The sequence below is a fragment of the Carcharodon carcharias genome, chromosome 9 (assembly GCF_017639515.1).
Source record: "Carcharodon carcharias isolate sCarCar2 chromosome 9, sCarCar2.pri, whole genome shotgun sequence".
In the NCBI taxonomy this organism is placed as follows: Eukaryota; Metazoa; Chordata; class Chondrichthyes; order Lamniformes; family Lamnidae; genus Carcharodon; species Carcharodon carcharias.
In genome coordinates, this window is record NC_054475.1 from 43913 (window position 1) to 115999 (window position 72087).

A 72087-nucleotide genomic window follows, 5' to 3' on the forward strand; every position below is an offset into this window, starting at 1 on the left:
CTGCCCCGGAAGAGATCGCAATGATCCAGATATCGGAAACCCTCCCTCCTACACCATTTGTTCAGACACATGTTTAGCTGCACTATCTTCCTATGTCTAGCCTCACTGGCACATGGCACAGGGAGTATTCCTGAGATTACAACCCTAGAGGTCATGTTTTTTAACTTTCTGCCTAACTCCCTGAACTCCTGCTGCAGGACCTCGTCACTCTTCCTGCCTACATCATTAGTACCTATGTGTACCATGACCCCTGGCTGTTCTCCCTCCCCCTTCAGAATGTCCCGTACCCGATCAGAGACATCCTGGACCCCAGCACCAGGGAGGCAACATACCATCCTGGTGTCTCTATCACAACCACAGAAGCGCCTATCTGAGCCCCTGACTATAGAGTCCCCTATGACAATTGCTCTTCTGTGCTTTGACGCCCCCCCCACCCCCTCCCCACCCCTGGTGAACAACAGAGACAGCTGTGGTGCCACTGCTCTGGCTACTGCTGCTGTTTTCCCCCGATAGGCCATCCCCCCAACAGTATCCAAAATAGTATACCTGATAGAGAGGGAGACAGCCACAGGGGATTCCTGCACCGACTACCTGCCCCTTCCAGCGGTCACCCATTTTTCTGTCTGTACCTTAGGTGTGATCACGTCTGTAAAACTCCTGTCTATGACACTTTCCGCCACCTGAATGCTCCTAAGTGCATCCAACTGCTGCTTCAACCGATCCATGCGGGTCTGTGAGGAGCTGCAATTGGGGACACTTCCTGCAGATGTCGTTGTCCGGGACACTTGAAGCGTCACAGATTTCCCACATCCCACAGGTGAAGCACTTCACCCCAGCAACTGCCATTTCTAGAACTATTTAATAAACTAGTTCCAGGGAGCAGAGTCAGAAGGCGGAGTTCCAGAGAGGTGAGTATAAATACCTTACCTCGAGGATTCGCGGCCTAGTTCCAGGGAGCAGAGTATAAAAACCTTACCTCGGGGATTCTCAGCCTAGGTCCAGGGAGCAGAGTCGCAGGGCGGAGTTCCAGAGTGGTGAGTATAAAAACCTTACCTCGGGGATTCTCGGCCTAGTTCCAGGAAGCAGAGTCGGAGGGCAGAGTTCCAGAGAGGTGAGTATAAAAACCTGACCTCGGGGATTCTCGGCCTAGTTCCAGGGAACAGAGTCGGAGTGCGGAGTTCCAGAAAGGTGAGTATAAAAACCTGACCTCGGGGATTCGTGGACCTCGGGTCTTTTAGAAAAAAAATTAAAAGTGGCGTCACGATAAATCTGTGACCTGATTGGCTGGTAGGGAATCCACACTGAATTTGAAAATAAAACATTGTTAAACTAATTAAACCAAATAAATTAATCACTTAATTAAAATGTAGAGGGTAACTAGACCAGAATCAGCGGATTACTGTTCCTAGAATTTAACGTTTATAGTGGAAATCTATCCCTAGGGAATGTATAGTTAATAAAGAGTCAATAAGCATTTATTAGATTTGAATTAATTTATTAAATAGTTCTAGAAATGGCAATTGCTGGAGTGAAGTGCTTCACCTGTGGGATGTGGGAAATCTGTGATGCTACAAGTGTCCCGGACAACTACATCTGCAGGAAGTGTCCCCAATTGCAGCTCCTCACAGACCCGCATGGATCGGTTGGAGCAGCAGTTGGATGCACTTAGGAGCATTCAGGTGGCGGAAAGCATCATTGACAGGAGTTTTACAGACGTGATCACACCCAAGGTACAGACAGATAGATGGGTGACTACTAGAAGGGGCTGGCAGTCAGTGCAGGAATCCCCTGTGGCTGTCTCCCTCTCTATCAGGTATACCGTTCTGGATACTGTTGGGGGGATGGCCTATCGGGGGAAAACAGCAGCAGTAGCCAGAGCAGTGGCACCACAGCTGTCTCTGTTGTTCAGCAGGGGTGGGGAGGGGGTGGTGGGGGCGTCAAAGCACAGAAGAGCAATTGTCATAGGGGACTCTATAGTCAGGGGCTCAGATAGGCGCTTCTGTGGTTGTGATAGAGACACCAGGATGGTATGTTGCCTCCCTGGTGCTGGGGTCCAGGATGTCTCTGATCGGGTACGGGACATTCTGAAGGGGGAGGGAGAACAGCCAGAGGTTGTGGTACACATTGGTACTAATGACATAGGCAGGAAGAGTGATGAGGTCCTGCAGCGGAAGTTCAGGGAGTTAGGCAGAAAGTTAAAAAACATGACCTCTAGGGTTGTAATCTCAGGATTACTCCCTGTGCCACGTGCCAGTGAGGCTAGAAATAGGAAGATAGTACAGCTGAACACGTGGCTGAACAGATGGTGTAGGAGGGAGGGTTTCCGATATCTGGATCAGTGGGATCTCTTCCGGGGCAGGTGGGACCTGTACAAGAAGAATGGGTTGCATCTAAACTGGAGGGGCACCAATATCCTGGCTGTGAGGTTTGCTAGTGTCACTTGGGAGGGTTTAAACTAATATGGCAGGGGGGGTGGGAACCAGAGCAATAGGTCAGCAGGTGAAATAAAGGACTGGGAACCAGTGAATATGGCCAGTAGGACTAAGAGGAAGGGCAGGCAAGGAGAAATTACTGAACACAGTGGGACTGGGGGACTGAAATGCATTTGTTTCAATGCGAGAAGTATAACAGGCAAGGCAGATGAGCTTAGAGCTTGGATTAGTACTTGGGACAATGATGTTATTGTTATTACAGAGACTTGGTTGATGGATGGACAGGATTGGCAGATAGATGTTCCAGGATTTAGATGCTTCAGGCAGGATAGAGAGGGATGTAGAAGAGGTGGGGGAGTTGCACTGCTGGTTAAGGGGAATATCACAGCTGTATGACAGGAGGACACCTCAGAGGGCTCATCCAGTGAGGCAATATGGTTAGAGCTCCGGAATAGGAAGGGTGCAGTCACAATGTTGGGGGTTTACTATAGGCCTCCAAAATGCCGGCGGGAGAATGAGGAACAGTTACGTAGGCAGATTTTGGAAAGATGTAAAAAGCAATCGGGTTGTTGTGGTGGGTGTTTTTAACTTTCCCTATATTAACTGGGAATCACTTAGCGCTAGGCGTTTTGGATGGTGCAGAATTTGTAAGGTGCATCCAGGAGGGCTTCCTGAGACAATATGTAGATAGCCCAACTAGGGAAGGGGCAATTATTGACCTGGTATTAGGGAATGAACCCGGCCAGGTGGTCGAAGTTTCAGTAGGGGAGCATTTTGGGAAAAGTGACCATAATTCAGTAAGTTTCAAGGGACTGGTGGATAAGGATAACAGGAGTCCTCGGGTTAAGGTGCTTAATTGGTGGAAGGCTAATTATAACAATATTAGACAGGAACTGAGGAATCTAGACTGGAGGGGGATGTTTGAGGGCAAATCAACAACTGACACGTGGGGGGCTTTCAAACGTCCGTTGATAAGAATTCAAGACCGGCATGTTCCTGCTAGAATGAAGGATAAACAGGGCAAGTTTCAGGAACCTTGGATAATGAAGGATATTCTGAGATTAGTCAAAAAGAAAAGGGAAGAATTCATAAGGGCTGGAAGGCTGGGAACAGATGAAGCCTGCGGAGAATATAAAGAAAGTAGGAAGAAACTTAAGCAAGGAGTCAGGAGGACTAAAAGGGGTCATGAAAAGTCACTGGCAACCAGGATTAAGGAAAATCCCAAGGCCTTTTATACATATGTAAAAAGCAAGAGGGTAGCTAGGGAAAGGGTAGGCCCACTCAGGGATAGAGGTAGGAATCTGTGTGTGGAGACAGAAGAAATGGGAGAGGTACTAAATGAATACTTCTCTTCAGTATTCACGAAAGAGAAGGACTTAGCGGTCGATTTGTCTAGGGAAGAGTGTGGAGATAGCCTGGATCATGTTGAGATCAAAAGAGAGGAGGTGTTAGGCATCTTGAAGAAAACTAAGGTGGATAAGTCCCCAGGGCCAGATGGGATCTACCTCAGAGTACTAAGGGAGGCAAGGGAGGAGATTGCTGGGGCCTTGACAGAAATCTTTGTATCCTCACTGGCTTTGGGTGAGGTCCCAGAGGACTGGAGAATAGCCAATGTTGTTCCATTGTTTAAGAAGGGTAGCAGGGAATCCAGGAAATTACAGGCTCGTGAACCTTACGTCAGTGGTAGGGAAATTATTGGAGAAGATTCTTCGTGACAGGATTTAGTATTATTTCGAAGCAAGTGGGCGTATTAGTGAGAGGCAGCATGGTTTTGTGAAGGGGAGGTTGTGTCTCACTAACTTGATCGAGTTTTTCGAGGAAGTGACAAAGATGATCGACGATGGAAGGGCAGTGGATGTTATCCACATGGATTTCAGTAGGGTCTTTGACAAGGTCCCTCATGGCAGACTGGGCCAGAAGGTAAAGTCGCACAGGATCAGAAGTGAGCTGGCAAGATGGATACAGAATTGGCTTGGTCATAGAAGACAGAGGGTAGCAGTGGAAGGGTGCTTTTCTGAATGGAGAGCTGTGACTAGTGGAGTTCCGCAGGGATCAGTGCTGGGACCTTTGCTGTTGTAGTATACATAAATGATTTGGAGGAAAATGTAACTGGGCTAATTAGTAAGCTTGCAGATGACACTAAGGTTGGAGGAGTTGCAGATAGTGAAGAGGATTGTCTAAGAATACAACGGAACATAGATCGTTTGGAGACTTGGGCGGAGTAATAGCAGATGGAGTTTAATCCAGACAAATGCGAGGTAATGCATTTTGGAGGTCTAATACAGGCACTAATTATATAGTAAATGGCAGAACCCTTAAGTGCATTGACGGGCAGAGGGATCTGGGTGTACAGGTCCATAGGTCACTGAAAGTGGCAACACAGGTAGATAAGGTAGTCAGGAAGGCATATGGCATGCTTGCCTTCATTGGCAGGGTTATTGAGTATAAAAGCTGGGAAGTCATGCTGCAGCTGTATAGAAATTTGGTTAGGCCACACTTGCATGCAATTCTGGTCGCCACATTACCAGAAGGATATGGAGGTGTTGGAGAGGGTGCAGAGGAGGTTTACCAGGATGCTGCCTGGTCTGGAGGTTATTAGCTATGAGGAGAGGTTGGAGAAACTCGGATTGTTCTCACTAGAGCGACAGAGATTGAGGGGCGACTTGATAGAAGTTTACAAAATTATGAGTGGCATGGACAGAGTAGATGGTCAGAAGCTTTTTCCCAGGGTGGAAGAGTCAATTACTAGGGTACATAGATTTAAGGTGAGAGGAGAAAACTATAGAGGAGATGTGCAGGGCAAGTTTTTTACGCAGAGGGTAGTGAGTGTCTGGAATTCGCTGCCAGAGGAGGTGGTGGAAGCAGGTACGATAGTGGTGTTTAAGAGGCAGCTTGACAAATACATGAATAGGATGGGAATAGAGGTATACAGACCCCGGAAGTGCAAAATGTTTTAGTTTGACAGGCAATATGATCGGTGCAGGCTTGGAGGGCCGAAGGGCCTGTTCCTGTGCTGTACTTTTCTTTGTTCTTTGTTCTTTATTAATTTAAATCTAACAACTGCTTATTGACTCCTTGTTAACTATACATTCCCTAGGGCTAAATTTCTACTATAAATGCTAAATTCTAAGAACAGTAATCCGCTGATTCTGGTCTAGTTACCCTCTGCATATTAATTAAGTGATTAATTTATTTGGTTTAATTAGTTTAACAATGTTTTAGTTTCAAATTCAGTGTATATTCTCTACCAGCCAATCAGGTCACAAATTTATCGTGACGCCACTTTTAATTTTTTTTAGACCCAAGGACCGCGAATCCCCGAGGTAAGGTTTTTATACTCACTTCTCTGGAACTCCACCCTCCGACTCTGCTCCCTGGAACTAGGCCATGAATCCCCGAGGTAAGGCTTTTATACTCACCTCTCTGGAACACCGCCCCCAGTCTCTGCTCCCTGGAACTCAATGCAATAACTTCTCAATCTTCTAAACTCCAGGGAATATCGGCCTGGTCTACTCAATCTCTTCTCATAGGACAATCTCCTCATCTCAGGAAGTAGTCTAGTGAACCTTTGTTGTACTACCTCAAGGTCAAATCTTACATTTCTTACGTAAGGGAATGAAATCTGCACATTGTACCCCAGGTACAGCCAGTTTAATTGTACTAAAACTTCTTTACTCTCATATCAATTTGCTTGATATATCAGAGTATTGATATATATTCTTATATATCAATCTGCAAGAAAAGCTAATGTGCGATTAGCCTTTCTGTAGATGCTTGCAATAACATTACTCAACCTTGCATGACATTTCACTTGAACAGTCAAGACAGAATGTAGCCATTAGGTAGGAGCTGGGTTAGTGACTAAGGGATAACTGGAGCAGGGGCTAGTGATCCGAGTTACGGGAAGGCTAGTCTAGCAGTTATATTGCTAGACTATTAAACCAGTGGTCTGGGCTAATAATCTGGATGTATAAGTTCAAATCCCACCACAGCAGCTGGGGAATTAAAATTCAAATAATTAAATAGGTCATTTATATTAGTATTGGTGAGCCTGTAACTATCACATTGTTGCAGAAATCTGTCTGGTTTACTTATGTCTTCTAGGGAAGGAACTCTTTTATCCTTAACTGTCTGGCCTACATGTGGCTTTGGACTCACAGGAAGGGAGGTTTACTCTGAAGTGGCTGACCAAGTCAATTAGTTGTATTCAAGAACTTGGCCTTCCATCACCTGCTCAAGAGCAATTGGGAATGGATACTAAATGTTGGTCTTGCCAGTGATGCTGGGGACCTCCACAGGAGGCCGAGATGGATTATCCCCTAGACACTTCTGGCTGAAGCCTGTTGCGAATTCTTCAGCCTTTTCCTTTGGACTGATGTGCTGGGCTCCTCCGTCATTGAAGATTGGGACACCTGTGGAGCCTCCTCCTCCAGTGAGTTGTTTAATTGTCCACCACCATTCATGACTGGATGCGGCAGGACTACAGAGCTTAGATCTGATCTGTTGGTTGTGGAACTGCTTAGCCCTGTATATTACTTGCTGCTAATGCTGTTTGGCATGCAAGTAGTCCTGTGTTGTAGCTTCAGCAGGTTGGCACCTCATTTTTAGGTATGCCTGGTGCTGCTCCTAGCATGCCCTCCTGCACTTTTCATTGAACCAGGGTTGATCCCCTGGCTTGTTGGTAATGGTAGAGTGGGGGATATGCCGGGCCATGAGGTTGTAGATTGTGCTTGAGTACAATTCTGCTGCTGCTGATGGCCCACAGTGCCTCATGGTTGCCCGGTCTTGAGTTGCTAAACCTGTTCAAAACATATCCAAATTAGCATGGTGGTAGTGCCACACAACACGATGGAGGGTATCCCCAATGTGAGGGGGGCTTGGTCTCCACAAGGACATTCCTAATGATATTATCTAAAACTTTCTTTGTCCCATCCTTCAACAGAGTCCCCTCAAATCCTTCCTCTTTGATTATGGTGTCAGCCATCTCATCAAATTTTCTCCTACTGTTGTACATTGTACTTTTGCATTGAGGAATCGTCAAACGATTTTCATTTGTGTGATTCTCCGCTAATTTATTTATTGATCACAAAATCAATTTGCTGATAAACAAGTAATTTATCACAATAATCAACTTGATAACATCAAAATACAGCTGTGGTTACTTCAGACACAATCTTACATTATTGCACTGAATTCTTGTTAATACAATGACAAACCAGCATAATAGCAAATTTGTTTTCATTTTACCTGCTTTAATTGCTCATTTATATTTTGAGCCAGTATATTTATTAACATTACATCAATTAAGGCCAATTGCAACAGTTACAATTTTCATCAAAAACCAAACTTTCAACACAAATCATATGGTGGGTTCGTCCAGAGTGACACTGGTAATATTTACTAAGATCAGCTGGGTCACTATAGAGCCCATCAGCCCTGCCTTGGCAAAATTCATTAACTATAGTTATAACAGTTGTTGTACCGCTGCTTGCTGAACTGGCATTGACAATAATGGTTGTGGGTGGTGATGTTGAAACTGGTGGTGACTCACATTCTTTAAAACAAAATATAAATAGTATTTTAATGATTTGGATTTTATTCTTTGATTAAGGCTTTCATTTACTTGTCAGACTCAGTTGCTTCCACAGATAATTACATTGCCACAACAGGATAAGCGACACAAAATATGATAATATGAGATTAAACTTCATATCAGGAAGTTCTCCTTCACAGCAATTTGCTATTGAGTAGCACTTTGAATGCAAAAAGTGCTGCATGGGGTTGGAAGGTAATAGTGTACAACAGTCGGAGAAAATTTGACTAGAGGCTGACACCATAATCAAAGAGGAAGGATTTGAGGGGACTCTGCTGAAGGATGGGACAAAGAAAGTTTTAGAGCTTGCTCTCAAGAGTATCGGGTCAAGTCAGGTGAAGACTCTGCCATTGTAGACGGAGCAGGGGAAGGAATAAAAGAGATGAGAGCTTGCAGAATAGAGCATGTTTTCTAACACACAGCCCTGAAGGAGGCTGCAGAGCAAGAATGGGTTGAGGTCGTGGAAGGAATATGAAAACCAGGTTGAGAACTTTGATTTTGCATTGACTTACTGACATCTTCTGCAAAAGTTATTTAAACCATCATTTGTCATTTTAAATCTCTACATTTTGGGAGTTTGACATTGCCATTATCTGCATCATATTTACATAAGAACATAACGTAAGAATATAAGAAATAGAAGCAGGAGTAGGCCATTTGGCCCTTCATGCCTGTGGTACCATATGGTATAATGGCTGATCTTGTACTTCAACTCCACCTTCCCAAGCTATCCCCATAAGTTTAATGGCCTTAATTCTCAAAAATTTACCAATCTTTATCTTGAATATACTCAATGGTTGATCATCCACAGCCCCATGGGTTAGAGAATTCCAAAGATTCAGAGCCCTCTTAGTGAAGAATTTTCTCCTCATCTCTGTCCTAAATAGCCAACCACTTATTCTGAGAATGTGACCCCTTGTTCTATATTTCCCAGCCAAGAGAAGCATTTTCTCAGCATCAGATCAAACCCTTATGAATTGTACAGGTTTCAAAGAAAGAACAAAGAAAGAAAAGTACAGCACAGGAACAGGCCCTTCGGCCCTCCAAGCCTGCGCCGAACATATTGCCTGTCAACTAAAACATTTTGCACTTCCGGGGTCTGTATCCCTCTATTCCCATCCTATTCATGTATTTATCAAGCTGCCTCTTAAACAGCACTATCGTACCTGCTTCCACCACCTCCTCTGGCAGCGAATTCCAGACACTCACTACCCTCTGTGTAAAAATCTTGCTCCACACATCTCCTCTAAAGTTTTCTCCTCTCAACTTAAATCTATGTACCCTAGTAATTGACTCTTCCACCCTGGGAAAAAGCTTCTGACTATCTACTCTGTCCATGCCACTCATAATTTTGTAAACTTCTATCAAGTCGCCCCTCAATCGCCGTCACTCTAGTGAGAACAATCCGAGTTTCTCCAACCTCTCCTCATAGCTAATAACCTCCAGACCAGGCAGCATCCTGGTAAACTTCCTCTGCACCCTCTCCAATACCTCCATATCCTTCTGGTAATGTGGTGACCAGAATTCCATGCAATATTCCAAGTGTGGCCTAACCAAGGTTCTATACAGCTGCAGCATGACTTCCCAGCTTTTATACTCAATACCCCTGCCACTTTCAGTGACCTGTGGACCTGTACACCCAGATCCCTCCGCCTGTCGATGCACTTAAAGGTTCTGCCATTTACTAGATAATTCCTGCCTGCATTACACCTTCCAAAATGCATTACCTCGCACTTGTCCGATTAAACTCCATCTGCCATTTCTCCGCCCAAGTCTCCAAACGATCTATACCCCGTTGTATCATTTGACAATCCTCTTCACTTTCTGCAACTCCTCCAACCTTAGTGTCATCTGCAAACTTACTAATTAGCCCAGTTACATTTATATATACTACAAACAGCAATGGTCCCAGCACTGATCCCTGCGGAACTCCACTAGTCACAGCTCTCCATTCAGAAAAGCACTGTTCCACTGCTACCCTCTGGTCTTCTATGACCAGTCTTGAGTTGCTAAACCTGTTCAAAACCTATCCAATTTAGCATGGTGGTAGTGCCACACAACACGATGGAGGGTATCCCCACTGTGAGGAGGGCTTGGTCTCCACAAGGACACTCCTACTGATATTATTATGGATAGATGAATCCACAGCACGCACGTTGGCAAGGATTAGGTCAAGTATGTTTTCTCTCTTGCTGGTTCCCTCACCACTTGCCACAGACCCAGTCTAGCAGCTATGTCCTTTAGGACTCAGCCAGCTTGGTCTGTGGTGGTGCTACCGAGCCACTTTTGGTGATGGACATTGAAGTCTCCCACCCAGAGTACATTCTATGCCCTTGCCAACCTTAACTCTTCCTCCAAGTGGTGTTCAACATGGAGGAGAACTGATTCATCAACTGAGGGGGTGCGGTACATGGTAATCAGCAGGAGGTTTCCTTGCAAATGTTTGGCCTGATGTCATGAGACTTCATGGGGACCAGAGTCTATGTTGATGTCTCCCAGGGCATCTCCCTCCCAATTGTATACCACCGTGCCAAGTATGTCCTGCTGTTGGGGCAGGACATACCCAGGGATGGTGATGGTGGTGTCTGGGACATGATCTGTAAAGTATGATTCCATGATTTTGATTATGTCAGGTTGTTGCTTGACTAGCCTGTGAGACAGCTCTCCAAATTCTGGCACTAGGCCCCAGATGTTGGAGAACTTTTCAGAGCCAGCAAGGCTAGTTTTGCCATTGTCTGGTGCCTAGGTCAAACCAGGCAGTGGTCTGTCCAGTTTCAATCCTCTTTATTGGCTTTTTAACCCAACAAGAAAGGAGGCACTGCTAGACTTGGTGCTTGGGAATGAGGTGGGCCAAATAGAGCAAGTGACAGTGGGGAAACATTTAGGGGAGAGTGATCATTGCACCATAAGGTTTAGTTTGATGGTGGAGAATGACATTGGTCAATCCAGGGTAAGAATAATCAACTGGCAGAGAGCGGACTTCAATGGGGCAAGAATGGAGCTGGACAAGAGAGGCTGGAACCCAAAGATGGCAGGAAATACAGTAGCTGAACAATGCGCTACCTTCAAAGAAGAGATGGCTTGGCACAGTCAAGGTGTGTTCCTTCAAAAGGGAAGGGTAGGACAAACAAATTCAGAGCTCCCTGGATGACAAAGGAGATAGAAATTAAGTTAAAGAAGAAAAAGTACACTTATGACAGGTGTCAGGTAGCAAATACTATTGAGAACCAAGCTGAATACAGAAGGTTCAGAAGGGATGTGAAAAAGCAAATATGAGAAGCAAAGAGGAATAATGAAAAAATAACTGGAAGCTGACATAAAAAAGAATCCCAAAGTCTTCTATAAACACATCAATAGGAAAAGGGTGGTAAAAGGAGGAGTCGGCCGATTAGGGACCAAAAAGGGGATTTACACATAGAGGCAAGAGGCATGGCTGAGGTGTCAAATAAATATTTTGCATCTGTCTTTACCTATGAGGCAGATGCTGCCCAGGCCATGGTGACAGAGGAAGAAACTCAGTCACTAGAAGGGTTTAAAATTGATAAGGACGAGGTACTTTATTTTGATAAGGCACCAGGACTGGATGAGATGCATCCAAGAATATTGAAGGAAGTGAAAGTGGAAATTGCAGAGACACTGGCCATTATCTTTCAATGTTCCCTGGATTTGGGGGAGATGCCAGAGGACTGGAGAACTGCAAACATTAAGTCCTTGTTCAAAAAAGTTTGCAAAGATCTGCCCTGCAATTACAGACCAGTCAGATTAACTTTGGTGCTGGAGGAACTTCTGGAAACAATTATTTGGGATAGAATTAATAGTCACATGGAAAAATATGGATTGATTCAGAAGAGTCAGCATGGATTTGTTAAAGAAAAATTGTTTCTAACTAACTTGCTGGAGTTTTTTGAAGAGGTAACAGATGGTTGATGGGGGCAAGGCTGTTGATATGGTATATGGGCTTCCAAAAGGCATTCGATACACAACAGATTTGTGAGGAAAGTTATAAGTCATGGAATAAAAGGGACAGTAGCAACGTGGATAAAAAATTGGCTAAGGGATAGGAAACAGTGAGTAATAGTTAATGGGTATTTTTTTGGGCTGGAAGAATGTTTGTAGAGGAGTTCTCCAGGGGTGAGTATTGGGACCCTTGCTTTTCATGATACATATAAATGATCTCGATCTTGGTGTGCAGCGGACAATTTCAAAATTTGAGGACAACACAAAACTTGGGAGAATTGTAGACTGTGAAGAGGACAATGTAGGACTTCAAAGAGACATTGACACATTGGTGGAGTAGGCGGATAGTTGGTAGGTGAAGTTCAATGTGAAGAAGTGTGGGGTGATGCACTTTGGTGCAAAGACCATGGAGCGACAGTGTAAAATAAAGAATACTGTTCTAAAAGGTGTGGAAGAGCAGAGAGACCTGGGCCTATATGTACATGAGTCAGTAAAGGTGGCAGGACAGGTAGAGACAGCTGTTTCTAAAGCTTACAGTATTCTAGGCTTTATTAACAGGGGCATAGAGTATCAGAGCAGGGAGGTTATGATGAACTTATATAAGGCACTGGTTAGACCTCAGCTGAAGTATTGTGTACAGTTCTGGCCATCACACTGTAGGAAGGATTTGAATGCACTGGAGAGAGTGCAGAAGAAGTTTACGAGAATAGTTCCAGGGATGAGACACATCATTAATGAGAAAAGATTGGAGAAGTTGGGACTATTTTCCTTGGAGAGAAGAAGGCTAAGAGGAGACTTGATAGAAGTTTTCAAAATCATGAGGGGTCTAGACAGAGTAAATGGATCATAAAGGGATCACGAACCCCAGAGGGCACAATTTTAAAGTGTTTTGCAAAAGAAGCAAATGTGAGGTGAGAAAAAACGTTTTCACACAGCGAGTGGTTCAGGTCTGGAATGCGCTGCCTGAAGTGTGATGGAGGCAGGTTCAACTGAGAGGACATAGGACGGTTATTTCAATAGAAACAATGTGCAGGGTTACGGAAATTAAAATGTTAAGTTAAAATGCTCAGAGAGCCAATGCTGACATGATGGGCTGAATGGCCTCCTTCCCTGCTGTAACAATTCTGTGATTCTATGATCCATGAAGAATATTGACCACACTTTCAACCTCCACACACAATTTACATTTTTGGTCTCTAATTGGCTTAGTTTTCCTTTTATCATTTATATATTGATTTTGAGTTTCCCTTGATTTTAATAATCAATCATTTTGATTCCCTCTCTTTGATTTCCTAATTTTCTTTTTAATTTCACTCACCCCTGCATTTACTATCCTCCTCAGGGCTTCTGTAGATTTGAACTCTTGGACTGGGATTTTCTGTGCCCGCTGGTGTTGGGCGTGTTCGGTGGTATGAGCGGACAATATGGCGAGAAGGCCAGAAACCAGTTTCATGACATTGTGAAACCAGTTTGCGATTGTCCGCTGAATCCATCGGTGGTGAGCCATGTTCCTGCCGCCGGACTCTGGGAACCTCATAGTAATACGTCAGCATCTCATTGTAAGGCCAGCCCGCCGGACTCAATCCCCTCCACCCTCCCCACTGCCGGATCATCTGCCCACGTCGATGTGTTTCACAACAGCATATATAAGACACGCACTTGGTGGGCTGCACTTTGCTTGAGTCTTCGAGACTTGTTTGCCTCCCTTGCTTTGGTCAGCACCTCAGCACTTGGTCCGCGCCAGGATTCACGGACAGCACCACATCACTTTTAGGGGAGCTCATGCGGAGGTCTCTACCTACCAGTCAGCCATATCTGGGTGGCTTTTCAACAGCTGCAGGGCAAGGTCTTGCCTGGGGAAGGGTGAGAAATGGCCTTAGGCTACAGGACAAGGGCTGTACTGGGGAAGGGGGGTACCCCAGAGTGTGTGTGGGGGCATGTGTTGATCTGTGCAAGTGGACTCAAGATGGTGAAGGCTTTGTAACAGGAAATAAGTGTAGGCATAAGGTTTGTTAACATATTGGACCTTGTAGCAAAAAATCAAGTTTAGTTGGGCTACATATAATCATTTATTTCCTTTCAGTTAAGACCATTGGAGGTCTGCCTGAAGATGGGTCCTTGGCTTATTGTCAGCTTCACTCTGAGCCCTTTGCCCTTGGCAGTTTTTTGTCAGTGCTGGTTTGCCATTGCCTAACATTCTCAGGGGCAGGGCAAGGAGGCAGCTCTCTAGTCTACCTCGCCTTGGGAATGGGAAACCAACCCACACAGTTTGCATTAATCTGAACCACATGCTCGCCATCTAGCCAATGGAACCATCAGGCCCTCTATAATAATTTATACAAACCATCAATGCTAAGGAGTGTCTTCAATGTGCTGATCAAAGGGTAAACTCCTTGACTGCATTTAGTTCCACTGAAATCATCCAGATCTACAGTCCACACCATGGCACCTCCAAAGCTGTTATCTTTCAGCCACTGAGTCTACAGGTAAAAAGGTACAAAAAATACCATTAAAAAGCATTAAATAAAATGAGCATTTTATTGGAGACCCTAATGCTTTTCCTTCTAAAAATAATTATATTGGTTGATAAATATATTGGCCCTCCTATACATCTGAAAAGTACTCAGTTGCTAAGCATACAGGAGAGATAAAAGGAATTGGAGATCCTTGATATGTTTACATTGCTTTGAGATTCCTGGATCTCCTGTAGAAGAGGCAGAGTGACTTCTTTAAAAATTGGAGTCTTAAGGAACCAGTTTCCAAGCTGATGATTGAGAAAAGCACTATCAGTTTAGCCTTATTAACAAATAAAACTATTTAATGGTGATCTGTGTTGATCTCGGCTGGTACTGAACTGTAACTTGAATATTCATGGCATATATAGGAAATTATATATGAAATTATATATGAAATGATGGACACAGATTAATAGCACATACTTTGGTTATAAAGCTCTGCTGATTGTCATATCCAACCCACTGATTACCCTTGAATGCATAAGGAACCTTCTGGTCTTCAATCACTTCTGAGGTAGCAATTTTCAAAAAGGTACAGATCTGCCAATCAAAATCAATAAGCATTGTTAACATAGAGAACAAAGGAATCTTGCTATGCCTTCGTTTCAGTCCCATTTATATTCAGTATTTAGTCAACAACTATTGTTAATTAATAAAATATATTTAATTGTAACAACAGCTATTACAAAAAATTAAAGGGATATTGAATATTTAATGGGTTTGGTATTAGATTTTTAACACTAACAATAATAATCAACCACAAAGGGATGGGGGATTTATCATCTTATCTAGTCTTTTTTAAGGTTATATCCTGTAAAATGTGTGAACTGTCATACTCTATCGTACAAAAATTATCATTTTTGTGCCTTTCTAATAAATATTGTTACAGAGAGGGCAGCAGGGAGCTGGTTGAATCCCTGTTCCCTTCCCAACTGTGATTTGTAAGCTTTTGAGAGGAAGATGTGTGTTGTGTGCTTTTTAACCCCTGAGGGTGTTGACAATCTGAATACCCAGCAACAAGCTTCTGGTTGTGGGCGGAAATAAGGAAAGAGGATTGTTTATTAAGACTGACCCCGGAATCTAACGCTACAGCACTCACTCACACTGTCACACACATAAACACACTCAAGGAGAGTACAGTTGAAGAGAATAGTGCAATTTTACAGGTTAAGGGCAGCTTATATTTCACGTGGTTGCCTTATTCTGGAAAACATGCATTGCAGGCCTGGTGAAGAAGCCATCTTCTCTCCTGAAGATAAAAGCAAAGAACTGCGGATGCTGGAAATCCAAAACAATAACAAAAACAGAAATACCTGGACAAACTCAGAAGGTCTGGCAGCATCGGTGGAGAAGAGCACAGTTGACATTCATAAGCTTATATTTCACCCTTTTCCTATTTTTACTTGGTTCTGTTGAAGGGTCATGAGGACTCGAAACGTCAACTGTGCTCTTCTCCACCGATGACCTGCTGAGTTTTTCCTGGTATTTCTGTTTTTATTTTTGTTCTCTCCTGAAGGGTTGTTCAGGCGAATTCAAAGCTGAAGTCATAAGCCAAAATTGTTTCAGGATTCTCTCGAAGGGATGCACTTTCAAAGTTAGTTGCTTGTAGTCTCATTACCAGGAGGCCAGTTTGCTATATTGGTGGACCTGAAAAGGAACAGGCTTGGAGACCTTACAGTGTTACAGCCTCTGATTCTTTTCAGGCATAGGCATTACTGTCCTTTCTGCTCCATCTGCTTCCCTGTAGACAGCATTTAGAGATTAAATGGGACAAACATGGTTCCCTCACAATGTGACTCCTCACAATTGCAATTTTTTTTCCAAATATGGTGATGGTCGTAGGCTGATTTGGCACATCCTGGTTTATTGTTTCCAGACATTCACCCTGGGGTGTTTAAGAAATCAACTTTTTTGTTTCAAAACCGACCCATTCTATTTGAGACAAAAACAAAAACAAAAATTGCTGGAAAAACTCAGCAGGTCTGACAGCATCTGTGGAGAGGAAGACAGAGTTAACGTTTCGAGTCTGTATGACCCTTCTTCAGAACTAAAGAGAAATAGAAATGTGGTGAAATATAAGCTGTTGAAGGCGGGTGGGACAGGTGGAGCTGGATAGAGAACTAGTGATAGGTGGAGGCAAAAAAGAGGTTGCCAAAGATGTTATGGACAAAAGGACAAAGGGGTGTTGTCGGTGGTGATATTATTTAAAGGATGTGCTAATGGTGACATTAGGAAGCAGGACGAGCAAGGTACAGATAGCCCTAGTGGGGGTGGGGTGGGGGGAAGGGATCGAAATAGGCTAAAAGGTGGAGACAAAACAATGGATGGAAATAAATTAAAAAATAGTAATCGAAATAGGTGGGAAAAGAAAAATATATTTTAAAAATATGTAAATTATTAGAAAAAAGGGGGATCGGAAAGGAGGTGGGGATGGAGGACAGAGTTCATGGTCTGAAGTTGTTGAACTCAATATTCAGTCCGGAAGGCTGTAAAGTGCCTAGTCGGAAGCTGAGGTGCTGTTCCTCCAGTTTGCGTTGAGCTTCACTGGAAAAATGCAGCAAGCCAAGGATGGACATGTGGGCATGAGAGCAGGGTGGAGTGTTGAAATGGCAAGTGACAGGGAGGTCTGAGTAATGCTTGCAGACAGACTGAAGGTTTGCTTTTATCCATTCTATTTGAGAATGGTTTTTTATGGTCTCAGGATGGGTGTAGTTGACGTCTCTTAGTCTGGAATGTATCCCTTTGTCCTTGTGAGACAGTGAGGCAGTTTTCTGATACATAAGCCAAGCCCTCTTACCTTTGGTGGCCATCTTTGCAGCACATTGTCCACTTTTTAAAAGAAACATCAACTTCAAAGAGTCCACACTGAATAAAGTTCAGATCTTAAAAGTTAGGAATATGATATATCTTCACTAGGCATTATAATATCTTATATATTGGGATATATATATTATCACATATATAGAGATGCTACATTTACTTTATTATAATGTGTTATGCCAGTGCAGGCATGAAGATATTACAATTTAAAAAAAAACATTTTCCTTCTGAAATTGACTAAGATGGCTGCTGAGGGGTCACTTGATCTTTGCAACTTCAACAGTCCAGTTAGCTTTCAGGAAAGTTCCAAATTTGATTATAATAGGCAGGGCTCTTCCTTGCATGGACATGCCTAAACAGCACTCTTCTGTGGAATTTCACACTTGCTATGTCAATGTTTATTCCAAAAACAGGGACAATAAACTCCCAAACTCTCTGACTCCAGGAATGCCATGCAACAAAGGAGACCCATCGAGACTGATTATCTTAAATTAAGTGCCAAGACTATTATCTACCTTCTACTGTACATCAATGGCTTTTGACCATGTGACTGAAACTTCTTCACTATGAAAGGCCATACTCTGCCTTCCACCATGTATCACTGGCCATTTGCCATGTGATTGAAATTGCTCTCTGATTTTGAAGTCCTTTTGTCCAAAAACTGAGAGACTGTGGACTCTGCAGAACACCAGCAACATCATCTCAGTTGCAACAAGACCTGTGAACCTTAAAGCCTTTTAAAAGCCTTCTCCAATCTGTTTCAAACAGTTCTGAGCTCATCTGTAGGAAACAGCACCTCTGGTTACAACAGTTGTTAGGGCCTGCCCACATGACCTGCTGAACAGTCTTTACCCGGGAGGAATCCTGCAGTTAATCTGGGTTTGACCCAGCCATCTAAACTTACCTGAAATTCAGTTCCAAGGTGGGAAATGCTCCCTTCTTCACTGAACTGTCAGAGGCATGTGAACTGCTAACCATTCTGTTTGGCTTTAATATTTCAAGAAGTGCACTACTGTATTAAATTGTATCTTTCCTGGGTGTGTTGGTTGTGTGATTAATATATTGATCAACCTTTCTAGAGTTAGTGTGTGAATTAATAATCCTTCCTGTTGAAATCCAGTCTGCTGCTGTTGACTTTTAAATTGACTGCACACTAACAGGGGTTCGAGAACACTCACCAGTCTGATCAAAATTAAACAACAGTGTCAAAGACAGAAAGGAAAGGGCATTGGGAGTTTCAGTCTATCTTTCCCCCATCTGTAACACATGCGTTCTGTAGAGTATGAAAACACAAGTGGAATGAAATAGAAAGTGCAGAAATATGACTAGTGCTGTTTATGGGACTGAATAGAGATATTAAGACCAATTTTCTGCTTCCACACATCTGCTGGGGACCATCACATGATAGGGAAACTTTGCCCTCGCTTCCCCATAACGGGTTATCATTTCATTTTGGAAAATTAGACTTGAGTAGTTAAATATTTTTTATTAAAATCATGCATCGTGCTTGTGACACAGGTTGGTTCTGCTCCATTGGTGACAATCTGAGCCCAGCGTCAGGGCTTAAGCACTTGTGCATTACTGAGGGGCTGCCATGTTGAGCATTACTGAGGGGCTGCCAAGTTGAGCATTACTGAGGGGCTGCCCTGTTGAGCATTACTGAGGGGCTGCCATGTTGTTGGACGTTCTGGTCTTTAATGAGATGTTCAGCCAGCTCTGTTGGTTCAGATCATCTGGCAAAGTTGGAAGAAGACAAAGCAGTTACTGTTCTCTCATGACCTGATATTCCAAAGAACAGCATCACTGCAGCAGGTTACCTGGACATTTGTGGCATTGCTGGGATCTTGCTGTGTGCTAAATCAGGGGAACCTCTTAGCTTCAGAGGCTCCCTCCCACATTATAAAGATCCATGGATCCCCTGTAACATAAGCCACCCTGTCTCTTCCCTCTTCACAATGGTGGGCCCAGGCTTGCTGCTCAATCCATTTTTTATTTACAATTTCAAACGCTTGGAGGTAGGGCACCTCCATCTTTAAGTGCCTCCTCTCTCTCTTATCTGAAAGGGCAGCCTGCACGTCTTCAGGACTGGAGGGCCTCCTATTGGCGCTCCAGCTTTGAGACTTTGACCATCACTTTAATTGGATGGTGAGCTTGATGTTTGGCTATAATTAGCCCAACCAGGAGAAAACCCCAGCTGGGCGATGTTCCCCACTTAGAGCTAAATACTACCAGGGAGGGGGGGGGGTGGGCAGATGGCACATGCACCCTTCATGCCAGCCTGCCCCACAGACTTAAAGCATTGCAGGCAGGCTAAGCAAGGGCTGCGTGGGACTTTCGCCCCTCACTGGGGAGAAAGCCCTGCTCTCAGGACCTGCCGGCCAATCCTTTATCAGCCTAGAGTATGTTAGTGGGCACTGCTAGGGCTGCAAGAGGAGGAGGGAGAAGCTGGGAGAGGGGTTAGCGCTGCGGGTAGGTAGGAAGAAAAGGGTGGAATCCTAATTAGAGGGTGTGCCCACCCACCTCGCCCTGATCGGCAAAGGACAGCCCCCGAACACAGAACTCTCCCCTTCCTTCCCACTCTTTGAAAAGATTGTTGAAAAGATTGGGCTGCCCACTCCTGCCCGACTGCCCATGCCAAAGGGTTTCTGGGAGGGTCAGTGAATTTTCAGGGTCAATTGACTTGGTAACAAGGCTAATTGGCCTTTGATTATTTATTGAAATATGGCAGGCAGGCTGCTGATTTCGGGGGAGGAGCTCAGGTGTGTGTTGGAAGGTGGCATTGCTGGGATCTTGCTGTGTGGTAAATCAGGGCTTCTCAACTTCTTAGCTTTAGACCCAACCCCCACAGCTGGCGGGACACATAAAATGCAGCCTCTTGTCTGGGGTCCTGACCCCCATTTGACTCTGACACCAGCATTTGGAAGCCTGTGGTGGAAATCCTGGCCTACCTTTCTACGCAATTCGATCCTGAACACTTTCAACTTAAGAAAAACTTCAGAGAATTGATCATGGGCTAAATAAATAACATTTGCTGAAAAATTACCTCATAGTAGGCCCAGAATCCAGCCTCCCTGGTTAATTGGCCAGCTTGACCAGCTCCAGATACCGGAGCTCCAACACCTGTTTGGGAAGTGCTAAGGGTGAAGCTACGTCCGTATGTTGGAAATCCAACAATTAGCTTATCTGCTGGGATACCACCGTCTCTCCAGTATCTTACAGCATAGTCCTGCAAAATAATTTAACTTGATAGCTTTATTGAGGTTTTGCAAACTAAAAAAATGTTCTGTTCTGACTGATCAGTAAAATATTACAGCAATAATGAAGAACGTTGAGATATAGTTTCACATACTTACAACATTAAAGTAGATAAATTTTCCTTGGTCAGCAGAGCCATGATACAGAGGGCTATTGTGTCCAGTGACGTTATCCCAGGCCCCATGAAAATCATATGTCATCACACAGATAAAGTCTAGATATCTGTTGGAAGAAAGTCACTGCATGAAGCAATACAATGCAAAGTTCTTTTTAATCATTAATTATAATAATAATTATAAATTTTACTAGGTCAGTGGTTCCAACAGACTGATTACTAGTCAAAGCTCCAGGTTTGATCCTATCCTTTGACGATTGGAGCAAAGACAACTCTTGATGACAGTATCTCATTAGGCCACCAGATGGCAGTGTTCACTAGGTTGGAGAAGAGTATCTCAGACAATGGGAAATATCAAGCGGCCTCATTCTCCACTGTCCAGCCTCCATGTTGCTTCATTCAGAGAATCACAGGGAATCTGGACAGCAGTTACAGCTAAAGCAGAGGAGTGTGACGTTGAGAAGTGTGGCATACTGGGACTAAACCAGAACTAAGATAAAAATAACTAACATAGGGCTAAAAATTGGCATGCGCTGTTTTTAGGTGGACGTGTCAATTTGCAAACTCCCTGTACCTGCTGAGGTGCAGGTAAGCAGCATTTAAATTTGGTGTTGTCTTCTCAGGTACCTGGTTGTAGCCTTGGGCTGAGTGGGTCCTGTGTTGTGGCTGTCTGAATGCTCAGCAGGGGCAAACATCTGCACTATTACAAAACACCTGCTGCAGTCAGCCCTTTTCTTCCTGAAGGCAGTCTGTCCCTCTTAAAGGCAAATACTTCGCTGAATTACAGGGAGCTGTTGCTGAATATTATTGCTGCAATGGTAAACAGTCTAGAGGAAGGGCTGCCGGTTCATGAATGCAGCACTGGAGTCCTTAGTGGAGGAGTTGAACAAGGGGAGAGGGTGTTACAGTTCCCCAGGGATGAGGAGACCCTCATGGACCACCCTTCAAAGGGAATGGGAGCAGGTCACCAGGGAGGTCAATCCCTGGTGTCTTGCCGAGAGGGACCGGCCTCATCGGAGTGAATGCGTCCTCCCATGACAGCTCCTAGCCTGTAACACTAGTCTCTCAGGCTGCTCAATGCACCAAACCTCGTTTATTCACCCATCTTCAGTCCCTGGCACTCAGGACTCATGCCTAACATCCAGACACTCCACGTCCACCATCTCAAACGTTCCAGTGATGCCTGTCTCATCCCCAGCTCCAGCTGCTTTCCCATCACCCCAACTATTCAGCGTTGGGAGATACATCACTCAAACACAGTTCTACACAATGGCTGATATTTGGCCTTGTCCTCTTGCAGGACAAAGCACCTGAATCTGTTGATTCCAATGGAGGAGAACATTCTGTGCATCATGGGGGTTGGCTGCGATGGAGACTGTGGCATTTCCATAGCTGAGAATATGATAAATGATGGCATGTTCCTGCCTTTTGCCCCCTCTCAACTTCGAGGTCAGCCTTGTCCTGCTATCTGGCAATGGTGAGCGGGCTGCAGGTTATGAGCTCATTAACATTTCGCTTTCCATCCTGTCCCCACCCCAAACTGTCTCTTCTAATTTTCAACTTTCAGACACCTAAGAGCTGTCACGTGCCCAGACTCATTAGCCCCAGGTGGAAGAGAGAGAGCCACCCTATCACCTCTGCTGAAGATGCCCTGTCAGTTGACCTGACACTCACAGCCACCAGCTCAGACACTGGCACTGTACTGCTACCCCAAAAGCTTGGAGAGAGTTGGGGTCTGCACGTGGTGAGTCGCTGTGCATCAGTGGGCTGCAGTTGTGCCAGGCAGGAAGGATGGTCCATGTGCCAGCTCGTCAGAGGGCAAGGTCACAGACAGGTTCTGCTGCAGAGGACTGGAACAGGGCCCTTGACATGTGACACACAGGAGAACACCGATGGATGTTCACACTGAGAAGCTGGGTGCATAGGCTGACCTCCAATGCAGCTTCTTCTCACTGTCAAGGGGAATGGACAAGCCTGGCTGCAACTTGGCAGAGAGCATTGTGTGCTGTTTACCCTCTTGGCAGCCCCGGCTCCATCTCCCCTGCTGTTTTGCGGAACCAGAGGCAGTGCCGCTGAAATCCCCATATCTGTTGGGGCGTGTGTCCATACAGGTCCCCCAATCCTCTGTCCTCCCCACGAGGACACAGCAACACTCTTTGCCAAATCCAGTAAAGCACCACAAAGACACTAGAGAACTTCTGGAGCACAATGGCTGGAGATATTCCATATAACTTTATCTGAAAATTGGGTACCCGGCCCTTTCAGAAATGCCAGTACAACACATCCACCATCACTGCACCCCCCACCCCAGCCTGTTCTTTGCTGATTGGCAAGTGAATATATACCTATATAGTCCAAATTTGAAAGTTGAGTGCCACATTAGCCGGTAGGTTCCTAATTTTGCACCCAGTATCCCATATATTGTACAGAATGCTGTGCTATTTCTGCTTCATGTTAAATTTCATTTAGGAATGTGTGACTGGTGCTGCTGGCTGTGAGCTAGGCAATAGTATAGGAGGTATTGTTCAAACTGGTCACTTGCTTGAAGCCTTGATGATATGCATAACGTCGGGTAAGAAGCTTTGCAAAAAGTCATAAAAAAGGCCATCATTGGGAGGAAGGAAGAGATCCACCTCAAAAGATTGAAAATCTGCATCATTCAAAAACATTAGGTGTTTTTCAGATGGCAAAGGAAACTCCTTCAATTGTGTTATTTATTTATTGCCCATCCCTAGTTGCCCTTGAGAAGGTGGTGGTGAGCTGCCTTATTGAACCGCTGCAGTCCCTGTGGTGTAGGTACACCCACAGTGCTGTTGGGGAGGGAGTTTCAGGACTTTTACCCAGCGACAGTGAAGGAACGGTGATAAATTTCCAAGTCAGGCTGGTGAGTGACTTGGAGGGGAACTTCCAAGTGGTGGTGTTCCCATGTATCTGCTGCCCTTTTCCTTCTAGATGGTAGTGGTCATGGGTTTGGAAGATATTATCAAAGGAGCATTGATGAGTTCCTGCAGTGCATCTTGTATATGGTACACACTGCTGCTACTGTGTGTTGATAGTGGAGGGAGTGGATATTCAAGATGGAGGATGGGAGCCGATCAAGGGGGCTGCTTTTCCTAAATGGTGTTGAGCTTTCTGAATGTTATTGCAGCTGCGCTTATCCAAGCAGAGGATCTCATCACAATTCTGACTTGTGCCTTGTAGATGCTAGACAGGGTTTGGAGAGTCAGGAGGTGAGTTACTCGCCAGAGGATTCCTAGCCTCTAACCTGCTCTTGTGATTGTAGTATTATATTGCTAGCCCAGTTCATGTTCTGGTCAATGGTAACCCCAGGATGTTGATAACATAGATTGTCGGTTGTTGGATATGATCATTGTCTGTCACTTGTATGGCTCGAATGTTCCTTGCCCATTATCAGCCCAAGCCTTAATGTTGTCCAGGTCATGCTGAATCTGGACACTGAGAAGTCCTTAATGGAGCTGAACGTTGTGTGATCATCAGTGAACATCCCCACTTCTGACCTTATGATGGAAGGAAAGTCATTGATAAAGCAGCTGAAGATGTTTGGGCTTAGGACACTACCTTGAGGAACACCCGCAGTGATGTCCTGGAGCTGAGATGATTGACCTCCAACAACCACTAACATCTTCCCTTGTGTTACGTATGACTCCAACCAGGGGAGAGTTCTCCCCCTGACTCCCATTGACTCCAGTTTTGAGTTTTGAGTTTTGCCCCCTGCTCCTTACTGTCACATTCCTTCAAATGCTGCTTTGATGTCAAGGATGGTCACTCTCACCTCACCTCTTATTCACAATATATTAAATAATCCATAGTGAAAGCATTTCCCAAAGGTCATAAAATCAATCTTTTGACCAGTTTCACTTACCTTGAAATCTCAGCTATTTCATATCCAGCATCGATGGTCTCTTTACCAGCAGCAACTGCAGCTGTAAGCAAGAGTCTGTTCTTCCCTGTAGATTCTGCCTCTGATTTAAAGGCTTCTAGCAATTCCTACAAATAATGAGTACATTTTGATTTTTAATGATGATAAACGTCATTCAGAATATAATTACTGTAGCCACAGCTCCTGTGGTATTCTGTCTGTCTTAACTTGCTGTCATTGGATATAAATAGACTTATTGTATATGATAGTGTGTGTACTTCCCTGTGAAGGTGCTGTCTAAGGAGGCCTGTGGGGTTCCTGCAGTGCATCTTGTAGACGGTACACACTGCTGCTACAATGCATCAGTGGTGGAGGGAGTGAATGTATGTGGATGGGGTGCCAATCAAGCAGTTAGCTTTGTCCTGGATGATGTCAAGTTACTTAAGTGTTGTTGGAGTTGCCCTCATCCAGGTAAGTGGGGAGCATTCCATCACACTCCTAACTTGTGCCTTCTAGGTGGTGGGCAGGGTTTGGGGAGTCAGGAGGTGAGTTACTCGCTGCAGGATTCCCAGCCTCTGATCTGTTCTTGTAGCCACAGTATTTAAATGGCTAGTCCAGTTCAGTTTCTGGTCAATGGTAACCCCCAGGATATTGATATTGGGGGATTCAGCAATAGCAATGCCACTGAATGTCAAGGGGCGATGGTTAGATTCTCTCTTGTTGGAGATGGTCATTGCCTGACAGTTGTGTGGCATGAATGTTACTTGCCACTTGTCAGCCCAAGTCTGGATATTGTCCAGGTCTTGCTGCATTTGGATATGGACTGCTTCAGTATCTGAGGAGTCGCAAATGGTGTTGAACATTGTGCAATCATCATCGAATGTCCTCACTTCTGACCTTATGATGGAGCGAAGGTCATTGATGAAGTAGCTGAAGATGGTTGGGCCTAGGGCACTACCCTGAGGAGCTCCTGCAGTGATGTCCTGGAACTGAGATGATTGACCTCCATAATATAAATTAATAGCAAAACACTGCAAATACTGGAAATTTGAAAAAAAAAACAGAAAATGCTGGAAAAGATCCAACAACCGCAACCATCTTCCTTTGTGCTGGATATGACTCCAATCAGCAGAGAGATTTTCCCTTGCCTCTCATTGACTCCAGTTTTGCTAGGGCTCCTTGATGCCACACTTGGTGAAATGCTGCCTTGATGTCAAGGGCAGTCACTCTCACCTCACATCGGGAGTTCAGCTCTTTTGCCCATGTTTGAACCAAGGCTGAAATGAGGTCAGGAGCTGAGTGGCCCTGGCGGAACCCAAACTGGGCATCAGTGAGCAGGTTATTGCTAAGCAAGTGCCGCTTGATAGCGCTGTTGATGACCTGTTCCATCACTTAACTAATGATGAAGAGTAGACTGATGGGGCAATAATTGGCCAGGTTGGATTTGTCCTGCTTTGTGTGTACAGGGCATACCTGGGCAAGTTTCCATATTGCAGGGTAGATGTCTGTGTTGTAGCTGTACTGGAACAGCTTGGCTAGGGGCACGGCAAGTTCTGGAGTATAAGTCTACAGTACTATTGCCGGAATATTGTCAGGCCCCATAGAACTCAATTTTAGATTCCTCACTTTCACCTGAGAGTTCTGAGGAGAGATCATTGACCTGAAATGTTAACTCTGTTTCCCGCCCTGCAGATGCTGCCAGACCTGGTCAATGTTTCCAGCAGTTTCTATTTTAACTTCAGATTTCCAATGTTCACAGTATTTTGCTCTTGGGAATGCATGATTGATTTTCAGGTCTCCCAAGCTGACTTGCAGTTGTTTTGATGTACCACATGATTTAAAGCTTTTAGCAGAACTATAATCTTGTCTTAATGAAAGAAATATGAGATTTTGTTGCTGAAGTAACTGTCTTCTATAACGTTATACTAGAGATGATAGTTTTAGACCTTTCACCTTAACCAGGACTGTGAAACGGCTTTTGTCTTCCGGTGGACTGTCTCGAGAGCCGGGATACTCCCAGTCCAAGTCTAAACCATCAAACCTGTGGTTCCGCAGAAAGGTGATTGCAGAAGTGATGAATGTTGTTCTTGTTTGCTGCGTAGCTACCACACCAGTAAATCTAATCACGGGGACAGTTTAGAAGTAGAGAAAGGATTAAATTCATAAATATCCTTTGGAGAACTGATGGCACATTTATTTCTGACCAGTTGATCCTCATAATAAACTCCACTGTTTAACTGTTGAATTCCTGCTCAGAACAGCTCAGAGAAATTTAGAATTAAAGCTTCCCCTAGGAATATTGTCCTATGTTCTGACATTTCTATCATTGCACCAAAATTTTTACTGAATAATTTTATACTTAAGCATGCATAATTTTACATAATTGAAGGTGTGCAGTGGTAAATCTGTACCTAGGATTTATTTTACATTACGTTATGGGGATAAGATTCTGGTATATGGGAACCTGAACTTACTCACATACCCTGGTTTCAACATGAAGTGACACAGTGGTTTCAGAATTGTGTTGTTGATTCCCAGTTTGTTACAATCTGGTTTGGTATAGTCAAAATTTAAAAATAAATTCAAATACCTAATTTTAACCAACAGAAATACGTCACCAGATTTCACTTTCTACAAAAAGACAAACTGTATTGTATAAAAGACTTAGACAAAACAAGCACAATTAACTTAACAATATGGCTTACTTTCAGGATTACTTTCTATTACCCCCAAGAATCCTCTGAGAAAACGCTTCAAATCCTAAAGTGATATCATTTTGCAGGGGCCACACTTAAATATGCCTTGGAGATTGTTCCTCAGCTCCAGATATTCTCAGCGGCAAAACTTTCTTTTTCCCTCCCTTGATTGTGGATGTCTCAGTCCTTTGTTCTGGTTACTTTTCCAAAACCTCCAAACTAATCTGCTGGTTCTTTTCTTGTTCAATAAGACGCTGTGTGGTCTATAGTAGATTATCCCACTAGCTTCAAGCCAGGCAATATTCCAGCTTCTGTTCCTCACAAGATTTAAACAGTGATTAAGCCTCACCTACCTTCCACAACCCTTAAAAGGAACATTTAAGTGTAATAGACTCCAAGCTGCTTTAATTGCAGTTAACCCATTTTTTTTATACTGTTAATCTTTAAGTCCTAAGGCTAAGAAAACACATGAACCATGAACTAGATATTTGTAACAAGTTTTTTTTTCATTTATTACAGGCTTTGCTGGAAAAGCCCTATTAATTGCCCATCCTTAACTGCCTCGAGAAACTAGTGCTGAGCAACGTTCATGAACCGCTGCAGTCTAATCACTCGCAGAGTGCTGTTAGGTAGGGGACTCCATGATTTTAACCCTGCAAAGATGAAGGAACAATGATACCGTTCCAAGGCAGGATACTATGTGACTTGGAAGGGAGCGTCTTTCTATTTTTGTTCATGGGGTGTGGACATCGCTTGCTTGGCAACCATTTATGATCCATCCCTATTGGTCCTCGAGAAGGTGGTGGTGAGCTTGCAGATAGTGTTGCTCTCTTGAGTCTGCTGTTTTTCTAGGTGGCAGAGATCACAGGTTTGCGAAATGCTGTTGAAGACACCTTGACAAGTTGCTGCAGTGGCTGTCTAGCCTCCAATGTTGTGGTCATTTGTTTGCTGTTTGTGAACTTTGTAGAAAGGAGAAGGTGAATGAATGGCTTGCCATGGAATTGTACAGGGCCCCAGGCAGCTCAGAAGCAAGAGGTATGATGGACATACAATAAGGTAAGATGGTACAGGGACACTATGCCCATTGCCATCCTGCCTGTCCATCCTTAGGCCAATTGGCTATTTAAGGACCACTTAAGGGTCTCTTCCTGCCACTACTGGTAAAATGCCAGCGGTAGGTGGGCACTTTGGCATGTGGAGAGAGTGCCTGGTATACCCTGGTGGTCTCCCTGTGGACTTGGGTAGGGGGGTGCCCCTCCCGGCACTGTGTGGCCCTTGGAAGTCCCTCCCAGTGGCAAGTGCCACTCCCACTGGGGGACCCTCATGTTCATGATAACCCCCAAGGCCCCCCTTGCCAGTGCCTGCCTGGTTGGCCCTGGTGAGCCCTGACATCACTAACCTGCACTTGCCTTGAAGTCAGAATGTGGTGAGTTCCAGTCCCACCATAGAAACTTAAGCATATAATCTAGACTGATACTTCACTGCAATACTGAGGGAGTGCTGCACTGTCAGAGGTGCTGACTTGCCAATGAGACATTAATTCAAGGCCTCGTCTGACCACTCAGGTGGATGTAAAAGATTCAATAACACTATTTTGATAATAGTGAGGGGTTCTGCCCAGTGTCCTGGTCATTTTGTATCCCTTATCTCTCAACAAAAATCAATAAAACAGGTTATCTGGTTAACTTGCTGTGTGCAAATTGGCTCCAGCATTTGCTATATTACATCAGTAGGAGCATTTCACAAACCCTTCATTGGTTGCAAAGCACTTTGGGGTGTCCTGATGTTGTGGTAGATGTTTTATAAATGGAAACTCTTTCGTGGAGAACACTCTACCCCTCCTGTTTTCCTTTCATGTAGTATTAAAGTCAGTAATTGCACATTTTTAGTCCTGCCGAAGTCAATGGGCTTTTGCTACAGTTTCTGGCCCTGCCCCCACCCCCACCCCCACCCCCCCACTCCCCCCACCCCTCCCTTGGCAGGGCCAGAAAATCCTGCCCATCGAGTCCAAAACTGCACACAATCTAAAACTGGAAGACAGGAATTACAATCGTGGAACAGGCACTTTTAATTGGTCTTGGCAGTAATAAGTTAATAAAGAACCAGGTTCTAACTCATAAATGGCAAATTTTTGCATTGATATAAGGAAATTCTTCTACACATAAAAAGTAATCAAACTTTGGAATAGGTTTTCAGGGAGAGGGAAAAAAATAAAGAATTTCTATTTTTATAGCGCCTTTCACATCCTAATGAAGTTGTTTCTAACTGGAGTCACTATTTTAGTTTAAGGTATGCTAGACATGAAATATTACAATCATTTAAGCAGCCACCAGATGTTCCAAAGGGGGACTTAATGGTCTTTCTGTAAGAATATATGAAGAATGACCTTCTTCATCTTTCATGATCTTTTGCACTTTGAAAGTACGAAGAAAGTGTTGGGTGAAAATTCTCCATTAACTAACTGGACAGATGGTTCTCCCTCTCCCATTCACATGGTCAGTGACAGATGGTGTACACAGAATTCTTGATGATCGAAAGTTTGTAATTTTTCAAAATGGCCCTTCAGAGCTAACGGCATCTCACAGCAATTCCATAAATGTCACTGTTCTGCAGATGCCAGCTGGAAAACCAAAAGCCTGGAGTTAAGTTCTTGCGAAAGTCACCATATGATTTGGACTGTCTATTTGCTGGAGCAATCTACATTTCTCAGCTTTGTCAAGCCAAGCAGGCATGAGAACATTACGAACTTTAAAAAATCTGTCTGCCCTTTTTAAAGGCTGTGTTTGCAGCTAACACCATGCACACCCAGTTGTATGCTGAGGGTCAGCCCAGGTTAACAGCCACCATCTTTATATGGGGCAATGTGCAGCAGGCTGCATGTGTGGCCGCCATCTTTATAGGGGGCAACGTGCAGCAGGGCGCATGTGTGGCTGCCATCTTTATAGGGGGCAACATGCAGCAGGGCGCATGTGTGGCCACCATCTTTATAGGGGGCAACGTGCGACATGAGCCCAGCTTGTTTACTTTAAGAACTATGAAGCATGCAGCAAAATAAAGTGGCTGTCAGTACTTTACAAAATCAAAATTAGTTCTGCAACATTATTAACTCATTGATTCTTCTTAAACTGAAGAGATTTGAGAATTTGACATGTATGTAGACGTTTTAAGGCAGGATTCTGCCTCTTTCCAAAACTGCTAGAATTAGTGAGCTCAGTATAACATTGCACCAGTGTTCTTTCCTGTGTTGACTGAATCTTTCGGATCACTGAATATTTGTCAATATGTATTCGCAATGCTTATAAATTGTGAGAGGGCAGAAATCATTAAAGTGAGATGAAGCATTGGTGTTTATTAATGCTTCTGGATTGTCCATGTCACTCCTCGTAAAATATCACAACACTATCCAAATGTCAATAAAATGCTTGTGGGACACATAGAATCCACAAGCTAAGAGCATATTGTAATAACCAAGTTAGAAAGCAAAATGAGTTGGTGGTGTTCAGGGTAAACTGATATGTACACATCATCGATTTCGGTGCATGCGTGGACCTGTGTGCACGCGCAGACGGGTATCGTTGGCCATCTTGTACGGCCATATTGCATTGGCAGGAGACATGGTGCTTTTTAAAAGAGGACCTGTTGATCTTTAAGATGGCTGACACAGGCCACCTGACATTTGAAACTGCAAGTTGGCCAAGCTTCTGGGAACTTCTAAAAGGTGGATTACAATGAACATGTCCAGACCACATTCTCATGGAAAGCCGCATCTGCTTTGGTTTGGACTTACCCCAAAATAACAAGGACAATAAGGCCTCAGACTTTGTCTACAGGACTACGAGGTAACAAAGGAGAGCTAATGAAACTGATTCTTCACAAGGGGAGTGCTAAGGACCCCTATACCGCTCTCTTCTCTCCGCTGGAATCCAAGATGAGCCATGTCACGACTAAGACGGTCAAGAAAGCCGCCTGAGTGATCATTGAGAAATATTACACCTGCCTTGGCAATGACTTCTACACCGACAAAAGGGTCTGCGAGGAGATTGTCATCATCCCCAGCAAGAAACTTCGCAACATTATATTCGATGGTTCTGACCATGGGAGGTGGAAGCCATTTCAATATGAACTGACTATAAATTCCATTGTCTATCAATAGCTAGGCATTATGTGACTGAAACGCTTTGATTTTGGAAAGCCTTTTATTATTAAGTCCTGCTTGCTTTGCAGAGAATGCAGAAGTAACAACAGAAGAAACATCACTACAGAAACCAGGCTACAACATCGGGCCCTAACAGAGCCAAAAAACTTAAAGGTTAAAGCCTCCTTGAAACCTAGGGTGGGACTGGAAGTGAAAGATTCCAAGTTTGCCTGGAAACTGGTTCTCCAGCTACAAGAATTACCAAGGCTGCCTACACTATCTGCTGTGCATCTCTGATTCTGAGGAAACCCCATGAAATCCTGTCTTCAGCTACCTCCGATTATCTGATCTTGAAGTCCAGAGTGGGAAAGCTCCCCCTCTCACTGAACTTTTACAAACACGTGAACTGTTAACTATTCTGTTTTGATTTCCCATTCGGAGAAGTGGAACACCTTTCTTTTACAGTATCCCTCTTGTATGTGTGTGGTGTGTGTGAAGTACAGGGAGTGCTCACTTAAAGTTGTGGTTTCGTTCCTGAAAACCGTGACTTTATGTAAAATGGCTTTAAGTGAATCATGGGCTCCCATAGGAATCAATGTTAAAGCCAGGATTAGGTTCCTTTGGACATTTCTCTTGACAATATACAAGTTGAAATACTGTACTATACATGTGCAGCACTGTGCATTCCTAGCTGAGCTAGCTTGTAATATAAAGTACAAGACTAAATATAAAAGAAAGACAATATTCAATGTGAATTTTTAGAAGCATTTCAGTACAGTCACCTACGTAACTGCAATTTTAGGATGATCAGGATCCATCTACTGGCTGATATTAGTCAGTGCAGGTAGCAGCTGTAGCCATGACTAACTGCACTGACTGACCTGTGCCAAGAGATGGAGGCCAGGACTTCAATGCTCATTTAGCAGTGTAGCCAAGATTGGAGTTGTAAGAACGGACCCCAGGAACTGAGGTGAAAACAGGCTTAGAGACGAGGGCAGGAGTCAAGATGGGGCTGGGAGGCAAGGCTGGGGTGAGGCAAGGTTGGGAGGATACAAGGCTTGGGAACAACACCAAGAGATAAGGCTGCAGTGGAAGGAAGAGGGGCTGACATCCAGAGCAAAGCGCTGCGGGTAAGGTCATGTGAGCAGGCTGGCCACAGAAGAGTGGCAAACGACGTTAAAGTGAAATTAGCAACATTAACTGGATATACTGAACTAAAATACTATTTTATTAACAATGTTAAAGTGAATCAAAGTTGTGAGTCAATATTAAGCGAGGACTTAGTGTAATGATAAACATTTCTGGAAAAAGTGTGTATGAATAAATAATGCACCTGGTTTAAAAGTTCATGCAGGTCTGCTGCTAGTGACTTTGTAAAAACTGACCACCCATAAAGGGGGATGGGTGGGGAGGATGTAGTTTGGCTACACATCTTAGCCTTATTTAAGTTAAACCACACTGATCACGGACAGAAGGATAGTGGAATTAGGGGGATCAATCTGTCTCTCTCCCCTGCCGTAATAGCATCAAATGGAGAAATCTGTAAGAAGCCTGGAATTACTTAAACTGTGTGTCTGTTGCCATAATCTGTTTCACAACTGAAAATTGCCAACTTCATTTCTCTAGTTAGGGTTAGGGTTAGAAATGCTGACATTGATATTTACCAACTCTCAGCTCACTGAACTTTGGGAATTTTGCTATTTTGTGAAAATGAAAATATTACAGATATTACCTGGTGGTACCAAAATTCCAACCTCCAATAGCCAAAAGTGTTTTCAGATTATTATTTCTGTTAAGAAAAAAAAGACAAACTATGATTTTCAATATTGCAGTCAGATAGGGACGTATTACATGAACATTTGCTTTCTCTACCATATGAAGAATACACAACAAATATATCAGTTATCACGGTCACAAAATGTTTAAGTAGTGTTGGATCCAGTGCCCTTGGTTTGCTGGGGCTAAAATATCCATGTTGCTCGCTTATTTCAGGGTGACTGAGTTGGTACAGAGACAGAGAACATCAGTTGATGGTAGTTAGAATAAACACATGCTGTTTATTTACAAACGAAACTCAGCAGCTACACTTTTGTGCTCACAGCTCAAAACCCTGCCTTCACTCTTTAGTGTCCAACTCAAGACTCTCACACAGAGGTAGCCCGTGCGACTCTGCTATTAGGTATTAAGAGCATGTGATCTTACACTGCAACACTTGTCTTAAAGGTACATTACACATCAGATTATGACAGTTGTACAATGTGAGAAAAGTGTAAATTATGAAATGCATCGAAGGTTTGTGACGAATGCAACTCAATGCGAATGATATGGCTTACCTATTTTTCAGATCATTGAATCTCCTGTACATAGGTTCATCATTCCATTCATAGGTGGTGATTTCATTGTTTGCCAAGCTGCCAAAAGCATAAATCAGGTGGGTGCACAGGCAGGGGTCAACATTTTCTGGAAAGAATTTACCGCCTTCTGGTCTATACTGAGCCCAGTTTGTGTAGTAACAAACCAGTTTGTAGGAGGAGACTAAAGTGTGTGAAGAAAATGTTGCAGTTTGAGCAAGGCAGCTGCAAATCACAAATCACTGTTTATCACAAAAAAACTCCTTTACTCACAATTCGTCATTTTTTATGCATTTATGGGGTGGGATGGTGCTGACTAGGCCAGTGTGTATTGCCCATCTATAATTGTCCTTGTGAACTGAGTGACTTGTCATTTTGGATTCACCCACATTGCTGTGGGTCTGGAGTCATATGCAGGTCACTACTCTCTAGAAAGGAACTTGATTGTTTTTACAACAATTGATAATCATTTTTTAATTGAATTCAAATTTCACCATCTACTGTGGTTGGGTTTGAACCCAGATCCTCAGAGAATTACCCTAGATTACCAGCCCAGTGACAGTGCCACTACACCACTGCCCTCACTCCCTAAGTATGGGAGTTTTAAATCCCTGAAAATGATTTGTAGAAAAAACACTGAATCATTTGGGGGTTTTTTGGGTTATTGTAGTCAATTCTTAGTAAATTTAAAAAAGCATTCAGAAACTTTCAAAACATTCCTATTAGTGTCCCTGTGTCCAAAAAAAAGCTTAATTTTCAGACTCTGCATGAAGGGGCTGCAAATGAATGTCATTAGCGGAGAGTCCCAAAGGTGATTACTTCATCCTGGGACATGGCCAGAACTGGATTCGAACACACATTTTAAATAAAACTTGCACAAGAGATTCCGAAAACTCGAGCTGCACAGAATGTAATTTGGGATTAAAATTCCGCATCTTTTGCACTGATTTTGTCAATTTCAGCTGAGCCAGCATTACCAAGTCAAAATTCCACCTGTCAGCCAAAGTCATTGTTCCAAGGCGCTCAGTAAGTATTGGATCTATCTGTTTTAATGATGGTCAGGAAAACTTAGAGGCTAAATTTGACTTTGGGTGATGGTATAAATCCAGCAATATTGATTCGGCACCCGTTATATCTCTCTCCTGATTTTCATGAACTTCAATGTTTAAACCAACTTCCAATTCAAAAACTGCCATGGTGGGATTTGAACTCATGTTCAATTGGATTAACACTGCAGTAAAATAACCACTGCTTTAACCATTCCATGAACCAATGAAATGCACCACTTCATATAAACTAGAAATGAGTAATGACTTACCCAGTGATATGTGCAGAAAGAAGATCAAATTCACTGAAATAAAAATAAATATACATTTTTATTTCATCACATTTGTAAAAATTGTATTAAATGCCTGTAGAATTATAGGGTCAAAACAATAAATTACAAACTAATTTAAATTTATAAGTTAATTTGATTATTATGTGATAGAAATTAGATTTTACAGTATAGCAATTGACCTAGACATTTTATATGCTTTGATAATGGTTTTCTGTCAGATAAATTGACTCCAGGACTTAAACTATTTGTGTAGGTTGACAGTTTGTGAAAATCTAATCAATCTGGATATAAAAGAGTAATTTCCTGAGCATGTACTGGCATTGAAAAAACTCACCCAGTCCCAGCACATACTAAGATAAAAGTGAAAAACTGCGGATGCTGGAAATGCAAAACAAAATTAAAAATACCTGGAAAAACTCAGCAGATCTGACAGCATCTGTGGAGAGGAACACAGCTAACATTTCGAGTCCGTATGACTCTTCACCAGAACTAAGGAAAAATAGAAAAGAGGTGAAATATAAGCTGGTTTAAGAGGGGTGGGACAGGTAGAGCTGGATAGAGGGCCAGTGATAGGGGGAGATAGCCAAAAGATGTCATAGACAAAAGGACAAAGAGGTGTTGAAGGTGGTGATATTATCTAAGGAATGTGCTAATTAAGGGTAAAAAGCAGGACGAGCAAGGTACAGATAGCCCGAGTAGGGGTGGGGTTGGGGGGAGGGATCGAAATAGGCTAAAAGGTAGAGGTAAAACAGTGGATGGAAATACATTTAAAAATAGTGGAAATAGGTGGGAAAGGAAAAATCTTTATAAATTATTGAAAAAAGGGGGATCAGAAAGGGGGTGGGGATGGAGAAGAGAGTTCATGATCTGAAATTGTTGAACTGAATATTCAGTCCGGAAGGCTGTAAAGTGCCTAGTCGGAAGTTGAGGTGCTGAACATCCAGTTTGCATTGAGCTTCACTGGAACATTGCAGCAGGCCAAGGACAGACATGTGGGCATGAGAGCAGGGTGGAGTGTTGAAATGGCAAATGACAGGGAGGTCTGGGTAATGCTTGCAGACAGACTGAAGGTATTCCCCAAAGCGGCCACCCAGTCTGCGTTTGGTCACTCCAATGTAGAGGAAACCGCATTGGGAGCAGCAAATGCAGTAGACTAAATTGAGGGAAGTGCAAGTGAAATGCTGCTTCACTTGAAAGGAGTGTTTGGGCCCTTGGACAGTGAGGAGAGGGGAAGTAGGTGCAGGTGTTGCACCTTCTGCAGTTGCATGGGAAGGTGCCATGGGAGGGTGGTGAGGTGTAGGGGGTGAAGGAAGAGTGACCAAGGTATCCCAGAGGGAACGATCCCTGTGGAATGCCGCCGGGGGGGTGAAGGGAAGATGTGTTTTGTGATGGCATCATGCTGGAGTTGGCGGAAATGGAGGAGGATGATCCTTTGAATGTGGAGGCTGGTGGGGTGATAAGTGAGGACAAGGGGGACCCTATCATGTTTCTGGGAGGGAGAGGAAGGTGTGAGGGCGGATGCGCGGGAGATGGGCCAGACACAGTCGAGGGCCCTGTCAACCACCGTGTGTGGAAAACCTCCCTATCACTTGCCATTTTAACACTCCACCCTGCTCTCTTGCCCACATGTCTGTCCTTGGCTTGCTGCATTGTTCCAGTGAAGCCCAACGCAAAGTGGAGGAACAGCACCTCATCTTCCGACTAGGCACTTTACAGCCTTCCGGACTGAATATTGAATTCAACAACTTTAGATCTTGATCTCCCTCCCCCATCCCCACCCCTTTCTGTTTATTCTCCCTTCCTTTTGTTTTTTCCAATAATTTATATAGATTTTTCTTTTCCCACCTATTTCCATTATTTTTAAATCTTTTATGCCCTGTTAGTCTTTCCACCCCACCCCCACTAGAGCTGTACCTTGAGTGCCCTACCATCCATTCTTAATTAGCACATTCGTTTAGATAATATCAACACCTTCAACACTTCTGTGTTCTTTTGTCTGTGTCATCTTTTGATTATCTGCTCCTATCACTGCATGCTTGTACCTACAACCACCCCACCCACCCCCAACTTCTCTCCCCCCACCCCACTGCCCCCACCCCCCCACCACCACCTTAAACCAGCTTATATTTCACCCCTCTCCTTATATTCACTCAGTTCTGTGGAAGGGTCATGAGGACTTGAAACGTCAACTCTTTTCTTCTCCGCCAATGCTGCCAGACTTGCTGAGTTTTTCCAAGTAATTCTGTTTTTGTTTCCAAAGCAATCATCGATGTACCGGAGAAAGAGTTGTGGGAGGGGGCTGGAGTAGGCCTAGAACAAGGAATGTTCCACATACCCCATAAAGAGCCAGGCATAACTGGGACCCATGCGGGTACCCATAGCCACACCTCTTAATTGGAGGAAGTGAGAGGAGTGTAAGGAGAAATTATTCAGTGAGAGAACAAGTTCAGCCAGACGGAGGAGAGTAGTGGTGGATGGGGATTGTTTGGGCCTCTGTTCGAGGAAGAAGCGGAGAGCCCTCAGACCATCCTAGTGGGGGATGGAGGTGTAGAGAGATTGGACATCCATGGTGAAGAGGAGGTGGTTGGGGCCAGGGAACTGGACATTGTTGATATGATGTAGGGTGTTAGAGGAATCACAGATGTAGGTGGGAAGGGACTGGACAAGGAAAGAGAGAATGGAGTCAAGATAGCAAGAAATGAGTTCCGTGGGGCAGGAACAGGCTGACACGATTGGTCTGCCGGGACAATCCTGTTTGTGGATTTTGGGTAGGAGGTAGAAGCGGGCCGTCCGAGGTTGAGAGACTATGAGGTTGGAAGCTGTGGAGGGAAGATCTCCAGAGGAGATGAGGTCAGTGACAGTCCTGGAAACAATGGCTTGATGTTCAGTGGTGGGGTCGTGGTCCGGGGGGGGTAGGAGGAAGTGTCTGCGAGTTGACGCTCAGCCTCTGCGAGGTAGAGGTCAGTGCGCCAGACAACAACAGCACCACCCTTGTCACCGGGTTTGATGACAATGTCAGGGTTGGACCTGAGAGAATGGAGTGCAGTAAGTTCAGAGAGAGAGAGATTAGAATGGGTGAGAGGAGCAGAGAAATTGAGACGACTGATGTCATGCCGACAGTTCTCAATGAAAAGATCAAGAGAAGGTAAGAATCCAGAGGGAGGGGTCCAGGTGGAGGGAGAATATTGGAGGTGGGTAAAAGGATCCGTTGAACGGGGAGAGGACTCCTGCCCAAAGAAGTGAGCCCGGAGACGAAGGCGGTGGAAGAAGAGTTCAGCATTGTGCCGAGCCCGAAATTCATTGAGATGAGGGTGTAAGGGTATGAAACTGAGTCCTTTGCTGAGCAATTAGTTTTATCTCTACCTTTTAGCCTATTTCGATCCCTTCCCCCCACCCCACCCCTACTAGGGCTATCTGTACCTTGCTCATCCTTAATGTCACCTATTAGCACATTCCTGAGATAATATCACCACCTTCAACACCTCTTTGTCCTTTTGCCTATGAGATCTTTTGGTTATCTCCACCTATCACTGGCCCTCTATCCAGCTCTACCTGTCCCACTCCCCCTTAAACCAGTTTATACCTCACCTCTTTTCTATTTTTCCTTAGTTCTGTTGAAGAATCACATGGACTCGAAACGTTAACTGTGTTCCTCTCCGCAGATGCTGTCAGACCTGCTGAGTTTGTCCAGGTATTTTTATTTTTGTCTCAGCACATACTAGTCGGTCACAGGGATGATGTCCACACAGACAGTGGCACCACCTACTGGAAGAGATGTTAAACTGTTCCATCATCTGCCTGTTACTGTGGATGTAAACAATCCCATAGCACTGTGTGAACAACAGCCACACGAACAGACAGAAGGTGAAAAACAGATGACCTTGTGATGAAAATTACTACCCAGTTATCAGGCTACATTTGTAATTTGATTGAGCCCAAAATGAAATGAATATGACACAAAATATACAATACTGACCAGTCAAGAGAAGTGCTTTCCTCATCTTCGAGCTTTGGAGCCGTTCAGTCACTGGCTTTTCATTCCGTGATGCCTCTGAAAACAGCTGCACAACAACTAAAAAAGGATCTGTAGAATAAATCATGGATAAGTAATTTTGCAAGGCAATATTATCTTAAATCAATGAAGTTTATTTAATTCAGATGGGACAACATGGGAGGGGTGGGGGTCACAGAGGGATGTGGCTGGGATGTGAGGGGAGTGAGGAGAGGGAGGTGGCAAGGAAGGGGACAGATAATGGCAGGGAAGGGCACTGAGGGGAGCTAGCACGGGAGGTAGGAAGCTGGGAAGATAGCATGGGAAGGGGGTGGATGGGGAGGAGGACAGCATGGGGTGGGTGGGGATTGAGGGATGGCATGTGAAGGAGGGAGGGGGGTTGGCATGGGAGGCAAGGGACAGTGTGGGATGAGGAGCTGGGATTGGGTATGAGATCTGGAATGGTGATTGGAGATGGGATGAAATGGGGGATATGGTAGCATGGGAAGAAGGGGTGGGTAGGGATGGGATGGGGATGTTTTTGAGAGGGATGAAAGGAATGTGATACTTATGGCATGAGAGGGAAGGATGGAATGGCAAGGAATGGGGATTTAAAGAAGTATTGTTGCAATAAAGACACTCATTTCACCACAAATATCTTACACTTTAAGCAATAGTTATATTAGTGAATCTGCTTTCTGTGTTGCAAAGTGCTTTATCAGTTTAATATAAATGTAATAATTCAGGAACTTGCAAGGCAACATCTCAGTCTCCTTCAGAAAGGCTGTAGGCAGTGTTGCACTATGGAGTGAATTCTGCAGCATTGCAGATATAACTGTGGTGTCATATTTTGTTCATATTTGGTTTGGCAAAAAAGCAGAGGATCCTCAGCTGAATGGCAATGTTAAACTGTCTGGAATGTTGGACTTGGTGAAACAAGAGGCCACCAAAGTTAAATTAATGCTGACAGTTGATACACGTAGGTGATAGATCAGAATAATTTACAAAAGGCCTTGCAACCTTGTCTTATCAACATCAGCAGGATGCAACACATTTCCCCTAACCTAACAGCTGACAGCCAAAGCTGAAGGGTGGAACTCCAATGTCTTGCGGAAACACTAGTCAAATTGCTGAGCACACATTCTGCTAATTGGCTCATAGCTGACATTGTGAAAGGTTCCCTCTCCTTGGGTACTATCCCCATCTCTTTTAATACCATTGCCATCATCTTTGCTCCTCAGTTCTTGCAAGCTACCAATCTCCCACATCCTTGAATGTGGTGATGTCTCCACACCACCTTTCCTAATCAAGTGTTTATTCTATCACCTTCCAAAATTAAGGAACTCATGTGAAGGCATATGATAAATTAAGTCTGCTGAAGCCAAGTACCAAGTGTTTCTGTTTGACCCCTGGACTCACTACAATTATCCAACTATCCGGCAGACAAAGGCACACAGCTATTTGTGAGGAGCAAGACTGCTTATAGGAGTCATCTTTGACAAGTACACATGAGGAAAGAATCAAAGATAAAGTCCAACATTACAACGGCAGTAGTGTGGTGAACTGGATAGGGACCAATAGAGCTGTCACAGGTGGTGTCATTCCTTTGTTGTACATTAATTGTATTCTTGAAAGGTATTCTTGCAGCAAACAACACAACTCTGCATCTGCCTGCATGCTGGCCCTGAGTCAGTGGGCACTGTGCTATGTCTGCCCACTGTCAGCAACCCAGTACTTTGGAGGCTCGATCATAGGCAAATAAATGTGTAAGTTGTCCTTGTAGAATAAGGGTGTCCGGCAGAGCAAAGGTTAATGTTCAACTGGAGATCAGTATCACCCACAGTAGTGATGTGGAGAGTCACACGATGGTAGAATGCCTGAGGGGTAAAGTCTAGAAGAAGCCAGCACAGAGGCAGCACCCATGAAAGTCAATACTTTGTATATGCACATGGGCAACATTTTCCCCCCACCAGGGGGATGTGTGGGCGCGGGTAGGCGGGCTTCCAATCAGCGCCCCTAGTCGGGGGCGCGCTGCAATTTTATGTGGGCAGGCCAGTTAAAGCCCGTCCAGTGTGACATCCGCCAGGAAGGGCAGGGGTGATTCCCTCAGCCGGGAATGGGCGCGGGAATGGGCGCACAGATCTCCGTGAGGCAAAGTGCTGCCTCAGGGACATTGGCTCCCATTTAAAACTTTCAATAAAGTTGATTAAAAAATGTCTCTGCTATGTCCCCTCATGTGACACTTCACATGGGTTGGGACATGCCCATAACTTTTATTTAAATATTTAATAAAAATTTAAATACCCTCATGAAACCTCAATCCGCCCGTGGATGAGGTTTCATGTTTTTTCCGAGACCCACCGGGGCTCCCGGGCTACCCACCGACCTTAAGGTTGGACGGGCAGGCCCATCAATTATGTTAACTGGTTTTTAAATGGCCATAATAGGCCATTGACAGTTTGCCAGGCACATATCCCATTCAGCTGTGCACCTGCTGAACTGGAAATCTGAATGATGTAGGGTGTCATCGGGAAGCACGTCTATCGTATCCTAACGTCATTTTATGCATCGGTGAGTGGGCCCTGCCCCCATTCGCTGACCGGAAAAAACGCCCAGAGTTAAGGATCAACCACAAAAGCCCCCAGACCTCTCTGTGAAACACCAAACAACATTTACAACAGCCCTGCCATCAAATTCAGTGGTGAATGCACCAAGCAGGCTTTCCTTCATCAGTTCATGCTGATCTCTGCACTAATGGCCCAGATTGGCATTTCTGTATATTGTAGCATCAGAATTGCTGCCTGCAGTTTACAGAAGTGAGAGTGTTTGCCATTTGCACTAGGTGTAGCAGGAATAGAAGCACCATTGCAGCGCCTAGGCCATTGGTCTCTGGAGGAACAGCTGCGAGGGGAGGGACGGGGTGGGAAGTGAATGCCAAGGGATAAAGAGAGAAAGCATATCATTGGAAACGGGAGTGGTACCATACTCAATGAGAAAGGATGACGAGTGCTGAAGGGGTTTAGAGTTTCAGCTCAATGTCTAGAAAGGATAGAGTGCAACTATGAACTAGACAAGTGAAGGACTGGTGGGGAGCAGTGGATGTGAGAGCATGAGGTTGGAGGTAGCATTAGTTAAAAATTGATCAACCAAGAAGTGTATAATTGCTGAAAATTAATTGGAATGAGTTATGTTTAATATAAGAATTCATGGCAGGAATGCTTCTGAGTTCCTGCCAACAGTTATAGTAGCTTTAATCCCCCTCTCTTATCACAAGAACTGACTCTGAGGCCAGAATGATTCTTTCTGGCCCGTTAATACAGTACTAGGCAGGAGGGAGACTGAGAGGAAGAACCATATAGAATTTCAGGGCCATTGTCATTTCTCCCCATGACTGAGGTTTTGTGCTAACATGCACTGTCAGCTGTGAGGCGTACTCGGACACATAGGCTTGGAGTTTCCACAGAACAAGGTTTCCATAGCACTTTGGACAAAATTACACCTTGGGATCAGGAGCAGCTCCGAGGAAATTATAGCTCATAGTTATTGGGCTAAGGGAGAGGTGATGACCCCTTTCCCCTGAATGAAGCATTCCTGCCTGGTTATATCTTCCACTACTTGGCCTGTCAGGACTGTCTTGGTGGATAAGCAGTGGCATTATGTTCATTTCTTCAGTTCCTCAGTGTTTGCCTTTGTGTCTCTGTTGACTGTTCATTTGCTGTGAGCTGTCAGTTAAGCCTGTGGATGTGATTGGACAAACAAAAACCAGGCAGTAGGAATGCAGCTGCAGAGATTTTAAAAGCATTTGTAATAAAACTCCTGATCACACACACAACCTGGCGAATGTCATCCCTGCAAATCACTGAGGCACAAAACATGGGATTGATGGATTTCAGGGTCAAGACCAACTTGGTAAAGTTGCATATGGCGGTAGCTGCAACCTGCAAGAAGGCGATGCTCATATATTGTCTAGGGGCAGAAGGCCAGCGAGTAGAAACATAGAAAATAGGAGCAGGAGTAGGCCATTCGGCCCCTCATGCCTCCTCCACTATTCAATTCGATAATGGCTAATCTTCTATCTCAATATTATTTTCCTGCACTATTCCCATATCCCTTGAAGTCTTTACTATCTATCAATCTCTGTCTTGAACATACTCAACAACTGAGCCTCCATGGCACTCTGGGGTAGAGAATTCCAAAGATTTACCACCCTCTGAGTGAAGAAATTCATTCTCACATCAGTCCTAAATACCTCCTATTCTGAGACTATGTGCCCTGGTTCTAGAAGCCTCCCTCCACCCTGCCATGGGAAAACATCCTTCCTAAATCTACCCTGTCGAGCCCTGTAAGAATTTTGTATGTTTCAATGCGATCGCTTCTCGTACTTTTAAATTCCAGAGTACAGAGGCCCAGATTCCTCAATTTCTCTTCATAGGACAATCCTGCCATCCACAGAATCAGTCTAGTGAACTTTCATTGCGCTCCCTTTATGGCAGTATACCCTTCCTCAGTAAAGGAAACCAAAACTGTCGGCATTACACCAGGTGTATCCTCATCAAAGTTCTCTACAATTGCAGAAAGACATCCTTACTCCTGTACTCAAATCCCCTTGTGATAAAGGCCAACATGCCATTTGCCTTCCTAATAGCTTGCTGTGTCTGCATGTGAGCCTTCATAACTCATGAAACAGGACATCCAGGTCCCTTTGGACATCAACACTTCCCAACCGCTCACCATTTAAAAAAAATACTCTGCCTTTCTGTTTTTACTTCCAAATTGGAAAACTTCACATTTCTCCACATTATATTCCATCTGCCATGTTCTTGCCCACTCACTTAGCCTGTCTAAATCCCCTTGAAGCCTCCTTGCACCCTCCTCACAACTCACATTCCTACTTAGTTTTGTGTCATCAGCAAACTTGGAAATATTACATTTGGACCCCACATCCAAGTCATTGATATAGATTGTGAATAATTGGGGCCCAATCACTTATTCTTATGCTACCCCACTAGATACAACTTACCACCCTGAGAATGACCTGTTGATTCCCACTCTCTGTTTCTGTCCATTAACCAATTCTCAGTCCATGCTAGTTTATTACCCCAATCCCATATGCTCTAGGTTTGTTTACTAACCTCTTGTTTAGGACCTTATCAAAAGCCTTCTAAAAATCTAAATACACCACATCCACTGGTCCCCCTTTATCTATTCTGCTTGTTACATCCTCAGATGTAACAGAAACTCCAACATGTTTGTCAAACATGATTTCCCTTTCATAAATTCATGCTAATTCTGTCCAATTTTATCATTATTTTAAAAGTGTGCAGTTATCACATGCTTTATAATTAATTAAAGCATTTCCCCTACTACTGGTATCAGGATAACATGTCTGTAGTTACCTAATTTCTCTCTCTCTCTTCTTTCTTAAATAGTGGGGTTACATTTGCTACCTTCCAATCTGCAGGAACCATTCCAGAATCTATAGAATTTTGAAGAGTGACCACCAATGCATCCACTATCTCTACAACCACCTTTTTCACCACAATGGGATGTTGATCATCAGTGCAGGGGATTTATCAACTTACCCGTTCCCTCATGACATCACAGTTTGAAATGTTCTCAGAACACAGTCAATCCACAGACTAAGTCTTGGTCTTTTAAACTGGTCCGCCACTACCTGCACTCTTTCAAACTTAATATTAAGGTAGCTGCTTAAGTAAATGGTGCGTCCTCTCACACTGCACCCAATTCCCTCATTCACCAAATTCCCTAGCTTACAGTCTGTGACTAGCTGTACCCAGTAACCAGCTGCTGCCTTCATGCTTGCTTATTTGAATCAGGTCACAGAAGACATGCCTATGTTTGATTCAGCTGTAAACATCCCAAAAAATACTTAATTCCAGAAAAAAGTGTAATGATCAAACCACATGCATTGCACCTGATACACTAGGGAAACAGTGAGCCTATGAAACAATACATGGCTGCATAATTTTCTAAGTGTGCAGTTATCGCATTCTTCATAATAGGTTCTAGCATTTCCCCTACTACACATGTCAGGATAACTAGCCTGTAGTTCCCTGCTTTCTTTCTCTCCTTTCTTAAATAGTAGTGTTATATCTGCTACCTTCCAATCTGCAGGAACCATTCCAGAATCTATAGAATTTTGGAAAGCCACTACCAATGCATCCATTATCTCTACAACCACCTTTTTCAACACTCTAGGATGTAGATCATCAGTCCAGGAGATTTCTCAACTTTTAGTGCCATTAATTTCTCCAGTACTGCTTTTTAACAGATACTAATTTATTTCAGTTCCTCTTTCCCTCTCTGCCTCTACCAATTGTTTTCCATGTGCAAATTTGGCATAATAATCAAGGAACTAATCCATGACCAAGTTGTTGAAAAACTACAATGCCATGAATTAGAGAATGCCTCCTCATGGAGGATGATGATTTATCCTTGGAAGAACCATGACCTTGGCTGTCCAAATCTAATCTACTACTGTTTTATTTGAAGAGGGTACACAGAAATGTACCATCAGTCTCAGGATCGCAGGCACAGCTTTCCCAACCAGCTCAAGTGCAAGAGTTACGGAGAAAGAGACCTCAGCAGTCTCATCAACACTTGGCCCATAATGATCAGGTACCCTCAAAAATGTGCCCAAATTGTGGAGATGTCCATCGATTCACAACACCTATGTCCAGCTCAAGAGGCAACGTGTAATTAATCCTCAAAAATGAAACACTGCGCAAAAGTGTGCAAGTCTTCAAATAAGACTTCATCAGTTCAACACGTGGGGGTATCTATTTGTGAGAGTGAAATACAGCATATGTACACCATCACAAATGATAAAGCATTGGGACATTTTAAAGATCGGACAGTCAATATCATGGACATTTCAGTGTCATTCAGCATTGATGTGGACACAAAAGTATCGATATTGAGCAACAACTTCTACCATTTTTCGCAATTTTCTCTCACTCCTGCAACAGACACTCTTCAAGCTTACAATAACTTAATTATTCTGGTTTTTGGAACAATCACAGTTCCAGTGCTGAACAAAAACATCACCTACGATGAGTTCACCTTCTACTTGGCCAAAGATAGCCTAAGGGTTGGGGGGGGTAAACCTGTTCAGTAAGCTTGGCTTCAAAGTTGAAGAGGCCACTGGAGCTTACAGTAATACAGTGATTGATGACACAGACTGTGTACAACAGTTCCTTCCTTATTTACTGGATTTGGGGAAATGAAGGGATATTGCCATGTCAGCATTGCGAATTTCACAAAATTTGAGATGGTTGTCATTTGTGATCCGTGCCAAAGTGTCACAGGAGAAGAAACAACTTGAAGCAGATGGTATCATTCAGCAAATGAACTAACCTCCATAGATATTGAACCTAGTCATCAGACAATGCAAAAATGGTGAATTTAGATGCATCAACCTTGAAGCAGTCAACAAAGCTATCATTCCAGGAAAGTATCCACTTCCTACAATCTAACAACTATGAACATCATTTCATGACTCCAGTCATCATGAAGCTCAGCATTGAACTGAGCTTTCTTTGGATACAACTAATGGATACACCTTTTGTTACTAATGAAGGAGTGTTTCAGTACCACAGAATGTCTTATGGACTAATCTCAGTACCTAGCGCATTCCAGAAGATTGTTTCTTTATTATTGTCAGACATTGAGGGGACGCTAAAGCTCCTTGATGACTATGTTGTCCATGGAAGGGACAAAGCAGAATACGATCAACAATTATCAGCAGTGCTGACTTGACTTACAAACTACAATTTGATACTCAACAAGCGTAAATGCATATTCGTGGCACCTAAGATTGATTTTCTAGGGTACAGAAAGACAACTGCTGGAGTAAAACATACAAAAGACAAAGTCAAAGCCATTCATTCTCTTCCAACCCCGTCTAATGTGAAGGAGTTGTCATTGTGCCTTGGTACTGCAAATTTTAGCACAAATTCATTCCTAAGCATGCAGAGATTGTACAGCCTCCTGGAAAGCTACTGTACAAAGATGCTCAATGGATATGGACAATTGCACAGCACTGTTTGATATGTTAAAGGTGAAGATAGCATCTCTGCCAGTAATTACGCATTTCAACCCACATACGGAAATGTATGTCACAACAGGTGCTTGAGGAAATGCAATTGGAGCTGTACTCTTTTGAAGGAAACAAATGACTTTTCACTTATTCTGTTGTCAGAAATTGAATGTAAATACTCTACTGGAGAGCTGGATCTCCTGCATCCAAACTTGTGAACATTGGCACCCGTATCTCTACTTTATAAAGTTCACTCTCCACACACAGCACTGACATTGTTAGCTACATTGGGATCTGGTCATTGTCATCTATGCACTTACAGATTGTTAAGGCGTCATCAACAGTACAACTTCGAGGCCAAGTATGTCTCAGGCTCACACTACTGAGTAGCTGACTTGCTTAGCCATATTACTATCACAGACTGCGATGGCAATAGTGAACTGACTTGCACCATCAAAGACTATGTGATCACAATATTTTGCAAATGATCATGAATCTTGCTGCGCAAGAGTCGAAGGCAGAATCGGTGACAGACGGAACGTTAGCCAGTACCTAAAAACTGAGTGGCCTCACAAAATAGAGGAAGAACTGGCCCCATACTACTGTCATGATGATGTGTTGTGTACATGCGGAATATTAATCTTTAGTTTCATTGATTGATCAAATATATATTAAACTTCTTTAAAATTACTTGTAAAGCAAGGAAAAACACTGACTTAAGGTGGCTGCCACAGGTCACCTGTCATTTCTGGAATTGCAAGTAGGTCAAGATGGGAATTTTCAATGTGGATTACAATTAGGGCATTCCTAATTTGCCAAGGCAAGCCACCAATGGAATTTCAGACCAGCTGATGTCAAGAATTGCTTCAAAGTTGAATTCGCTCTCACCATTTGTATTCTTGGGGCTTACATCTCAAGCTATCAGACAGAGGCAGAAAGTCTACCAGGACAATGGCTATATAGAAGGCACTGATATGTTCTTCCTAGCTCATTGCAGGATAGAATGGTCCATTTAGAAGTGATTTAAAAAGAAAAATCACCAAGGCCAAAGCACACTAGCCAAGGTCTGACCAGACATGAGCTAATCAATTATCTCTGTGGGACTGTGGGACACTCAAATCATTACAGAGAAAGAGGCCATGTGACCAGAATCATCCTTTTGAAATGTCTTTTATTACAATACCTGGTTGCTTTTAGCAGTCTGTAAGATGATTTCTGGAAATAGACGAGTGACACCATCTCTCTCCCTGCTGTGTCAATACCTATCATCTTTCTTGAGCTTCTTGTAGGCTTTGCCATGGCTAACAACACCTACCCCCTCCAATGCCACTCCAACATCATCCAGTTGCCTGTGTCTGCTCTCACTTGATTCTATTCTTATCTACCTAATCATAGCCAGAGCATCAATCTCTTCCTGCTCCCACACTGTTACCTCTGCTGCCCCAAGAGGGTCCATCTTTGGCCCCCTCTTTCTTCTCATCTACATGCTGCCCCTCAGTGATGTCATCTGAAAGTACAGCATTAGTTTCACACATTGGCTGACAACACCCAGCTCTATCTCACCACCACTTACCTTGACTCTTCCAATGTTGCTAAATTATCAGACTGCTCATCCTACATACCCTATTGAGTGAGCAGAAATTTCCCCCAATTAAATATTTGGTAGACTGAAGCCTCTGATTTTGGCCCCACTTCAAACTCTGTTCCCCAGCTACAAAATCTATCCCTCTCGATGGCAAAATTCTGAGAATAAACCAGTCTGTTCACAACTCTAGAGTCATGTTTGACATGAAGATGAGCTTCTGATCACATTCACGCCATCACTAAGAGTACCTATTTCCACCTCCATAACATCGCCCAACTTCTCCGGTGTCTCAGCTTATCTGCTGTTGAAAGCCTGATCATGTCTTTGCTACCTCTAGAGTTGGCTATTCCAATGTTCTCCTGGCTTGTTTCCCATATTCTATCCTCCGTCAGCTGTCTGTGTGTTAACGCACACCAAGTCCGTTCACTCTTGTGCTCGCTGGCCTACACTGGCGCCCAGTAAAGCAATATCTTGATTGTAAAATTCTCATCCTCGCTTTCAAATCCCTCCATGGTCTCACCACTCCTCTCTAATTCTGTAATTTCCAATGCCACAACCCTCCAAGAGATCTGGACTCCTGAGCATCCCAATTTCTATTGTTCCACTGTTAGTGGCTGTGACTTCCGTTGTTGACACTCCAAGCTCTGAAATTCCTTCCCTATGCCTCTCCACCTCTCCATCTCACTTTCCTCTTTTAAGACACTCCTTAAAACTTATTTCTTTAACCAAGCTTTTGGGCATCTGACCTAATATCTCCTTATGCGCTCGATAACATACTTTGTTTTATAATGCTCCTGTGAAGTGCCTTGGAATGTTTTATTAGGTTAAAGGCACTATACAAGTATAATTGTTTTTGTTGTGGGACAGGCACCTAGGGGCCTCTGTGCTACAATATGGAAATTGATAGAAGTGTTTCAGAGATTAAAAGTGCATGTGAATCCTTCATCTTGACTGCATATTGTCAGTTGCCTGAATTTGCTGACTTGTCTCAGTTTTACAGTGACATGGAGTTCACGTTAAGGGCCGAGGCTACGTCTTGTTCAATACATTCTCTGCTACAAGCTGAGTGATATGTTTCTGCTGTCACTCTGCAGGGCGACCCAGAGCAGCTTTACTATACACCCAAAATCCATCATAAAAATTGTGAAATCCAATGCAATAAAAAAATCAACTATTTAGTCTTTTGGAGCATTGTGTTACCTTATTGTTCGGCTTTTATGAAAGGGATGGATTTTTCCATTTTTGAATCAAAGTATGGTGGCAGGTGGGTTCTGCGGCGCATATCCCACTGCTCGGAATGGTGGGAAATCACACCCAATTCCGCTCTTGGAAGCTCATTAATTATGGACAGGCAAGAATCTCTCCATATGACCTGGTGAGTTGGGAGCTGATTCGCTTATCCCACCATTACCCAGCAGGCCTGAAGGTCCAGGCGCCATTTTTAAACACCAGCCGAGCACACACATCTCGCTCTCACCAGCCCATTTGTCTCCAGGAGACTGTTAGTGATGTTTGTGACCCAGAAAAAGAAGGCAGCACCAGTAACCCTCCAGGCCTTGCTAAGATGAATGCAGACGCAAAGGGGTATGCTTTATCCCAGGGACAGCTCTAGAAAGCACACTAGCCTCACCTCTCTGGCCTGGGAGGCCATCACAGAGGAAATCAGCACCGCTTGCCGCACCACCCAAAACACTATCCAGGGCAGGAAGAAGATGAATGATCTCATCTGCTCCATCAGGGTAAGTCACCCTTCAACCCCCTCCAATATCAAACTCTCATCATGGCATCATGTACTCAAAGGGCTTCTCTCTAGGGAGCTCACACAACCATTAGCGGGGAACACATATCAGCACTGATTGTCTCACGGAAACTTTCACATCGCCACCATCTCATCTATCATGCGGTTCACACTTCATTTCTGCAGAGGACTCACCACACACAGGGGACATGCATCTTTCCCAATCTATGCTCCATCGCTTCTCATCACCTGCCTTTCTTTTGTCTTCATCCATGGCAAGCTTTCCCACAACAGGCGGGAAAGATCGCAGACTGGGGAAGAGGGATGGCCGACACTGTATCCTCTCATGGAAATCAAGGAGGATGCCACTGAGATCACTGGGAAGGACAGGGATCGCGCCTGTGGGAAAGGAGAGATTGGATTGTCTCAGCAACCTAGCATGGATCACTCCTCCATCTGACAATCACAGTGAGTGACAGGCAATCCTGTAATCCACCTGCTCATGAACTAAAACTTTCTCCTCTCTCTTATAGGCACCAGCAGATTGAGGTTCACAAGGCTGGCCCAGCCCACAGACCATGTCCAAAGAGGAAGCTGAGGAAGAACTGTCACAGCAGTCACCCTACTCAGTCAATCAGCAAAGTGGAGCAAATGATGGAGGAGTTCATCCATGTTCTGTCTGATGTCATGGCTCCAACATGCAAGCGCCTCGAGATCACGGGAAGCTTGAAGCCACCTTGGAGACGTTGATCCAGTAGATTTTACTGGATTTGTGCTTGGCTCTAGATTCCATGGCCTCACACCCTGGTGGGCACCATTAGTGTGTGGGCGAGAGGGGAAGACAAGGCACCTAGATCTCCCTCCAAGTGCACCCTCTCCTCAAAGTGTCAGGGTGGGGCCCTTGGGCACATACATGGAGGATGAGCGCAGCAGGGCACCCTTGGTACCTCCACTCAGGAGACTCCAAGGTGTGCAGCCACTCAGAATCCTGTCTACCTGTGACCTCATCCACTCCAGCCTCTCAGGCTGAGGAGGGTGCATTTGCCTCTGAGCAGGAGAACCTTATCAGGCCAGGGCTCTCCAGGCCTCAGGCTACTAGAGGATGTCTGCCAAGGTCATTGGAGACATCAGAATGTAGCAGTCAGCAGGCTACCTCCACCTCTGCTGTGGATGTCAGGGCTGTACCCAGGGGCAGTGGTAGGGTAAGGAAAATTAAGAAATATTGAAATCACTTTTGGGTCATGGGTGTGCTATACTGTAAAAATAATGTTGATGTGAATGGCTTGGTCAACTGAAGGTGTGATTATGTACATTTGAATACTCCTATTTCAAGGTTTAGTCATCCTCCCAGTTACAGTGTCCCTCTGTGAGATTAACATTCATGTGATGTCAACATCACTGAAGATGGTTTCTGCATCCTTGTGTGATGTCAGGGAGGTGTGTTAAAAGCTTTATTGGAAGTGTGTGACTAAAGGGCTTGTAACCCTTCTTCCTCGTGACACACCATTGTGTGAGGGCAGAACAGCAGCCTTGGTGGATTAGTGGCAGTTGTGTCTCCTCAGTGACTGTGCCAGAGGACAAGACCTGGATAGGAGGAGGAAATCCTCAACCATGTCCTCATCTCAGTGGCTGCTGTAGTTTCTCATTAATGTGACAATGACTGCTTGAAGTGAGTTTTTGCAGTGTTCTTGCTGCTGAATAGATTCTCACTTCCCAAAGCAAACGCATACAGTGGCACCGCAGAGCTTCTTAGAAATCATGATCTGGTGATTTATGAGGCTAGAAGGTGTGAGTATGAATGCTGATGTAGCTCACAATGTGACAGGGTGGACGTCTCTTTCAGTGAAATGGAATGGCATTCAGAGCCTGGAGAAATGTGATAATCTCCCCTTGCCTTGACTTTAATCCTCCTGGAATTAACATGTCACAGGCGCATCTCCCACGTATTGCTTCCTCTATGGCATCATCATATTCAAACTGACCCTCATCGTCCTTGTGAGGTTCCTGAGCCACCTGATCTTCATCCTGTGATGAGGTCTTATCCTGCTCCATTGCATCCTCTTTCAAGGATCACCTCTTGCAGTGCCAGGTTGTGAAGGGCACAACACACAGCGATGATGTGGGAAACCCTATTGGGAGTGAACTGTGGTGTTCCAAACATCTGAAGCGCATCTTCAGAATGCCAATGGTCTTGCTTGATTAGGGATGGTGTGGAGCTGTGAGCTGCATTGTACCCCTCTTCCAAACCACTCTAAGGCCGATGCATCAGAGTCATCAGCCAGCGTTTTCCCCAAGCAGCCAACCCTGCAGACATTAAGGCCCTTCAAATATGTGAGACACCTGGAAGTGACTCAGGGTGTATGAGTCATGGCAACTCTCAGGGAACCTGGTACAAACATCATTATGTGCTTCCAATAGTCACACACCAGTTGAACATTGATGGAATGAAAGCCTTTCTGATTGATAAACGTTAGCAGCTGATGCCATGGAGCCCTTAAAGCCACATGGGTACAGTTGATTGCACCCCACACTCCCAGGAAACCTGAGATAGCTGCAAACCCATTGAATCTACCATGATCGAGAGCAAACCTCACATAGTGATGTGCCTTGCTACAAAGGGCATCTCCACAGGACATTATCTCTTCACAAAGAATGTGGCAGATGTGATCTACCAGAGCTCAGGACAAGCACAGACAAACATGGCATTGTCTCTCATTCATCTGTAAAAAGGAGAATCTTCTTTGGTATGCTCTAGGTCCGGTGTCTGGGTCTCTCTTCCTGACTCTCATGTTTTTGTTGTGGCTCACCTCACCCTGGCCTCAGGTGGGGCCTCCTCCTGAAACTGCACTCGGCATCACATCCCCCTCCTTCTCCTTCATTCAATTAATTGCTTTATCCTTCTCTCTGAAATGCAAGATGGAACAGATTAATGATTGATGGGTGAACATAGTGAAGCTCACAATCTGTTACCAATAGCAACTGTGATGTTCTATCATGGTTTCTGCCCTATTAGCCGTGTCGCTGATGCAGCCTCGTATCAGAGGCATTAACAGACACATCGTGGTGGCCGAGATGCCATCACAGAGAGTTAACACCTTAATCCCACAGAGGCTGGAGAAGGTCTGAATGACATGCCTGACCTGACCTAGCTCAGTGCCCCCACTCAGTGAGTGGAAGCCTTTCTGATTGCTGTGGTTGATCGCTTGTTGCCACGGAATCTGAGCGCCAACCACAGGTATCCCATCCACCCCCTTGTTTGTCAGCGTTTCAGTTTCACTTGCGGGCTCCAACTTCTCACCCCTCAGTCTCCCCTCTACTTAGCATCGTTCCCCCTACCCCGCCATCTCCTTGCAAAGCCTTCCTGCCCCTTTGCTCTCCATGTATATGTTATCCTTTCCTCTCCCCCCACTGCACACGTACAAATGCTGCTCTCTGAATGTTCAGCTCTGTCTGAGTACCACTGCACAACGTTGTCCTTCAGGGAAAGGGTAGCACCGACCTAGAGCAGACCACCCCTTCACCCCCCCACCCCCGGTTGTAATACTGGTCTCTGCCTGAGGACCGCTGCACAATGGTGTCCCTGTGACTACGGAGATAACCATTGGGAACAGACCAACCCTACAGCCCCAGCAGTGTGGAGTTCCACTGATAACGCAGTGAGACCGGTGTGCCACTGTAGCATGTAGACTATGAGTGCTGCACTCACCTTGAAGCTGTGAGCGAACTGAGGTCTGACTGCTGTATGCCACTCTCTTCAAACAAGGTTCAGCTGTCGCGATTTCCCGCTGGCTTGGCGCAAGATTGGAAGGTGGCATGTGGTTCCCCCGAGAAGGTAATGTAATGAGCATTCATGAGATGGTAATGGTGCAAATAGCGTCCACATCACTAGTCAGCAGGATACCCCACCTGCCATTCACTGGCCACCGGGTAAGTTGCAAACTGATTTTACACTGGCGGGTTTCCGACATTTTGTCTCCCGCTAGATTCTCTGCTCACTCCCACTGTGATGGAAAGGCAGGATGGAAAGATTCTGCCCAGGGTTTCTTCCAATCAGCATTTTTAAGGTTGTAACAATATTTTTGAAGTTGTTCACCAACCATACTATATTTGACAGATTGGCAAACAGGTCATTGGTTAAAATTATCTAGAAACTTTTGATGGTTTGTAAAAATTCAACCTTTTACGGAAGCTAGTCAATTTCACTCCCTTGAACATCATTATCAAATTTTTGCCTTTAACATTTAGATTTTTGTTCAAGCTTTCATGTACTTACTTTTTTCCCTCCTTCCAATACTGGTGAACAGAAGTTGTGTATATCTACAACTTAAATTCCAAATGCCTTGTAACAATCCACTTTCTCATGTCATAATCAGAGGCATTATTGAGTCACCTGCTTTGGGGTAAGCGGGCTTGGTGAGGTACATGCCTGTTCTTCCAAAGCAGCTGGTCAGCAATTGGAGAGTTTTGCACATTTTTAGAACACCCATGTTTCGTGCCATGGACCAGAGTTTTACATTGATCGGGCGGGTCTGCACCCGACCCAAACACACGTGAAGTTGCACGAAATGACCTTGGGCATGTGCCTGGATGTCATCGTGCACACGAGCAACACTGAGGCCGGTTGTCATACGTGGGAGTTGGAGCCGCCACCGCCGACAATTAAAGGGCCAATTAAGGCCATTAAAAACCCTATTGTCCAGGATTTTACGTTGCCCATGTGATTTTGTGCTTGCCGCACGGGCAGAACGGGCAGAATGGGCAGAATGGGTAGAATGGGCAGCCCGTTTTTAATGAAACCCCATCCAAGTGCTGGACAAAAAGGGCCTGGGGCATTGCCATTGTGATTAGTGAGGAGATTAGGAGATAGTTTTCTGCTGGTTGCTTAGTGAAACTCGACAGTGTTACCTCTGCTTTGAGCTTCGGTCTTTGCATTGCCAACCTTCATTTCAGGAATTATTGGTGTCTCCAAGGCCCGTGGAAGATTTAAACTATGTGGATCCTTCCAGCACCAGGAACCAGAGAGTCTTCTGTTACTCTGGTAATGGGGACTGTCCACTCCGCTGGTGACACCTCCTCTGAGAAGGAAGAGAGGGGCAGAAGGGAGAGGGGGCCACAGGGAGTGTCCTGTGAGAGGACAAGTCCAGGTAGTGCAGGGCCAGGAGGAAGTCCAAGGCAGAAGGGGCTGCAGAAGACGTCACTATCCTGCTGCCAGGGTTTACAGGCAGCGATGTAGCTACCTCAATATGTCTGAGGTGCAATGCTGAAGGATGCTCCGCCTCCCCAGGGAGACAGTGACCTCCATTTGTCAGATAATTGGGCCTGAGATCACCTCCAACTGTCTAGGTGGTCCCCCCATGCCAGTGGCTCTGCTCAACTTCTATGCCTCCGGCTCTTTCCAGGGGTCAGTGGGGAATCTGTGTTGTGTGTCCCAATCAGATGTCCACAGTTGCATGGTGTCTGATGCTCTGTTCAGGTGGGTCATGACATTTATTTATTACTCATTGGATGAGGCCAGCCAAAGGCTTTGCAGCGATTGCTGGCTTCCCCCGTATCCAGGGTGCAATCGACTGCACACATGTGATCATCAAGGTGCCAGCAGGTGAGCCCAGTACCTTCATCAACAGGAAAGGCTTCCACTCCATGAATGTGCAGATAATTTGTAACCACAAGACGCAGATTCTGCACGTCTGTGCAAGGTACCCTGCAGCTCCCATATATTCTCCGACACACACAGGTGCCGCGGCTATTCAGTTCTCCAGCCCGACTGGATGATGGCTGCTGGGTGACTAGGGCTATCCATTGAAAAGGTGCCTTATGATGCCTCTCCACCACCCAAGAACAGAGGCAGAGCAGAGGTACCATAGGAGTCATGCCTCCACAAGGGTAGTGATAGGCCATAGGTCTGCTGAAGAGGAGATTCAGATGCCTGGGCCATTCAGAGGAACCCTTCAATGCCCCCCAGAGCGGGTGTCACTGACAGTGGTTACATGCTGCATTCTCCACAATCTGGCTCTGGCAAGGAGGGATCCACTGGAGGAAAAGGATCTTGTGGCAGTTCCACAGCCAGAGGTGGTGGCTCCAGTGGTGGATCAGAAGAGGTGCCTGGGGAAGGACATGGTGAGGGCTTGGAGGCAGACTTCTGGAACCTTCAGGGAGGCTGGGACACTAGGGAGGCCTTGATACAAAGCTCCTTCAGCTCCCCTGCCAAGGCACTGCTTCTGCCTCATGCCAGGGGCACTGCCTCCTTACAAATGTTTGAAATGACCCATTCCAAAGTCCACTCAGTGCCTGTGCAATAAAGTTTAGAGCCACTTAGAGCCAGCAACACTGGCATACCCTGCACTTACAAGCAAGTGAAGCATACTCAGGCCATTAGCTTAAAAGCAACATTTATATAATGTTGGCACTCACAGAAAATGAGCATAACAATATACAGTGCTAATGGTCACAACAGTAAACATATGACCAAAGCATGGGAGAACAGAAGATCACCTGTGAAAAGTCCCTCTTGTGCTCACGGTGCCTTAAACTTCTGCTTGTGAGTGCTACTTCTTGGTGCTCCCCCCTCACTGGCAGCAGCATTGGAGACAGCCTGCTGACTCTGCTGTCCTGTTGGTCTTGATGACCTTGACAATCGTCCTCTGGTGAGTGGAGTCTGTGCTGGCCCCACCTGGGAGGGAGCGGCCAGTGCCACAGCTGGGCACTCCTCAGTCATTGCGACCTCATCAGATGCCACAGTCACTGGCAGAGGAGAGGGGGAGCTGCTGCTGTCATCCATCATGCCCTGAGTGCAGCCTGCAGGGATGACAAGAAGCTTGTCTACTGACATGAGGTCAGTCTGGGCTTCCCTGCTCATCCATCACTCACACTGGCAGTGGCCTCCTGAGGTCATTGCCAGTGCAAGCCTTGCAGGTCCAAGCGCCTGATTCTGTTCCTGGAACTGCCTCTCCATGAGAATCACCACTTTCTCATTGGAGGAGCCAATGCGCTCGGCCATGAGGGTCACTGCAGTACTCATGCTGCGCAAGGACTCCTCCATGACAGAGACTATGGCATGCAAACCCTCAGGAATCTCCATCAGCTCATTCCACACATCTCGCTGGACATCCAGCATTTGCTGCCTAATGGATGATTCCAGAGGCTCATCATCTGTCTTGGATTCAGCATGGTCATGGTGCCCTGGACACTCTCTACCTCCGCCTACTCCTCATGTGACTGTGCCGTGCCCTCACCACTGTGCACCAACATTGTAGCTGACAAGGTGCTGGTATCTGCACTGGTGCCTGATGCAGAAAGGGGATGTGACACAGATGCATCTGGCAGACACTGATCATCCAACATCAAGGGTGGTTCATAGGGGTCCTGCAATGGTTTGCTGAATGGCGATTCCTGGGGTAGGAATGCAACATTTCCTTAGTATTAGTCATCACACTTTCACAACGTATGCTCGGTGGGCTAGCGAGACAATGGAGATCTGCATCATGGTGCCATTGTCTTTTCAAGTTTGAGGTTTCCATTACAGATGAGACAACACAAAGTTTACACACTACGCACATCTGTGCACTGCACTCTTATCTTCATCAGAGACCCCTGGCCCTCCAATGACCGCTTCAATTGGCATGGACATGCCATTTCTAAGGCATCCATCTCGTTCCTTGTCAATATGAGCAGGTTTGTGGGGTCTCTGCCTGTGCTTGACCTCTTGATGTTATTTTGGCTTCTCTTCTCTTGAAAGGACAGAGAAGCATGGATTAGTCCACCCTCTATCTGCAGCACCATTGCAGTCTGGCCAACCCCACCTGAAAGGCCCCTTGCAGGGCACATCTGAGCCATGGCCCTCAATCTGCAAAGCAATCAGGCCAAGCAGCCAGAGCTCACTGCCTTGGCTGGTGCCAATACGATTGACAGTTGGCACTCAGACTCTTACATACCAGAGATCCAACAGGAGGAAGAGCATCCAACAGAGGATGGTAGAGAGAAGTCATTAAAGCATTCTGAGAGAAATCACCAGTTCTTTGGGAACTGGGCTGACCAATCCTTTGTCCCCTTCACCATCAGGGCTGACGGCCTGAAGGTGCTGGGGATATGGGTCAGAGGGACCAGGGCATGCGTTAGAAACTGGAAGGAGTGAGTGTCTATGGTGCAAAGAAAACTGGGTATGTGGGAGCGATGCTCCCTCTCTATTGTGGGTAAGAACTTGATCATCAGGTGTGAGGCACTCTCGCTGTTGCTGTACGTGGCGCGGGTCTGGCCCATTCCAGACTCCTGCACAATGATGATCACCCGAGCCATCTTTCGCTTTATCTGGAGGTCAGAAATGGATCGTGTCCACAGGGACATGATGTACAAGCCTCTAGATAAGGGGGAAAAAACATGCCCAACATCATCCTCATCCTGATGGCCACCTTTGTGTGCGGCTGCATCAAGCTGTGCGTAGACCCTCGGTATGCAAACACCAAGTGTCACTACATGCTTAGGTTCTACCTGTCCCCGGTGTTGCGAAGGATGGGTCTGGCCACGCTGCTGCAGACCGCTCCAAGTAGTTGGACCGTGCCGTACCACCTGTCCCTCATGGAAAAAGTTATGCAGAGAAACACTATTGACCACAAGTCCATCAGGCAGTGGTCGGCATGTATCATCCCAGAGGCCCTGCGGGGAAAGGAGAGGTTGGATCCTGTGGGATGGTTCCCCGAGCAGACTGTCAAAGTCATTTGGCAGAATGCCTCATCGCCAGAACTTTCTAACAAGCACCAAGATGTAGCTTGGCTGGTGATGAGAAAGGCCCTTCCTGTAAGATCCTTCCTACACGCCAGGAGTCTCACCCCCCTCTGCATGTTGCCCTCGAGGTGTCTGTGATGGGGATGGGACCATTGTTCACCTCCTTGTGGATTGTGCCTTTGCAAAGAAGGTCTGGAGAGAGATACAGTGGTTTCTGTTGAGGTTCATCCTGAGCAGTTCTGTGACAGAGGACTCTGTGCTCTACGGGCTGTTCCCAGGGACACACACTGAGACAAACATCAACTGCAGCTGGAGGATCATCAACTCGGTGAAAGACGCTCTTTGGTCTGCCTGAAACTTGTTGGTCTTCCAGCGCAAAGAGTTGTCCCCGAACGAGTGTTGCAACTGGCACATTCCAAAGTCCAGGACTACGCGCTGATGGACGCACTAAAGCTTGGGGCAGCCACCACAAAGGCCCAATGGGGAAAGGTCGCTGTTTAAGACCTTTCTGCCATAGTGCACCGAGGAGCTGGTAATTGCATAGACCCCTCGGGCTGTACAGCTCACAAAGAATGTCTGCATTGAATATTAATTGTATTATAATTGTATTGAAGCACCTCAGAGTGCAACATGATGTATGTTGATAAATCCAATACGATTGTCTGATTGTCTCTAATGACCATATTGAAATGATTGTAATATTCATTAATTGTATTGATGCACCATGTGATCCATGTGTAAAAGTTGAATCTGATTGTACTTTTGTGATAGTGATTTTGAAATGTTTTGGAATGTTTTTCCAGATATTTTATGAATAAAGTATATTTTTCAAAAAAAAAATTCTGGGAGAATTCACCGCTAAAGGGATCGAGGAGAAGGACTCTTGCACTCAACAGGAGGAAGAGCATCCAACAGAGGATGGTAGGGAGAAGTGACTGAAGCATTCTGGGAGATGTCACCGCAGACACTGCGACTCCAAACGGGATCGAGGAGGACCCACTGTCAAAGAATGGAATAGTCCCAAACATTATATTGCGGTAGTGTTTCCATCCATTCCTCCTCCTCAAACCAAAAAAAAAGAGGGAGAGGCAGTACCTTCAGAGGTGCACCAGACCAGTGAGGGACACTCTTCTGGAAGTGGATTTTAAAAAAAAGCAGCTGGTGAGTTTTTTTTTTCAATATATTAAAGTTATTCATTTCTTAATACTGAGGAAGGAGCTACAAAAAAATAGAGTAGTACTGTGCAAGTATAATTAGTCAAGAAACAAGGCTCCTAGCTAACATAAATAAGGCCCCGAGCTAGCATATTTTTAAGGGAGTAACTAGCTTAATCGAGAGGGATGTCATGGCAGGAGAGCTCAGACCCGTGATATGTTCCTCCTGCAGGATGTGGGAAAGGAGGGACCCGCATCCCTGTTGACCATGCGTGCGGAAGGTGTGTCCAAATGCAGCTTCTAGCTAGCCGGATTTTGGAGCTGGAGCTGCGGGGGTGGACTCGTTGTGGAGCATTCACAATGCTGAGCAAGTCATGGATAGGTCACACCGCAGGTGAAGATTACACAGGCAGAAAGGGAATGGGTGACCATCAGGAACAGTAAAAGACTCAGGAAGGTAGTGCAGGAGTCCCCTGTGGTCATCCCCCTCTCTAACACAGATACCGCTTTGGATACTGTTGGGGGGATGGCCTCTCAGGGGAAAGCAGCAACAGCCAAGTTCACGGCACCGTGGGTGGCTCTGCTGCTCAGAGGGGCTGGAGGAAAACAAGTGGCAGGGCTATAGTGATAGGGGATTCAATAGTTAGGGGCACAGACAGACGCTTCTGTGGCTTCAAACATGAATGTTACCTCCCTGATGCCAGGGTCCGGGATGTCACAGAGCGTCTGCAGGACATTCTGGGTAGGGAAGGTAAACAGCCAGTGGTCATGGTACACATTGGTACCAACGACATGGATAAACTAAGGGATGAGGACCTGCAAGCTCAGTACAGGGAGTAGGAGATAATTTAAAATGCAGGACCTCAAATATAGTAATCTCAGGATTACTCCCAGTTCCACGTGCTAGCGAGAGCAGGAATAAGAGGATAGACCAAATGAACATGTGACTGGAGAGATGGTTTTACCGGGAGAGATTCAGATTCTTGAGGCACTGGGATCGATTCTGGGGAAGCTGGGACCTGTACAAACTGGATGGGCTGCACCCAGGCAGAGCTGGGACCAGTGTCCTTGCGGAGACTTTTGCTAGTTCTGTTGGGGAGTATTTAAACTAATGTGGCAGGGGGATGGGATCCCAGGAGTAGGATCAGATAGGTCAAATTCAGATCAGAAAAATGGAGGTAGAACATTAGCTAGGGACGTTGTGATAGACATGGAGTTACAGGAAAGGCAAAGTTTAAAAAGTGTCCAGCAAGGGAAATTGACGGGTTTAAACTGTTTATAATTCACTGCAAGGAGTATTACAAACAAGGTAGATGAGTTAAGGGCACAGGTAGACACATGGCAGCAGGATGTCATTGCTATAATGGAGACCTGGCTAAAGGAGGGACAAAACTGGCAGCTTAATATCCCTGGTTATAGAGTCTTAAGACACGATAGAGTAGGAGATAAAAAATGGAGGGGGTGTAGCACTAATGGTTAAGGAATCAATTCCAGTTGTGAGAAGGGATGATATACTAAACGGGTCAACAAACGAGGCTTTATGGACTGAGCTTAGAAATAAAAAAGGGGCAGTCACACTACTGGGAGTATACTGCAGACCCCCAAATAGTGAAAGGGAGATAGAAGAACAAATATGGAGGCAAATTTCTGCTTGTAAGAACAAGAGGGCAATAATAGGCGGAGACTTCAACTATCCTAATATCAACTGGGATTCAAACAATATAAGGGGCACTGAGGGAGAAAAATTCATGCAGTGTGTCCAGGAAAATTTTTTCAACCAATTAGTGACAAACCCAATGAGAGGTGATGCAATTCTAGACCCAGTCTTGGGGAACGAAGAAGGGCAAGTGGATGAAGTGACAGTTGGCGACCATATCGGGGACAGTGATCACAATTCAGTTAGATTTAGCATTACCATGGAAAAGGACAGAGATAAGGCAGGAGTAAAAGTCTTGAACTGGGGGAAGGCAAGTTTTGCAGAAATGAGAAGGGACTTGGCTGAAGTGGACTGGACAACACTGCTGAAGGATAAAACAGTGGGAAGCACTAAAAAGCAAGATCCTAATTGTACAAAGTAGACACGTCCCTACAAAAATAAGAGTGGTACTGCCAAATCTAGACCCCCCACCCCAGGTTGTCTAGAGGAATACAGGGAAAGATCAAACAGAAAAAGAAAGCATACGATAGGCACAAAGAACTAAGCACTGCAGATAGCCTAGACAAATATAGGAAGTGCAGGACCAAGTAAAAAAGGAAATAAGGAAATCAAAGAGAGGGCATGAAAAAGATTAGCAAGGAAAGTTAAAGATAACCCAAAGATGTTTTACCAATACATTAATGCTAAAAGGTTAGTTAAAGAAAAAGTGGGACCTATCAGAGATGAAGATGGAAACTTGTGTGTAGATGCAGAGGCTGTGGGAAGGGTTTTGAATGAATATTTTGTCTCTGTGTTTACAAAGAAAAAGGAGGATGTAGATATAGTAGTCCAGGAGGAACACTGCGAGATATTGGACGGGATAGTCATAAAGAGAGAGGAAGTACTCGAAGGGTTGAAATCCTTGAAAGTTGATAAGTCACCAGGACCAGATGGATTGTTTCCGAGGCTGCTGAAGGAAGTCAGGGAGGAGATAGCAGATGCTGTGAGGATGATTTTCCAATCTTCACTAGATACAGGGGAGGTACCGGAGGACTGGAGAAATGCAAACGTAGTTCCATTGTTTAAAAAGGAATAAAGCAAATGCCAAACAATTATAGGCCAGTGAGTATTACATCAGTGGTGAGCAAATTAGTAGAATCAATCCTGAGAGATAGGATTATCTGTCATATGGAAAGGCATGGACTAGTCAGGGATGGTCAGCATGGATTTGTTAAATGAAGGTCTTACCTCACAAATTTGATTGAATTCTTTGAGAAAGTAACAAGAAGGGTCGTTGAAGGTAGTGCAGTGGATGTTGTGTACATGGATTTTAGCAAGGCATTTGACAAGGTCCCACATGGCAGATTGGTCAGGAATGTAAAAGCCTGTGGGATTCAGGGTAATGTAGCAAACTGGATAAAAGGTTGGCTTTGTAACAGGAAACAAAGGGTAATGGTCTATGGATGCTCTTGCGAATGGAAAGTTGTGTCAAGTGGTGTTCCACAGGGCTCAGTGTTGTGACCCTTGCTGTTTGTGTTACATATTAACGATTTGGATGTGAACGTGGGGGGCATGATTGGGAAATTTGCAGGTGACTCAAAGATTGGCCGAGTGGTGGATAGTGTAGAGGATAGCTATAATCTCCAAAACGATATAGATAGGTTGGTGGAGTGGGTGGTAAAGTGGCAGATAGATTTTAACATAGAGAAGTGTGAGGTCATACATTTAGGGAGGTCAAACAGTTACAGGGATTACAAAATAAATGGGAATATACTAAGAGGGGTAGATGAAGTGAGAGATCTTGGTTTACAAGTACACAGGTCCCTGAAGGCAGCAGTTCAAGTAGACAAGGTTGTAAAGAAGGCATATGGAATGCTCTCCTTCATTGGCAGAGGTATAGAATATAAAAGTAAGGATATAATGTTGGAATTGTATAAAACACTGGTGAGGCCACAACTAGAGTATTTTGTGCAGTTCTAGTCACAACATTACAGGAATGACGTAATAGCTCTGGAGGGAGTGCAGAGGAGGATTACAAAAATGTTGCCAGTGTTAGAAAAATGTAACTACGAGGAGAGATTGTATAGGTTGGTGTTATTTTCCTTAGAACAAAGAAGGCAGAGAGGTGACTTGATTGAGGTGTACAAAGTTATGAAGGGAATAGAGAGAGTGGACAGGATAAAATTGTTTCCCTTGATAGAGAATTCTAGAACCAGGGGACATAGATTCACGATAAGTGGAAGAGGGTGTAGGGGAGACATGAAGAAGAACTTTTTTATGCAGAGGGTGGTGGGTGTCTAGAATTCGCTGCCCAAGTTGGTGGTAAAGGCAGAAAATCTAAACTCTTTTAAAAAGGACCTGGATCTGCACTTAAAGTGCTGTAAGTTGCAAAGCTATGGGCCGGGTGCAGGAACGTGGGATTAGAAAGGGCACCCGAGTGTCCTTGGGCTGGCATGGACAAGATGAGCCAAATGGCCTCCTTCTGTGCTGTAACTTTTCTATGGTTCCAATAAGGGGGCTATGGCCAGCCATTAACACTTCTCCACACAGAACCATGCGCACTCAGTACTCACCCTTGCCGAGCGTAGCAGATCCTTCTGATGATCTGCTTCTATCACTGCTTGTTTGTCCCTACAACCACACCAACCCCCTCTACTTCTCTCCCCCAACCCAACCCTCCCCCCCACCTCACACACACCTTAAACCAGCTTATATTTCACCCCTTCCTTGGATTCACTCAGTTCTGTTGAAGGGTCATGAGGACTCGAAATGTCAACTCTTTTCTTCTCCGCCGATTGCTGCCAGACCTGCTGAGTTTTTCCAGGTAATTCTGTTTTTGTTTTGGATTTCCAGCATCCGCAGTTTTTTTTGTTTTTAACAAGAGAAGAGTTTATGGGATAACAGTGTGATTGACACTCAAATTGCAGGAATGCACCATTGGACTCAAACTGCAATGAGATTAAATTTTGCATATACAATACATATACTTGAGTAACAAAGAACAGAATTTTAACCGTGGTTTGCCATTCCTGATGGTGGAACAAGAACTGGTGCCACTTCTGCTGTCTTGCTTTTTACTGGTTCCCATGTGAGTAAAATTACAATTTGAAGTGTCGGCGGTGTGCACGGGCTGTCCCACAGCTTTGCAGTGGTGAAACCCCATCAGCTGACAATGCAGCAGGTAGGGGGCGGGCTGTAAAAGAGACTCCTGGACAAACAGGTAATCTCTGCATCATAGTCACAATTTCCCTGTTTCCCTGCCCAACTCCATTACCATTCAGACTTGTTGAGAGCACAAAGGTGGATGTTTTTCAAATTTAAATTTAATTTTAAATATTTCACATTACATTGGTTTCACTTCATTCATATCTGCATCATTGTTTTTTGTTGGGACTAAATGCACTGGCACGCCTCATAGTTGGCATGCATTGCTGCTTTCAGGGGAGTTAGGGATGTTTCTTTATTGTGGAAGGAACGGTTGTGTTTTTGCATTCACTCTTTACTGAGTGTTCATGTTAGTGTCCGGTATTGTACTCAGCAATCTGTGGGACATGACTGAAGGGGATAATTGAAACTTTCGAAGTGAACCCAAAGCCCGTAAAGACTTTGCTGGCCAATGCCCTGAGATGTGGACAGCTCATTTGTTTACCTTGAGTGACTTCTCCCATCACTCCACACCACACCCAGAATGCCAAGCGTTTCCCACTTCGTTCTCCATGGGCAGGATTTTCCGGTCGTTGGGTGGTCACGGCGGGCAGGCCCAGGAGTGGCTGGGAAACGCCCGCCACACACGATCAGCCTCCCCCCGCCATGATTTCACACTGGCTGGTCAATTAACGGCCAGGCAGCATGAACCGCATGCTTGAGAGCCTCAGCGCTGCCGGGATGGGGCAGGAGGAGTGTGAGTGCAGAAGTCTACGCATGAGTGGTGGAGTGCACACTGAAGGCAGGGAGCTCCCTCAGGGAGCTCGACAATTTTAAATTCAAAAGTAAAGAGTTTTAACATCTGAAAAAAGTGTCCCAACCTTAGTCTTTCTCACAATAACATTAACAGAATAAAAATTCTGCCCAAAAATTTATATTTTTTTTATTTAATTATGGAAACCACATCCCAACCCTGGATGAAGTTTGCTAAAAAATACAAAAGGCCACCTGGCTGATTCGCCCACGCGCCAACTGTCAGGTTGGATGGGCAGCAAAAAGTTGCATTTAATTATTCAATTGAGGGCCTTAATAGGCCTCCTAATTGTTGGCAGGAGCACCGCCAAATCTTGTCCGTGCCCGCCGACCAAAATATCGCGCAAGTGCGCAATGACGTTGGGAAGGTCACCCAACGTCATCAGGTGCTATTTTATGCCCGATTGGGTCAGTGACGCGCCTGCTTGCATGACATAAAACCTTGCCCCATGTGTCCCACCCTATCCTCTGTCCTTCCTTGGGTCTCTCTTCCACTCCTCCATGCCCATGACCCCATTCCACAACCCCCCCACCCCACCCCACCACTGACACACTTTTAACAGTCCCAAGCCTCCATGTCGGCTGCCATGCTCCTGCTCCTCTCTCTTGTGACACAGATTTCAACAAGGACAACTGCTGACCTCAGACACAACCACACATAGCCAACTGCTGCATTCCACCTTTAAACAAACATGAACTGGTTGCAAGAGATTCTTTGTTATGAAGGTAGAACGTAATTACAAGAGGTTTTAACATAATGCTTATTCATGGCATGCAAATGTATTATAAGTAGGAAACTGCTAATGGATGGTGTGAGGCCTAATCCTCCAAAAACACGCTTGACTTACTCTCTGATTTGAACCTGGCATCAGGAAAGTGAAATTCCAGCTCCTGCCAATTTAAGTAGCCCTGCCTGCCACATTTCCCACTCTTGCAGGACCCATAAAATCCCCTCCAAAATAAGTAATTTCATCAGACCAACAACTGGTCTGTTACAGCTATTAAATTGTTGAAATAAATATGTTCCCATCTGTTGGGAATAATAAGGTTTTATTGTAACATTAGCAGAATCAACCATACTTGCAGTATTAAAGCAGCAATTAACAGAATCAAGGTCAATATTACCATGGCTGAGTTTCGGGACAGCAGTGCAGTGCAGCAGACAAATCTGCTGTGTTTGTATCCTTTTCCTTTTGGGTCTGTTGTGCGTGCATGTCTCTTCATCAGTAAAACTCATTGGCTCCTATCTGTCTGGTTTCAACCAACCATTATCTTACATGACCACTGCCCAGAATGAGGCGTAACTTTCCACCAAACAAATGTCGAATCATCCAAATATAAGTTATAACAAATATAAGTTGTTAAAGGTTAATGAGATTAAGGCCATCCAAGTTCATCTAATGATTGAAAAGGTACACACACATCCTGAGTGTGGCTCCACTCTGTCTAGTTTCAGCCAATCATTATCTTGCCCCATTGCCACACTCCTGCCATGCACTTGACCCCCAAAATTTGAATTTTGTCTGCCTGGGTTGTATCAGTGATACAATAATTTCCTCATTGTTGGAACTGCCAGTCTCAGTATAATGTTTGGTTTTGATACAGTGACCCAGAAAAATGCATTTTAGGATCCCACAATCATATGATACATGGTTTAAAGCTACATTATGTCTGTCGATGTGACATTACACTGAGGCTTCTTCCTCTTGTCTGTGTAGGACATTCGCATGAGCTGCAGATTTTGTGCTTGAGTATTTACTTATCCTTGCCTGAACCTCAAAGGTTTCTGTGGAGGTTCAAATAAATATGAAACAAAGGGAATTAAAAATCTAAAACACAACAGCAGAAAATCCAAGGTGGTCTTACTTTCTCAGTTTATATTGTTTCTGTGCAAAAAAGGAAGACAAGATCTTAGTGAGAAAGAGAAAGAGAGAGAGAGAGAGCAAAGAAATACAGGGTAAATAAGACAGCTTTAACTAATCAAGCAGGAACATTATTTACTGAGTACAGAACTGGTTCTAAAATCACGCATTTATCATTCTCAGGTTCTTCGTTGATGCCTTTGTACCTGCTTCCATTGACAAATAGTCAAATAGACAAAAATGACAAAGCACCCCATCCACAAACATTCACTCCCTCCACCGCTGACGCACAGTAGCAGCAGCAGTGTGTACCATCTACAAGATGCACGGCAGGAACTCACCAAGACTCCTTAGACAGCACCTTCCAAAGCCTCAACCACTACCATATAGAAGGACAAGGGCAGCAGATAGATGGGAACACCACCACCTGTTTGAAGAAGGAAGCTCACCACCACTTTCTCAAGGGCAATTAGGGATGGGCAATAAATGCTGGTCCAGCCAGCAATGCTCGCATCCCATGAATGAATGAAAAAAATACATTTTTTCATAATTTTCTGCTATTCAGTTTTCAGTCACAAACATTAAGCAATAAGCATATCACAACAATCAGTTTAATGAAATGAAAATACAGCTATGGTTATTTATGGCACAAGCTTACATTATCACATTGAATTTTGGTAAATACAATGACAAACTAGCACATCATCAAATTAATTTTAATTTCACATGCTTTAATTTTTCATTCATGAATTTAGACCATATGTCATCATCAAATCTATTCATTATGTTACATTGAGACCAATTGCAAAAAGATAATTTTGATCATAGATCAAATTACCATGACGAACCTGATGGAAGGTTTAAAAACAAAAAACTGCGGATGCTAGAAATCCAAAACAAAAACAGAATTACCTGGAAAAACTCAGCAGGTCTGGCAGCATCGGCGGAGAAGAAGAGAGTTGACGTTTTGAGTCCTCATGACCCTTCAACAGAACCTGTTGATAGAGTTCTGTTGAAGGGTCATAAGGACTCGAAACATCAACTCTTTTCTTCTCCGCCAATGCTGCCAGACCTGCTGAGTTTTTCCAGGTAATTCTGTTTTTGTTTCTGATGGAAGGTTTGGTTATCATCACAATTGTAACATTTTTGACGATCATTTGGGTCAGCATATATTCCCTGAGGTTTCCCTTGGTACCAGTTGCTTACACTGGTATCAGGAATAGCAGCTGCAGAAATGGAGATTTGGGCAGATTTGATTGGTACGGTCTCAGGTGAAGCTGTGGTTGGTGTTGCTGTACTACCTTCTGTAAAACAAGTTGGAAATAGTATTTTAATCAAAATGCTAAAATCTAAATCATCAAGATTTTCATTCCCTTGTCAGGGTCATTTTCCTCCACACACAATTTCATTGCAACAACAGAACAAGTAAGCATGATGTATAAAAATACAAATTTAGTCCTGATATTAGAAGGTTCAAAACAAATCACACTTCCATAACAGCTTGAATTCAAAAAAAGTGTTGAACAGGGTTGGAAAAGGAAATTGAGCAACAGTGAGAGTAAAATTGGGAAGGTGATTGAAACCATAGACAAAATGGAGACTTTTTAGATGGAATGGAGTGAAGATTTTTTTTAGATACACAGCTCCAGAATGTCAGGCTAAGACAGTTGAAGAGTCCGCTGTGGTAGGTGAAGCAGAGGAAGGAATCAAACAGAGATGAGAGCTAGAAGAGAAGAATATGCAGGTTAGCACATAGACCTGAAGGAGTTTGCAGTGGGTTGAGGCCTTGGAAGGGATAGGAAAATCAGCTTTAAAAATATGCTTTTGCATTTGACCTACTAACGCCTTTCTCCAAGGTAATTGAAACCGCCATTCATCCTTCGAAATCTCAACATGTTTAGAGAGTTTGACCTTGCCATTAATTGTGTAACATTTAATTTTTACATTAATTCTACTCAACTTCTGGGCCCTTGCACATGAGCTGTAAAAACCAAGTGGAGTCTTTTGACAGGAGCTGGGTTACTGGGTGGGGGAGAATCGAACCAGCGGCTGGTGATGTTATACAATCCTCATTGAGAGTCAAACATCTGACATTACTTTTATGAAATGATTTTAGATTATAATTTATAATATGACAGAAAAGATTAGTGCAATTTGGGAAGCAGAGAAGGAGAGTTGGTTGGTGCACAGGAGTTTCTTTGCAGTGTATTTGAGGCACTAAGGATGCAATACAAAAACAGAATTACCTGGAAAAACTCAGCATGTCTGGCAGCATCGGCGGAGAAGAAAAGAGTTGATGTTTCGAGTCCTCATGACCCTTCAACAGAAGGGTCTCATGGCTTGTGTGAGTTCTGTTGAAGGGTCATGAGGACTCGAAACGTCAACTCTTTTCTTCTCTGCCGATGCTGCCAGACCTGCTGAGTTTTTCCAGGTAATTCTGTTTTTGTTTTGGATTTCCAGCATCCGCAGTTTTTTGTTTTTAATTAAGGATGCAATGCTGAGACATGACAGCATCACCACTGGTGAGAGTGTGTGGTTACAGGGTGATGAGTTTATAGAGGCAGTTTGCATCCTCAATGCGGACATCAGTATTTAGAATGGGAAATGTGGGCACAAGCACAACAACAGGAAGTGACATGTTAGACACCAGAAGCATATAGATGCAAGATTTGTTAACATATTACATACACAGCAATAGGATACAGTTCAATTTTATTGGGTTGCAACTTAGCTGGGGAGATGTTGGCATAGGGGTAATGTCACTGTGGTAATAATCCAGAGGCCCAGGTTAATGCTTCAGGGACATAGGCTCAAATCCCAGCATGGCAGCTGGTGGAAGCTAAACTCAACTAATCTGCAACTGAAAGCTATTTTCAGTAATGATGACCATGAAACCATTGTTGAATGGTGTAAAAACCCATCCAGCTCACAAATGCCCCTTTAGGGAAGGAACATTGCCATCCTTTGGTCTGGCCACATGTGACTCTGCATTGACAATGTGGTTGTTTCTTAATTGGCCTAGCCAGCCACTCAGTTGTAACAAGCTGCTACAAGGCCCACAAAAGGAATGAGACAGGACAGGCCACCTGGCATTAAACAAGACAGTGAAAATCACAATCACAAACCCAATCCTGTCCTCCTGCAGATCCTGACTAACATCTCATAGCTTGTGGTGCCAGATGCCTGATCCGAGATCCCCCTTCCTAGTTTTGCCTCCCCATGTCCACCCTTCCCAGCATGCCTTGTCCAACATCGCCACCCACCGAACCCCCAAATGCCTTCCACCACCCCCTCCAAACCACAAACCCCCATGGGGTTGGCCTCAGCAAGACCTGAATATCTGGGTCCACTATGAACACCACCTCCATGGCCTACCTGTAGTGGCAGCAGTGACCATCGCTTCTGCTGGCACTGCCACCATGCAGTCCTGTTGGCTTCCAAATGGACAGCAGCTTTATGAGCCAGGACATTCTCCTGGGGGTGGACAAAAGTTCCACCTCATGTTAATTAAAGGGCAATCACCTGAAAAATTCAAGGTATCTTGCCCCCAATATTTATGCTGAACTGCAGGAAGCCCACCCTCAGCTTATAATGTAGCCCAATAGAATTGCCTTTGTAACATATCCCTTCTTATCTTTTGTTAACAAAAAGCTACCAATCTCAGATTTAAATGTTACAATTTGTGATTTAATTTATAATTTGCAATTTAAAATTACAGAAGTAGGGAAAATTACCACTCTGTTGGTGGAATCTTGGGCCTTCCCACATCATGGATTTGATGGTGGTCAGTGAATGAACCAGATGTGGGAACAAGTAAAATCCCCAAAAAAAACAGAGACCCAGGTGACCCAGCTCCCGGTGAATGTTCTGTTGCCCCTCCAGCCATGGAAGAATGAGATGTGCCCACAATACGGGTCCCTAAATAGCAATTCCTTGAAACCTAGACTCGGATCATCTTCAGGGTGTTGGAACTATGGGTACGTGGATTACCGAGGAATGTCCAAAAGGAGGTTCTAGCTGGCCCCATGATCAGCCAGAAAAGCATGATGTGTCCTGGCTATGAGCCCAGAAATCATTAGAGTACTGAAACACCTGAGCCACAGGAAAACTTTGCTCTATTGACAACTCTGGCTCTCTGACCTATGCTGTCAATTGCACAATGTTTATTTAGACAAGATAAAGAGGTTTCAAGTACTTGCAGTTTCTGGTATTGATACTTTAATGGATCTGGATGATTAATGCTTTTATTGGTCTGTAATAAGAAGGCCTTTATTTTCTTAGAAAGTGGAAAGTTACAC

The 72087-nt window shown here is 44.5% G+C and overlaps 1 protein-coding gene across 1 annotated transcript; it reads right to left on the bottom strand.

The window, feature by feature from the left end:
- Window positions 1-7735: 7735 nt before the first annotated feature.
- On the bottom strand, window positions 7736-50163 carry LOC121281970 (acidic mammalian chitinase-like). Its single transcript, XM_041195259.1, has 13 exons — window positions 50136-50163; window positions 48572-48646; window positions 39066-39173; window positions 35025-35101; window positions 33733-33941; window positions 33132-33188; window positions 26522-26687; window positions 24572-24696; window positions 20672-20795; window positions 20362-20544; window positions 14922-15038; window positions 14327-14462; window positions 7736-7986 (listed from the first exon to the last, which is right to left on the bottom strand). The coding sequence occupies exons 1-13, from the start codon at window positions 50161-50163 to the stop codon at window positions 7736-7738; spliced, it is 1656 nt and encodes a 551-aa protein (XP_041051193.1).
- Between the last annotated feature and the right edge of the window lie 21924 nt (window positions 50164-72087).

Coding starts and splice junctions, on each gene's coding strand:
- LOC121281970 (XM_041195259.1), bottom strand. CDS start 50,163: ATGGCGCCTGGACCTTCAGGCCTGCTGG. Junction 39,174..48,571: donor ACCCTCTTGGGGCAGCAGAG/GTAACAGTGTGG, acceptor TTTATTCTACAG/ATCCTTTTTTAGTTGTTGTG. Junction 26,688..33,131: donor TGGAATTTTGGTACCACCAG/GTAATATCTGTA, acceptor CCCCGTGATTAG/ATTTACTGGTGTGGTAGCTA.